At 34.0% G+C, this 72,089-nt stretch overlaps 3 protein-coding genes across 5 annotated transcripts; all 3 read left to right on the top strand.

The window, feature by feature from the left end:
* Window positions 1–32,245: 32,245 nt before the first annotated feature.
* Window positions 32,246–34,440, top strand: LOC115997205 (transcription factor MYB61-like). Its single transcript, XM_031236714.1, has 3 exons — window positions 32,246–32,464; window positions 32,576–32,705; window positions 33,431–34,440. The coding sequence occupies exons 1-3, from the start codon at window positions 32,332–32,334 to the stop codon at window positions 34,110–34,112; spliced, it is 945 nt and encodes a 314-aa protein (XP_031092574.1). The 5' UTR covers window positions 32,246–32,331; the 3' UTR covers window positions 34,113–34,440.
* A 7,936-nt stretch (window positions 34,441–42,376) lies between these two features.
* LOC115996169 (putative late blight resistance protein homolog R1A-10) lies at window positions 42,377–48,127 on the top strand. 3 transcript variants are annotated; one of them, XR_004093574.1, is made up of 4 exons: window positions 42,377–42,717; window positions 43,089–45,842; window positions 45,980–46,117; window positions 47,944–48,127. XR_004093574.1 is itself a non-coding variant. In XM_031235308.1 (3 exons), the coding sequence occupies exons 2-3, from the start codon at window positions 43,121–43,123 to the stop codon at window positions 46,006–46,008; spliced, it is 2,751 nt and encodes a 916-aa protein (XP_031091168.1). In that variant the 5' UTR covers window positions 42,377–42,717; window positions 43,111–43,120; the 3' UTR covers window positions 46,009–46,313. The 3 variants fall into 3 exon arrangements, 2 of the variants coding, with proteins under 2 accessions (XP_031091168.1, XP_031091167.1); XM_031235308.1 differs by lacking the exon at window positions 47,944–48,127 and having other exon boundaries at window positions 43,111–45,842; window positions 45,980–46,313; XM_031235307.1 differs by lacking the exon at window positions 47,944–48,127 and having other exon boundaries at window positions 45,980–46,313.
* Window positions 48,128–65,538: 17,411 nt separating this feature from the next.
* LOC115996431 (putative late blight resistance protein homolog R1A-4) lies at window positions 65,539–69,148 on the top strand. The gene is made up of 3 exons (XM_031235639.1): window positions 65,539–68,207; window positions 68,399–68,462; window positions 68,806–69,148. Exons 1-2 carry the CDS (start codon window positions 65,550–65,552, stop codon window positions 68,402–68,404), a joined length of 2,664 nt encoding a protein of 887 aa, XP_031091499.1. The 5' UTR covers window positions 65,539–65,549; the 3' UTR covers window positions 68,405–68,462; window positions 68,806–69,148.
* The last annotated feature ends 2,941 nt before the right edge of the window (window positions 69,149–72,089 follow it).

Below are 72,089 nucleotides of genomic sequence, written 5' to 3'. Positions count from 1 at the left end.
CTCCTAGAGTTGAAATCACCAAAGTGTTTTAAATTTTGAAATTGCTGAAAAGTTTATTCACCCCACCCCCCTCTAGACTTTTCCCACCCAATTGGGACCAATAATATATATGTAATTATAACCATATGAGAACCACTTCCCAGGTGAGAGCTTGTGAACAAATTCAAATCATCGATCTGTAAGATCTGATGGATGGGAAATCAAGTAAAAAATGAGGGGGTTTATTTTCATAAATAAAAGAAACTTTTAAAATGAGCAAGGTCATTTTCATAAATATTATAAAGTTTTGTTTTTCTCAACCGTTACATATATCCCTTCCATATGGGAGTGTACACCAGATGCCGCTTGACCACAAAGCCATTGGCAAATTCTCACTTGATTAGAACCCAATATTATATAAGTATATATATATATATATATATATATATATATATATATATATATAGTTCAAATCAAATGAGGACCCATCCTTAGGTGTCATTGATATTTTCAAATACTAATTTTTTTCTGTAAAATTTATTAGACATTGAAATTTTTGCATTTAAATTCTTAAAGTAAAGAAATATTTTGTCACAAACATAATAGACCAAATTGTAATAAAATGTAAATTCTAATTTAAACAATATAGTTTTGGAATATAAAATTAAAATTTGTACTATAGCAAATAATGTTTGTTCTTAAGATAATTCTAGTATGATATTTATATATTTTTTATGGTGACAATACAAAAAAAAAAAAAATCTTTCACCTTTTATAATGGTTGAAAGAAACAAAGTAAATGAAGTAAATATTATTATATTTTAATTATTATTACTACAAAGAAGAAAATAGTTGCAAAAAGAATACAAAAAATAAAAAGTAAAACAAAACGGCATGGGCTTTTTTTTGTGTGTGTGTGTATACTAATTTAATTATTTAATTATTATTATTATAATAATAATATAAAAATATCATTAATAATAATATTATTATTATTATTTAAATGTTAGAAAATAATTTGTAATAAATGAAGGTAAGAATAATACTATGTTAAATACATATTCCTTTACCAAAGACTCAAAGAGTTTGTATTTTAATTTAATTTCACTCTATAAAAGCTTTTAAATTATCACTTGAAATCAGCTCACTTTTGTGACCTAATTCACAAACCCACTCTTGAAGCCCAGATTGCAAAGCCGTTTTGCTATTCTTAATATGATTTCGTCTACTGAAATTGAAAGAAAAGCTAAAAGGGGCCTATGGCCCAATCATCGGCAAATTATGCTGTGGACCTGGATTCAAAACAACGTCGTTTTGTCGTTTTTTTTTTTTTTTAAATTAGTAAATATATTGCTGATCGAATATAGAGTTGTCTAAAAATGTGTGAATGTAGAGGTTTCAAAGTGTGAATATAGAGTATAGAAATCGTGAATGTAGATTTATGATTGTGTGAATGTAGAGTTGTCCAGAAATGTGTGAATGTGGAGGTTTCAAATTGTGAATATGGAGTATAGAAATCGTGAATGTAGAGTTATGCATGTGTGAATCTGTAATAGAGTTAAGAAGTTCTAACAACTTGTAGCCCTGTAATGTGTGAATGTGGAGTTCTCAAGTTGTGAATGTGGAGAATAGGACCTGTGAATATAGAGTTTTGAATGTGTGAATGTGGAGTTTACAAATTGTGAATGTAGATTATAGTGTATGTGAATGTAGAGTATAGTTACTAAACATATAATCCTGTAATGTGTGAATTTGGAGTTTACAAATTGTGAATGTAAAGTATAGTGTATGTGAATGTAGAGTATAGTGTATGTGAATGTAGACCCAGGTCCACCTTGCAAGGTGGACCTGGGTCCACGGCATAACAACCCCCAATCATCAACCCCGTAAATTATACTGTGGACCGCGCAAATGACGTTGTTTTGATTAATGAAAATAGACGGATGAAACCGTATTTGTTATGCGTAACTGCAGTATCAGTTCAACACAACTACAGTATCAGTTCAACACAATTGCAGTATCAGTTTAACACAACTACAGTTCCAGACGGATGAAACAACATTCGTTTCGTACAACTCCAGTTCTCTTTCAACATAACTGCAGTATCAGTTCAACACAACTGCAGTATCGTCATGACCATGGTCCACGGTATAACAACTGTCAAACCTCCCCCCACACCCACCCCCTTCCATTTTTTTTTTTGATACATTAGAATTCCTAATAGTGTTTTGCTGGAGCAAGGCTTTAGATAATTGGTTGAATACACTGGGTTAGCCCTGCAGGCTCAAATCCTTTTTATTATTTCCCATTGAGTGTAAAAGCATATCAGCTTCATTTAAATTAGAAATATATGATATTTCAAAAAGAAAAATTTAATAAAAACCTAAGAGTTTTAAGTGAAAAAGTAATATTTTTCATTCAAAGGTTAATACTTTGTATAAAATAATGTGTATTTAGTTTTTTTTTTTTCAAAAAAAGAATGTATTACTTTAAATTTGTTTTTTTTCCTATGAATCTTTAATATAAAATCAAAATTATTCTGATGAGATAATTTAATTTTGTACCAAAAAATTGTTATACTAATTTACTAATGTTTATTTTATTTTTATTTTTTTAAACCAGGGTTATCATAAAACTAGATAATTTGAAGTAAAATTGACATGAGCATGATAAATTTTGAGTAGGACACTAGGTCATGAATATAATGCCCTTTCAACCTGTAAATAAATAAGATTAATAAAAGTGGACTGGAATACACGCCCAAAGCGACTATTACAAGACCTAAATAGCTAAGGAAACTTGCTCAAGATGAGATGTCTTGTTGATCGATGATGTCTTAAATGAGTGCATGCATGCCCTACTATCCATAGGTGTAAGAAACCACATTTGGTGGAGAATGAATGGCCATCTTGCAACCGCAAATTATATCGTGACGTCGTTTTGATTAATGAAAACAGACGGATGAATTCGCGCCACTCACTTTCTTTTCATATATACTGCACTTTCTTTTCAACACAACTGCAGTTACCTTTCAACACAACTGCAGTTACTTTTTGATATAACTACAGTTTCTTTCGATAATATAAAAACACAAATGTGAAACTGTTATTCAGTATCTTTTCATATACACTGCACTTTCTTTTCAACACAACTACAGTTACTTTTTGATATAACTACAGTTTCATTCGATAATATCAAACACAAAAGTGAAACTGTTATTCAGTATCTTTTCATATACACTGCACATTTTGTTTTCAACACAACTACAATTACTTTTTGATATAACTACAGTTTCATTCGATAATATCAAAACAAATGTAAGGCAGTATCTTTTGCAATGAACTGTAGTTTCAATTCGTCTCCCACTTACTAAAACGACGTCATTTTGGGACCGCGGTCCACGATATAAGAACTGTCTTGCAACAAGCACTTGTAACAATACATTCAGGACACGTGGCGAGAGACAATCGAGACATAATAGAAGAAGAGGCAGGACACTTAGCAAGGTTGTTAGATCTTTGTGCCATTCGGCAAATTATACCGTGCACCATGGTGGACATAATAATATGCAGCACGTACGTAGACGACGTCGTTTTGAGCATTGTAAATTAACCGTTCCTTTTTTTTGGAAATCAATATTTCCCGTTTCGGTCGGTATGTGTATTTATGTTAATATTCTGTGTATTCTAGGTAATCGTTCTGTGTATTCCAGGCAATCATTCTGTGTATTCTAGCCAACCGTTCTGTGTATTCATGTTAGTAACATATGTTGTTATGTGTTTGCGCATTCGAATGTTTAGGATGATGAGTTCTGTGTATTTTGTGTCAATATTCTGTGTGTTCATGTTATTAACACAGGTTGTGATGTGTTTGTACATTCGAATGTTAGGAGGATGAATTCTGTGTATTTTGTGTCTATATTATGTGTATTATGGGCAAACATTCTGTGTATTCTAGGCAAACGTTCTGTGTATTCTAGATAATGATTATGTGTATTATAGATAATGAATTTCCTGGAGTCATTCGCGTCCGCGTCCAGTTACATCGAAACGACGTCGTTTACGTTCGTGGTGCACATTGCTATGTGCACCGTGGTTCAGGGTATAACGATGGGTGCCATTCGCCTCAAGACATTATTATGTTTTTCTGCACTTTGACCCTAGAGGTTTAATCATTCTTGCAATTTGAATTGACCCCAAATCCATATATATCAAATCCAATTACTGTTTTCTCTCCTTATGGTATATAAGTATATTGGACACCCTGTTGGAAAATTGCACTAAAAATGGCATTTTAAGTGGCCATTTTGTGGTATAAATATTTGCGGGTCCACTTCCGATTTTGGGTCGGGTAAAAGTGGATTCGGGTTCTTCGTTCTTAGACGAAGAGATCGATATATTATACGCTCAAAATGGATAATGGGTGAATGAGAAATTAATTCTCAAAGTAGACCCATTTGAGATGGAATTCAAGTGTGGAAAGCTTATGTAGCTTTGTCTCACATTGGTTTGGAATGAACTTTTGCACCACTATATATACAAGGGACTTTTTATGACTAAGTAACTTGTATAGCATAGATGCTCTCTCTCGCGCGCAGGGGGGGGGGTGCAAATCAAATTCCAAAATGAGTTCGAAAGGCTTGAACTTGTGTGCGCCTGCACCTGCGGACACGAATGTCGTCCGGAAAAGTGGCTGGCCTTGCGGGCTAAGTTATGCTACCTTTTCGCCGGAAAAGTGGCTGGCCTTGCGGGCTAAGTTATGCTACCTTTTCGAACGAGTTTTCCGTCTCAGACCACATGAGATCGTATTGATCTCTCGTTCGAGACATCAAACGAACTGACCTCTCGAGAGGTAGTTCGATGTCTCGAACCAAGTCGCGTACGAGAGCGATATCGCGCAGCCCCCGGTCGACGCGCGCGTTCGATATCTCGCGGACCAATTTGATGTCTCGATGCAGTGCGATGTCTCGAAGCCAGCACTTCTCGACGTCTCGCGGCACGAGCTATGTCTCGACGGTACGCAGATATGAACGACGTCTCGAACAGCGATTCTAGTAACCTCTCAATTGCGACCGTTCACTTACTAGATCCGTTCAGAAATAACTCTTAATTTTACGGAGTTAATGTGATTAACTCCAATCTTTATTTCAGAGTTTATTTCTGGTTTAAATGGGTTAATAGTGGGTGTAAATAGGTTGCTAGTGGTTACGAATGGGATTAAATGCCAGATTTAATGCAATGATCCCATCCTTCACTACATATTCGTTGTGAGCAGCAGGTTTGAAAAATACACAACAAGAACACACGAATACACTGCTTTCTCCTCAAAACCCTGCTCATATTTCCTTCAAGCCATCTGCGTTCTTCCCACGGTTTAGTTCGCCGGGTCCAAGTTTGAGTGCACAAACGGCGGATCGTAGCACGTTTTATCCTGGGAAGCCTAGGCCGCAACGTTCCAGCACCTCGGGAAGCGGCAAATAAGGTTTTAAGGATAGTGACAACACGACTCGTGCTTCCAACTACCCCGGAGTCCATATAGTTCACCCGTCTTCTTCCAAGGCCACTCAACCGAGCGTGGTATCTTCATCGTAAGTAACTGTTTTAATCCTACGTGGATTATATTTCGTTGTAATTTGTTTTAGTTTCGTTTTCCAGTTTCTTGTATTTCTGATTGTCAGAGTGGTTTTTCTCTAACACTCTTAAAACCTTATTACCTCTTCTACTCCTTCTGACTTTCGGATTTCTGAAAAGAAATGGAAAACGTGTTGCCAGTAGCCAACCTTGGGGATGAAAATCCTAATGTTGTCGAAAACAACAGCGGTGGGAATGGCAACAATGTTGCACAATCCCAGGCACCAGTGAAAGTAGGTTCACAAGGGGGTGTCAGTTCGGAGGGGTATATCCCCACGATGAGGGTACCTACGGTATCAAGTGGTTCGGCCGAAAAGCCGGATAAGTTTTCGGGAGCATTTTTCAAGAGGTGGCAGCAAAAGATGCTGTTTTACCTCGCTACTCTCAGCTTGTCAAGGTTCTTGACCGAGACGGTTCCAGTGGTTAAGGAACAAGACCCTAACTCGGTAATGGCTGTTGGACTTTGGAAGGATTCTGACTTCCTTTGCCGCAACTACATTCTGAATGGGTTGGTTGACTCCCTTTACGATGTTTATCGTAAAATTGGCTCGGCTAAGGCACTGTGGGAAGCTTTGGACCACAAGTACCGAAGCGAGGATGCCGGGGCCAAGAAATTTGTTGTTGGCATGTTGTTTGATTTCAAGATGGTGGATTCAAAAACCGTGCTGAGTCAAGTTGAAGAGTTGCAATTACTCTTTGACGAGATTCGTGATGAGGGCATGGCGATTAGTGAAGCCTTCCAAGTGGCGTCCATGATCCACTTGCTGCCTCCGGGATGGAAGGACTTCAAGAACTACCTAAAGCACAAGCGAAAGGAGATGAGCCTGGAGGACCTGATCCAGCGACTCCAAGTCGAAGAAGGAAACAGGACCAGTGATGGTAGAGGACCTCTCGTGGGAGGTGCTAAAGCCAACGTGGTGGAGCACGGGCAAAGCTCCAAGAAGGCCAAGAAGGGCAAGAATAAGCTGGGTCCGAAAGGTGGTGTTTCCAAGGGCAAGTTCCAAGGGAAATGCTACAATTGTGGCAAGATGGGCCACAAGTCCATGGAGTGCAAGGCTCCAAAAAAAAAGAACAAGGGTTCTGAAGCCAACATAGTTGGTGATGTGAGCCAAAAAGTGGCCGACATTAGCCTTTCGGCTATGGTCACGGAGGTGAACCTGGTGGGCTCCAACCCACGCGAATGGTTTATCGACACCGGTGCAACGAAGCATTAACGAAGCATTTATGCTGCAACCGGGAGATGTTCAGCACCTTTGAGGCCGTTGAGGGTGAGAAGGTCTGGATGGGAAACTCTGCTCAGTCCAATGTTGAGGGCGTGGGCAAGGTGATTCTGAAGATGACTTCCGGGAAGGAACTGACATTGAACAATGTGCTGTATGTTCCGGACCTTAGGAAGAATCTTGTTTCTGGCTCGTTGTTGAACAAGCATGGATTCAAGATGGTCTTCGAATCTGACAAAGTAGTTTTGTCAAAGTTAGGGATGTTTGTTGGTAAGGGCTATGTAACTGACGGGCTTTTTAAGCTCAATGTAATGCCGATTATCAATAAAAGCAAAGTTAATTCCGTTTACTTGCTTGAGTCTTCCAATTTGTGGCATGGTAGACTAGGTCATGTTAATTTAAATTCTATGCGTAGATTAATTAGCATGAACCATATCCCTAATTTTCAAGTTAATACAAATAAATGTGAAATTTGTGTTGAGGCAAAACTAACAAAAACTCCCTTCAAATCGGTTGAAAGGGAGAGTGAGCCACTAACTTTGGTACATAGCGATTTGTGCGATTTTAGATCGGTTCAATCGAGAGGTGGTAATAAATATTTTATCACATTTATCGATGATTGCACACGGTTCTGCTATGTGTATTTGCTAAAGAGCAAAGACGAAGCCAAGGAAAAATTCATTCTTTATAAGGATGAAGTGGAAAACCAACTTAATCGAAAGATTAAAAAGGTTAGAAGCGATAGAGGTGGTGAGTACGAAGTACCTATCGGTGACTTATGTGCGAGTGTTGGAATAATACACGAGCGTACTGCACCTTATGCACCTCAATCGAATGGTATTGCCGAACGTAAGAATCGCACATTGAAAGAGATGATGAATGCGATGCTTATAAGTTCGGGCCTACCTCAAAGCATGTGGGGTGAGGCGATCTTGACAAGTAATTACCTTTTGAACAAGGTACCTCACAAGAAGCTCGATAAGACTCCTTATGAGCTGTGGAAAGGTAGGAAACCTTCCTACAAATACCTCAAAGTGTGGGGGTGTCTTGCCAAGGTTTTGGTTCCAACACCAAAGAAAATAAAGATAGGTCCAAAGACGGTGGATTGTATCTTTATTGGATATGCACACAATAGTAGTGCCTATAGGTTCTTAGTACATGAGTCCCATAATCCGGATGTACATAAGAACACTATAATCGAATCAAGGAATGCAAGTTTCTTTGAAAATGTATTTCCTTGTAGGTCAAATGAAAGACCAAGCACATCACTTCGAGAAGTCGAGAGACCCAGTGCGTCACTTCGAGAGGTCGACAGATCAAGTACGTTACTTCGAGAAGTTAACATACCTAGCATGTCACTTCGAGAGGTCGACGGACCGATTATGTCACTTCGAGAGATGGACGAACCAGGTACATCACTTCGAGAGATTGATGTTGCTATGGACAATGGTGTCGGGCATTCTGAGGAAATACCCGAGCTTGAGCCGAGACGTAGTAAACGGGCGAGAGTTGAAAAATCATTTGGTCCCGATTTTCTAACTTACTTATTAGAGTATGATTCGAATACTCTAACTTGTTTGATAGAAAATGAACCAGATTTTCTCTCTTGCTTGATTGAAGACGAACCTCGGACTTATAAAGAAGCTGTGACTTCTACGGAGGGTCCAATGTGGAAGGAAGCGATCAAAAGTGAAGTGGATTCTATCCTACAGAATCACACTTGGGAACTTGTTGATCTTCCTCCAGGTTGTAAACCTTTAGGATCCAAGTGGGTCTTTAAAAGGAAAATGAAACCGGATGGTTCCATCGAGAAGTATAAGGCTAGACTTGTAATCAAGGGTTACAGGCAACGAGAAGGCCTTGATTACTTCGATACGTATTCTCCCGTGACGAGAATAAACTCCATTAGGATGATCCTTGCCATAGCCGCATTGCGGAATTTGGAAGTTCATCAAATGGATGTGAAAACGGCTTTCTTGAACGGTGAATTAGATGAGGAAATCTATATGGACCAACCCGAAGGGTTTGTGGTTGCAGGCCAAGAAAAGAAAGTATGTAAATTAGTTAAATCGCTCTATGGTTTGAAACAAGCGCCTAAGCAATGGCACGAGAAGTTCGATCACTCGATGTTAACTAATGGGTTTAAAATAAACGAAAGTGACAAATGTATCTACGTTAAGGAAACGGTAGATGGCTACGTCATTCTCTGTCTATATGTGGATGACATACTCATCGTTGGTAGCAATGATCGAATGATCAAATCTACCAAAAACATGTTAAATGCAAGATTTGACATGAAGGATATGGGTTTGGCTGATTTAATCCTCGGGATTAAAATCATTAAAAGACCTGACAGTCTTGTGTTGAGCCAATCTCATTATGTTGATAAAATCCTTGGAAAGTTTAACAAGGATGATAATCAATTGGCTAATACACCATTTGATACAAATGTTCAACTAACCAAGAACCACGGAGAGTGTATCTCTCAAGTAGAATATGCTCGGGTAATTGGTAGTTTGATGTATCTTATGAGTTGTACAAGGCCGGATATTGCCTTTGCTGTTAGTAAACTTAGCAGGTATACTAGCAATCCCGGTGTGATTCACTGGAAGGCAATAGTAAGAGTTATGAGATACTTGAGGTATACTCGTGATCTCGGATTGCACTATGGAAGATATCCTGCTGTACTTGAAGGGTATAGCGATGCTAGCTGGATATCTGACATTAAGGATTCTAAATCCACGAGTGGTTATGTGTTTACACTAGCCGGTGCAGCCGTTGCATGGAAATCCTCCAAGCAAACAGTAATAGCTAGATCCACAATGGAATCAGAAATGATTGCCTTGGACAAATGCTGTGAAGAGGCTGAATGGCTACGCCATTTTTTGGAAGATATTCCAAGTTGGGAAAGACCTGTACCTCCAATTTGTGTGCATTGTGATAGTCAAGCAACAATTGGGAGAGTTCAGAGTCATATGTATAATGGTAAGTCTAGACATATGCGTCGTAGACATAACACCATTAAACAACTCCTCGCAACTGGTGTTGTCTCGATTGACTTCGTGAGGTCAATAGACAATATAGCGGATCCGCTAACCAAAGGGTTGAGCAAAGAAGTTGTCGAGAAGTTGGCACGAGGAATGGGTCTAAAGCCCTTGGACTAAAAATTCCATAGTGGATACCCAACCTAGCTGGCACCTAGGTTCAATGGGACAACTAAATTATGGAATAGCGTGTCAGTGTGGGGGTCCCCGGACTCCCCACCACTCCTCGTTAAAACAGTGACTCCCGATTGAGGCTAGCACACTAGTGCTTTAATGATTCGAGTGTATTTGACATATGCTATGTATGCAATGTCAATTGACACATGTTGAGTTGCGGGAAACTCGAGAAAGAATCACCTATGTGAGAGAGAAGTGAGGGTCGCTTCAAAGGAGAATTGAAGGGGCTTAATTCTTTAGAAACTCTTGCAGAACCAGGAACGGTGACCCACGACCAAAATGGGCACAGTCATGAGAACAAACCGTGGTTGGAAGGTTCCTGTGTGAGATTTGTCAATGTCTACACAAACGGCAGTCGGTTCAAAGACATCACGTTCTACCGTACAGCTAGTAGAGTACATAGATCTCATGAGGCAAGGTTCAAAGGGTTACACCTACCTTTGCTATACAGGAATTGACTGTTGAACGCAGTTGTTTTCGTTTTCTAAAATACCCTTGAAAATCATTTTCATTCATGTGGGGGATTGTTGGAAAATTGCACTAAAAATGGCATTTTAAGTGGCCATTTTGTGGTATAAATATTTGCGGGTCCACTTCCGATTTTGGGTCGGGTAAAAGTGGATTCGGGTTCTTCGTTCTTAGACGAAGAGATCGATATATTATACGCTCAAAATGGATAATGGGTGAATGACAAATTAATTCTCAAAGTAGACCCATTTGAGATGGAATTCAAGTGTGGAAAGCTTATGTAGCTTTGTCTCACATTGGTTTGGAATGAACTTTTGCACCACTATATATACAAGGGACTTTTTATGACTAAGTAACTTGTATAGCATAGATGCTCTCTCTCGTGCGCAGGGGGGGGGGGTGCAAATCAAATTCCAAAATGAGTTCGAAAGGCTTGAACTTGTGTGTGCCTGCACCTGCGGGCACGAATGTCGTCCGGAAAAGTGGCTGGCCTTGCGGGCTAAGTTATGCTACCTTTTCGAACGAGTTTTCCGTCTCAGACCACATGAGATCGTATTGATCTCTCGTTCGAGACATCAAACGAACTGACCTCTCGAGAGGTAGTTCGATGTCTCGAACCAAGTCGCGTACGAGAGCGATATCGCGCAGCCCCCGGTCGGCGCGCGCGTTCGATATCTCGCGGACCAATTTGATGTCTCGATGCAGTGCGATGTCTTGAAGCCAGCACTTCTCGACGTCTCGCGGCACGAGTTATGTCTCGACGGTACGCAGATATGAACGACGTCTCGAACAGCGATTCTAGTAACCTCTCAATTGCGACCGTTCACTTACTAGATCCGTTCAGAAATAACTCTTAATTTTACGGAGTTAATGTGATTAACTCCAATCTTTATTTCAGAGTTTATTTCTGGTTTAAATGGGTTAATAGTGGGTGTAAATAGGTTGCTAGTGGTTACGAATGGGATTAAATGCCAGATTTAATGCAATGATCCCATCCTTCACTACATATTCGTTGTGAGCAGCAGGTTTGAAAAATACACAACAAGAACACACGAATACACTGCTTTCTCCTCAAAACCCTGCTCATATTTCCTTCAAGCCATCTGCGTTCTTCCCACGGTTTAGTTCGCCGGGTCCAAGTTTGAGTGCACAAACGGCGGATCGTAGCACGTTTTATCCTGGGAAGCCTAGGCCGCAACGTTCCAGCACCTCGGGAAGCGGCAAATAAGGTTTTAAGGATAGTGACAACACGACTCGTGCTTCCAACTACCCCGGAGTCCATATAGTTCACCCGTCTTCTTCCAAGGCCACTCAACCGAGCGTGGTATCTTCATCGCAAGTAACTGTTTTAATCCTACGTGGATTATATTTCGTTGTAATTTGTTTTAGTTTCGTTTTCCAGTTTCTTGTATTTCTGATTGTCAGAGTGGTTTTTCTCTAACACACCCTTCCTAAGACCTTTGGGCTAGGCTTTCAAATCCCAGGCTATCATTTACTTTATTATTTTTGTCTCTGTTGAAGACTTCAATTATGTTATATGATCCAATTAAATGAACTATATTCTGTTGCTGTGTTGTAGTAGATGCTAAGTCTTGAAACCATGGTTGAAAAAATCGCTAGGCGATCCATGGAAGTTCGGGAAACGCCTAGCGCCTAGGATGCCTAGGCGCTCGTGTATTTTTTATTTTATTTTTTAAAGACTAATAATTATAAATTATATAATACTTTAATAGTTAATACTAAAATATTAAATAGTAACCTAAAAATATCTAGACTTTGTACAATTTAGGGTTATTTCGCTCAAAATGATGTTGTTTTGAGTGAAATAACCCATTAAAAAAAAAGAACAATAATTAATCGACCGACTGGGCGGCCTAGTTGGTCTAGTTGACGCCTAGGAGGCCTAGGTGAATCTTAGGCGGCCTAGATAGGCAGTCGCCTAGACCATCATTTAAGGTGATACGCTAGGCGGTTGACAGGCACCTAGCGCCTAAGCAAGGATTAATCGGTGTCTAGGCGGGATTTTTGCAACACTGCTTGAAACATTGTTAATTAATCAAGTATAAAATATTAATTGGTAAAAAAAAATTGTTTAAGAAAGCTAGTGGTTTATCTTAAATTACAAATGAATCTATTCAATGAGCTGTACGTGAGACTATCATAGTTTCTATACGATAAATTTGTATTGAATAATTATTACTAATTTACGTGTTACGAATCACATTTCATGATGTAAGATTTAGTGCAAATACCATACCTATTTATGTGTCAACATTTTTCATTTCTATCAAACGTTATATATAGTTTATGACAGTTAAACTTACATACAACAATTCTAATCAGTTTCAATTTAAAAATTTTAAATTTAATTTTTATTTGGTTCTCTGGGTTTTCATCACTTTTTTTATAAAAAGAAAATATATTTTCCTCCCTCATAAATATTTATAGTACAAAACAAAAGTCAATGAACCACACATGAGATTTCATTTTGCTTAAAATGGTTTGATGTGATTAGGATGCATTACCAACTTTTGTGTTACATTTGAAGAAAGAGAGCATTGAAGAAGCATGATGACTAGCGGACTATATGATTAGAGAAAGATGGATGAACTATACTCATAAATAGTAAGCCAAAGACTTAGTTGATAGTTTATATATATATATATATATATATANATATATATATATATATATAGCTAAGTTCCAGTGCGGTCGCACCATTAAGTATGCAAAAGTGCACTGATTGTGTCAAGAAACACACAACAATGAGATGCACCTAACACACCAAAAAAAAAAAAAAAAAACGCACCACACCTCACCACACCTAATGGTGTGTTTCCGAACACTGTGTACCTAATGGTGCGTTTTGTGGTGATGTGTGCCTAATGATGCATTTCTTCGTTGTGCGTTTACTAACACCATTGGTATGTTTTTTGCATACCTAATGTTGCGGCCGCACGTTAAGACCTGGCCGCACTGGACTCTGTATATATCATCCTAATCCTAGAATAATACATAGGAACCTCAAGTTATTTCATAGATAAAAATAAATAATTATAATTATCTTTAATATATTTACATTTGTTATTGCATATATTTCTTTCCATAAATGTCAGCTTGAAAATTTAATATTTTCTTAACGAAAGGAAAAAGAAAAAGAAAAAGAAAAAGAAAAAGAAAAAAGAAATGTATATGAGACGGTTGGAGTGGTTTTTTCATTATTTAATATAAGTATTTGCTGATTGTTTTCAAAAAAAAATGTAAGATATATTCAGTTAGACATTGAAAGACATTAATTGATATTTTAACTTGGTATTCATTTTGCTTAAATGACACACTTATGGGTGATTTAAATAATATTTAATTTATTGTATCTACTTACTGATAAAGTATAATTACTTAGAGGGAAATAAATTTGTATTTATTTGCTATTATTAGGTTCAATTAATAATTGAAAATGATTTTTAATTTATTGCTATTATGTCCAATTTATTATATTTAATTATATTATGTACTATATTTGTGGTAGTTTTTATATTAATCTTAAATGATAAAACAATTAATCTAAAAAAGATAATACAATCAATATCTAATTTTTTTAATTAATTTAAATTATAAGATAATATTATATTTATTTACTTTTAAAATTTATATTTTATACAAATTATATTTTTTATAATCAAATATTAATTTTAATATTATTAGTTTTTTCAGTACTTATTTAATTTATCTTTTTAATATTATTAGTTTTTTCAGTACTTATTTAATTTATCTTTTTGAATTCTAATTATGATGAGAAATAACATATATTATTAATTCATTTCTGTTATACTAATTGAGATTGATATATATTATTAATTCATTTCTGTTATACTAATTGAGATTGATAGCTATGTATTAAAACTATGACATTAGCGTGTTGCATAATATATGTGAATTTAAAAAATATTTACATGAGTTATATTATTTAGATTATGCTACTTGCTTTTTCATAATCCAATTAATCACTTTTTTCTCCCATATTATATAATTATTCTTTTTCTCAATTGTTATGTCCTTTCTTAATTCTCTCTTTTCTTTAAAAAAAAAATTGTTTTCAATGGTGTAAAAGTAAAGAAAATCGTCCAACTTATAGAGTACGAGAATAGAAGTAAAAAATTTCCATATTAATATGTTTCTAATTATTATTAAGATTATTAATTTATTAGTATATACAATTACAAAAATTTTAAAAGGAAAATTTTAATGTAAAATTAAAAATATGAGGATTTCATATTGTCAATTTTACTTTCAAGGGAACATTGACTCATCTATAAAATGGGAGTTTCATGCTCCCATTTGCATAGTGTGATTTGTGTCAATGGTGCCATACATACATTACACATCTCTTTCTAAATTATAAAGATATTTACTCTCCCATTTTGTGTGAACTACCCATTTTATGTGATATTTCGATTAACATGCTTGTCTAAATTATTTATAATTCTTTTTTTTTAAATAATATTAAGTTTAATATTAGCATATAAAATTGTCTAAAATCCTTCTCCCAAGGTGCAATAGTTAAGTGTAACGGTGGGTGCTTTAATTTATGCTCTAACTCACATTAAGACACAATTATAACAAAGAAACATGCAATTTGAACTATTAATCACGCGCACCAACAATATAAACCACAATTGCAACACAAGATATGAAACCTAAATACATATGTTTCATTAAGAATTTAAAGAACTAGAAAAATAGGTTCATAACACTTTATACCCAAAACTTTCAAAGTAAACTCAGCCAATCATGGCTAACATCGTCTCAATTACACAAATGTCAATGAAAAATACACTAAACAAAGAAAGTAAAGAAAAATGGAAGAGATTCTCCCGAAATGATGTTATCCCAAGCTTTTTCTTTGCCTTTAATGTAACTTAAAGCTTCCAATCTCCCTTTTTTATCTTGGTGTGTGATAGGTGTTCAATTGTGCGAATTTATGATGCATATTTTGGTCAGCTTTGGATAAAAATTGCTATAATGTTGTTTAAATTGATCAATTATGTGATTAATTGTGTAGAAAGATGCAAATTGGAAACATATCAATGTTGGAATGCAACCAAAAAAAAACAATGACAATCTGGACTCAAATTGGTCAAAATAGGATGAAAGTTGGATGATGGTACGTTCACAAATGTTGTCACGCTCTTGATGCATGTCGTGAGAGAAACTTTATAACATGGTCTCTACTGTCATGAAGGTTATCGCACACGTGAAGAGATTCGTACGTGAGACCAACTTCAGAATGCAACTTCTGCTATCACTCTTGGTGTCACGATCGTGAGAGGAGACTTTAGAGAGTGAATCATAACCTTCACGAGGCCTCTCATCCATGTGAGAGGGTTTGTGACACGCTTGATTTGAGAGTATAAATAGGGAAAGTTGGTTTCATTTGGAGTAAGTAGTGTAGTTTACAGTAATTTTAGATCTAGTTTTGCATAAGTTTAATTTTCTCAACTCTTAAAACTCTACAACTTCAACTTTCATTTTGATTTCAATTCTCATTGCAATGTATTGTTATATTCAATTCCTATTTCTATTTTGGAAGCAAGTGTTGAAGTTATTGAGGATTAATTTCTTATTTTCTAGCTGCAATTTTACTTCCAATTAGCTAAGTCAATGTCAATTTCATTCTTTAAGTTTATTGCAATTTGCTACTTGTTTGCTTTACTACTTCGATTGATTGCTTATTGTTGTTCTTTGCCCAATTTTCTTAGAGCTGAGGAAGCCATTAGTTTTCTTTAAATGCTATTTTCCTTAAGGTTTCTTTAAAATATCGTAAATCTTTCTATCAGGTCCTTACAAATAGGTCAATGATGAAACTCGATTTTCTAATTATAGGATTAGCCAGTAAACTTGCTCCAATTATAAGAATTGGATAGCAAATAATGCATGTGTATCATATATGAGGGAATATACTAGAGCTATTGAGAGAAGATTGTGTATTGATTCATAATGATTTTTTAAAATTATGGGACCAAGAGCCCTATTTACAAGTATAGATGCATGTGAAACCTAACCATAGGCATATTAGACAAGCAACAAGATGACAAGAACACTATTCTTCTTAGCTAGGACACAAACACCATTCTTACTTTCTTCCCATTATCCATGTCTGATCTGATGCATATTAAGAATGCAAAGGGGCTTCTATGCATTCGAGGTTGACTATGATAAATTCTCAATCCAATCTCTTACTTAGCTTAGCTTCGTGGTCCAACTATCCTTATTTAATCTAATAAAATCAAAATCATTTACCTCATCATACGATAATCATAACAATAAGTTTATACGTTTTGCTTTACTTCGAATGATACCAATGACAAAAAAGAGAGGTATAGATTTGACTTTGTTGTGAATATCAGTATACAAGCATTTGAAAACATGTAAACTAGTTGACGCATATCATCCTATTTGTCTTCGCCACCTATCTCAAAAACTAAGCCGTGAGAGATCCTTATATTTGGAGTTCAAACATACTAATCATTCGAAGAGTGAGGGAGATTAGTTAATACTTTCTTCCTCGGGGTTGCCCCCCTCCCTTGTTGATCAAAAAAAAAAACATACTAATTAATCATACCAAACATCAAGGGTTCGATCATTGGTTTTGGGTATGAAGCAATCTAAAATTTTCAAGCCAACTGTCCCACTCAATAGAGATGCATGCCTACAATTCAGCGAAGAAATTAGTCACTGTGTCCGACAGTGGAAATCCTAGGTACATCCAAAAAAAATTCTTAAACAAGTAAAAAAAATGAATAAATAAAAATTAGCCCGCATGGACAGCGTAATTGGTCTCATGGGTGAAGCTTGAGAAGAAAAACCAGGAATCGAGTCTCACCAATGGGTGTGAGAGCAATCCCTTAGAGTGAGGGGGGTTCCTTGTGCATAATAAGCAAATGTCTAGTGGGGGCTCCTTGTGTGCAAACATTCTCCCAAATGCTCTGTTAGATCGGGACGTGGAGGGCTGAGATTGGGGAAAAAAATTAAATACACTAGACATTACAAGAATCAAACTTTTGATGGTAAGGGTTGACCTAAATATTTATTTAAGAAGAGTAGAGAATCCTTGTAAAGAAAGCAAGAAAGAATGGGGGTGGTGGTGAAATATAAAAAAAGCTGCCGGCAATGCTTACTTCAAGCTTGCATTAATTGAGATTTATGATTGTTTTTTGCGTGCGTGTCATATATTACATGTTTCTTAGAGCTTTCTCCCGACAACTCCTTTTCCCCTTCCTTTGCTTTCTACGCCGAGCCATAGAAAGGGACATGATGAGATTGGCGACTGGTCAAAGTGACAAAATTTGAAGTAATGATAGATGTTTTTTGTTTGTTGGAGGAGCAGCTCCCATTACCTACGATCTGATCAAGAAACGTTGAACAATCTTTATATTATTAAAAATGTGATTTAATTGACAACTAAAAACAGCTACAAAAAAAAAAGTCTATATAGTGACGGATTTAGCGACGGAATAGCGACAACTTAGTGACGAATTTTAATTTTGTTATTAAATTGACATTTAGCGACGAATTAACGAGGAATTTGCGATGAATATTGCGACGGATTAACAATAGCTAAATCTATTATATAGTTATTATTAAATTTTCTTAAATCAATCATATGTACTACATACTATTACATGCATAAGTCACTCACTATTAATGACTTCCTTACTGTGTCACTGTATTATTGCATACATAAATTCCTTATTAACTTATAGTGGGTTAACTGAATTCAAAAAATTGTTTATTAATCGGTTTAATCCCGGAGTGACTAATAGAGTTTTGGAATTATAGCAATAGGTAATTAAGCTAATGAAATGTTGAAGGTAGCATTCATGGGGAAAGAAAAGAAGAAGAAGAGCATGTGATTTATTCATGTGTGTAGTATCTAGCTAGAATGATCTCATTATAGCGTTACAGGTGGCGTAGGTAAGGCTATTGAAAATAGGGACTTAGCCTATATATTATGTTAGGTCTCAAAATATTTATTAAATTAGTTGAATGATTAGTTCAACAGAGTATTTTCAAACCAAGATCAATTACCAAGTACACAAAAAATTCTAAAACTACACTCGGAACTACTTAACCAAAGCACACAAATTATATTAAAGCAATCAATATGAAAAATCTGCAAGAAAAAGAAAACTAAGACACAGCAAATTTGGTAACCTAGTTCAGAGTAATCACTCCTACATCTAGGGGCATTTCAAAGAAAAGTCTGTCCAATGCCATTGAATTTTAACCGATTCCAAGAATCTCTATTTTATTGGATACATTATACATATATTTCTTATTAACTAAATGTGGATTCAATGAATTCTCCAGTAGTTCATGACAATAAAAAATTAAAAAAAAAACAAAAAAAAAACAAAAAAAAAAAACGTTTAATCCAAGGATGACTAATAGAGAGGAGCAATTGTATATGGTGAAAAGGATTATCCTTCTTAAATATAATGTTGTTGATATGTTTATCTGATTTAATTTGTTATGAAATTAAGAAAAAGAAGAAGACAATTAATTGGGTTAATTAAGAAATTAATGAATTAGGGTTTGACATTCTATACTGTGGACAAAGTCGCTATGAATACCTCTTACGTGGACTAATGAATTAACAGAGGTTAAAAGATGAATAGGAGAAAGTGAAAAAGGTAACATTATTTTGAAAGAGAATAATAAATAATAACAATACAAGACAAGAAGTACTACACAGCACAAGCACCTAATGCGACCAAAAACTTTTGATTTTAGTCGATATTTAGTCATGCAATTTGTCGTTTGGTAATTTAGATAAGATTGACTATTCAGTCTCTAGATTAAACTTGCTTAGTGATTTTAGTCAGGAAAAAATAAAAAAAAATCAATTTAAGTTATCCATAATTGATCGATTCAAATTGAGAAGACTAATAGATCTAGAAATTAAACTTTTAAAATTTATGATTAAAAGATTAACAATTTGATTAATTCAATTGGAATTGTCTTTAACAGTACTAATTTTTGAATTAGATATCTGTAGACGGTGTTACGATTTACGATGTGATTTATTGAATATGAAATATATGACATGAAAGAAAAGGAAAGGAAACAAGTAATGGGCCGTTAGTAAAAGATGTACCTGCCGGCAATGTTTACTTCAACCTTGGTTTTGCAAAATATGATTATTATGTTTTGCGTGCGTGTGATACATATGATTAGAAATAGATATATGAATTATTTTTTTATTATTATTATTATTATTATTATTATTAAAAATTATTTATTTTTCTCAACCCGACAAGTTCTTTCAACGTGGCATACAGAATCTTCATGGACCCATAACATCTTTTCTAGTCTTTTTAAATTCATTTTGGTTCCATGCTTTCAACTTATTATTATTATTTTATGGAAAAAAGTAGAAAGAATGTTCAACTTCTTTTTGATTATTACGAAACGTAACTATGTTCCATTTGGAATTCTGATTTTTAGGGAATATTATTATTTTTTTCTAACAAGAAAATATGGGTTCGAGGTTTTCAAAAATTGGTGAAATATTTTGTTATCTTTTAAACAGTGACATATTTCATAATTTAGCAAATAAAGGTATACAATTTATTATATAAAATGTATTTGCGTAAAAGTACACATTTTACAACATAAAATGTAAATATATTAACATAGCATGTATCTTTTGCATTTTTTGCACAAAAAAAAAAATCATTTTCACACCTGATATGACTCTAGGTCAATAGATTTCGTTTTAATAATAATAATAACATTAATTTTCTACTAAAAAATTAATTTTATTTTTTATTTAATCAAATTCACCATTATAATGTCTATGTGCTCTAATTATTTGATATTTTGATTTACGACAAAATCTGCAATCGTTATTTGAAGGTAAAACATATAGGTTGCTAATAATGAACCAGTTAGAGGATAATATTAAAATTTTACTAAATATGACACTTTAATTTTTTAACTTTAATTTTTAAAAAAAATTAAAGAAAATAAATTAAAAGAAGTGATTATTCACTTGTGCCGTCCCGAAGAGAACTTCTTACTCCCTTGAAATGTTGCAATATACGTACGTGGTACATATGTACATATTTGCACACTTCAATGACTACAAAAGTAGGATAGGACTTTTATGCTCACTCTTGAAAGTACAAAGTACATATGGAAACTAAATTACTTTACCTAAATTAAAGGATTTACATTTTATCAATTTACTTTTCAACATCTTAATTTCAACCCTAAAATTAAAAACCACTCACCATTTCTAACTTGGAAACTAGTGAAAGAGGTAAATTGCAGAATGCACATAAACTGGCCTACAACCCACAGACCTCAAATACTTGTACACTAGTGTTCACAACAATGTTAAATTCATATATCTTTTTTTTTTTTGTCGTTGGTAGGATTCGAAAGCATGCACCCTACGACTGCTAGTGCTAGCAAAACGAAGTTTATAAACTTATTTTGAGAACATCTTAACACTACTCTAATAGGCTCCTTTCCTAAATTTTACTTTCAAATATTTAACTCTTAGGGTGTGTTTGGAAACCCGGAAAATGATTTCCGGAAATCATTTTCCGGGTTTCCTTTGTTTGGGAGTGCTTGGAAAATATGGTCAACGGAAAACAATTCCGTTGACCAAGGAAAATGGTGCCAATTTTCCGGAAAACAACTTCCGGAAAAATTTTTCGGAAGTCGTTTTCCGAAAATGAGTTACACGCCGCAAAACTGTGGAACCATTGACAGATACTACATGTAATAAGATCAATAGTATTAAAAAAAATATTTTAAATGTTCTTAGGAACCAAAAGTGGAAGGAAAATTACAATTTAATTGGGACCAAACTCAGAGTACAAAGTATGTCACCCAAAATTAGAATACTTAAATAATTGCTCCACTATCAACAAAGAAAAATCAAATTTACTTATATAAAAATTCATAAGTAAATCAATAAAATCCACACATGTTTCATTTACCTAAATTTTTGTAAGCTAATAAAAATTGTTAAGTATTTTTTATTGTAATTATTTTTTTAGTACAACTGATTCGGTTATAATATAGTAGCTACTTACTAACGCACAAAGAATCAATATTGTCTCCACTGGAGCACGGACCCATGACCTCCCATATGGGAGAGCAACTTCGTGCCATTAAGACCACAAGGTCATTGGCTTGTAGTAATTATTTAATCCATAGTTATTTTAGTTTTTTTTTTTTTGGGTAGTATTTGGTTCATGTAATCACACATCAACTTTGGTAACATAATTATTTGAAATCTCACAATATCTAAAAATTCAAAAAAAATATAATAAGTCTCTGGCTATGTGACCCAAAATCTTAGGTGGCATAAATTTGAAATTTATCCTATAATTCAGACTAAATAAAGATATATAACATTTTAATGTTTATATTCCTTCCGGCCCTAATGCTTATCACTTTTATTTTTTGCACGAATTTTAATGCAATAAAACAAATGTTACTAACTTTTTAATATTACCCTTTAAAGTAGGTGTAATTTGTATAAAGTGCAATTGTACTTACCTCATTAATTGTCTAAAAATTTGAAAAGGTCAAAAGGGCAATTAAGAAATGTAGAATAATAGTTATGTTCAATTTTAAAAATATGACACTATTTTGTGACAAATTAAAAAGGGAAGTAAGATATGTAAAATGGAACACAGAGACTAACATTTAGTTTCCTTCTTTAAAGATGAACATGATCCAATAAAAAAAAAATGAAATACACACAACTTAAATGCAAATGTACTCGGAAGGTACATGCCCAAAAATGGTGATCCCACAAAAAAGTGTGCATGTGTATTGTGTTAACCTTGCAGCGTGTGGGTGTCCATCTAAGGCGTAGCAGTCCATCTGTGCTCCAATCATTGGCACGTCGCGACAACAGCTAGCATGGACCATCCTGACCAAGTTTTTTTTTAAAAAAAGAATTTATTTAAAAATGTAAATGATGACAAAATTTAATTACTATTTAAATGTATGCACTATAGGGCTGAATAAGTTGATAAAATGAATTTATATAAAAGATATATAAATAAATGGGATTTTAAATTAAGAAAATGATCCCAATCAGGAAGAAAAAACGAAAGAATGAAAAATTCAAGTCCTGTGTAATACATACTGACCTTAAAATCAATCTGCTATCTCTCAGGATTTTAGGAGCATTGTTTTGAAAAAAATGGCATAAAATAACATTTTAAGTGACTATTTTGTGGTACAAATATATGTGAGGTACACTTCTAATTTGGATCGGATCAAAGTGGATTCGGATTGTCCGTAGTGCGACTAAGAGATCGATATATTGTATACTCAAAATTGATAATGGGTGAATGAGAAATTGATTCTCAAAGTAGACACATTTGAGTTGAAAATAAAGGTGAAAAGACTTGTAAGTAGCCTTTGTCCACATTAAAAATATATGTGGATTTGCACCACTATATATAATACCCTTTTAAAGGAAAATTTGAATTGTATAGCTTAGAAGTTTGAGATCTCGCGCAGTAGAGGGGTGCAAATCAAATTCCAGAATGACCCCTTGCAAGCTAAGTTCAACCTTCTTATCTTCTTCCCAATTTCGATGTTCTAACCCTTGTTCTGCTCGAGTTCGCCTTACTTGTACAAAAAAAAAAGAGAGAAAAATAAAATATTTTGAAGTTCTCAAATTATTAGCATCTTAACAATTCTGTCCAACAAAAAGTTTTTTTATAGGAGAAGAAGAAATAAATATCAATAAACAATGACATTAACCATCTGATTAAATATCATATTTGTAACCTTCAAAATTGGCCATTAAACATGGAAATAACACATGTGATTACGTAGTTAATTCTCAAAGTGGTCAAGACCGCAAGGTCGCGAACCGAATGGTTCTAGATGAAAAGTCACTTTGCTCGGAAAGCACTTTTTGAAAAGTAAAATTCCGTAAGGTGATTGAGAGGTTACATACCGAAAAGTTGAATTCATTCTCGAATAATCCATATGAGAAGTTAACTTTTTGGACGAATGACATATTTCTATTTCGGTTCAGCTGAAAAAAAAATATTTTTGGGTATAACATAGCCCGCATGGGCGCTCACGAGTCAAAACTACTACAAAAATCACCTACAACGTCGGATATATGAGGTCAATTTTTTTATAAAATCGACGTTAAAATATTATATAAATTTATAAGTTTATTAAAAAGAGTTTTAAAGTCGATTTTTCGTAAAAACCGATGTTATTACTCATTTTTTAAATAAAAAATTTAACAAAATATACAACGTCCGTAGGTTGTAATAACCGATGTCGTATTGTATGTTTAATTTTTTATTTTTAAATTAATGTTACGACGTCGACGTCGTAACAATTTTTTAAAAGAAATTAATAGCTATACGACGTTGATTTTACTATAATTGACGCCATATAATATTCATCTTTTTTTTTTTTAAATTTAGGATACAACGTTGGTTCATTCACAAACCTACGTCGTAACCTATATATATATAAAAAAGAAATTAATAAATAGTCATATTTTTTGTAACTTTTTTATTTAGGCTATGACGTTGGTTCTTCATTGAACTGACGTCGTAACCTTTATTTTTTTTCAAAAAAATAAATTAATAATATAAGAAGTCGGTTTTTCATTTAACCAATATCGAATAGCTATAGAATAGAATAACTAGTAGTCTTGAACACAATTTTGTGATTCATATGCCTAGTGGTATTATGGGCAACATTGCTTATTAGTTACAACTTGAGAGTGTAGAGATCATGCTTTTTTAAATATGGAGACCATTGGTATTTCTGTTTTTAAGTTCTTTACAAGGTAATAAGTTTTTTAGTATTATTTGTTCTTATATAATAGCTCTAATTTTATTTATCATCATAATTTTTAGTAATATATAATTGATTGTGATTGTGAATCGGGGTTTTTACAAAGATTTTGGTTTGGAATCAAAAAACACGTATGGCTTTCGAGATCGACATTGTATTCAACCAATTAAGAATGATGAATAGAGATGACAAGATAGCGTATATAAATGCCACCATGCAATATGGGAAGAAAACTTGTTATTTAGCCTCATATGTTCTCAAGTAAGTATTAATTATGTTTTAAATACAATTACTTATATATAATATACTTCTATTATAGATATATTCACTTAAAACTAATAAATTATTTATTTGTAGTTGCTATTGGATACTGATGGCGGTTTGTCCGCAATTATATGAAATTTATTGGCTTGATTCAATTGTACTGTTCTTGAGCCACGTGATAACATTAAACAAATAATGGAAACATATGTAAATTTATAAATAATTAATAGTTTTTTTTTGACAAAAAATAATTAATAGTTATTATTGATATATTGATGTCAAATACTTATATATATTTTATGTCTTATATTAATATGTGTGTCAATGCAACAAGCATATTGAGTAGAAGGAAACAGAGTCGTCCACCAAAATGGACTACATGTAGGGTAAGTATATATCTTATTGTTTTTTATTAAAAAAATTCTTAATTGTATTGCAATTCAAATGTAGTGTGCCATACAAAGAGGAACTACCAAATGCGGCTATTATGTGATGAAATTCATGTTGAAAATTTTTTACAGCCAAGCATACAAATGAATGAATAAGACAAGTAATTTAATAAAATATCTTTCTCCTTCAAATTTTTGGAAATACTTGCTTATTGATGAATGTGTTAATAAAACACTTCTTTAGTTGATGTTTATAATTTAGGTTTCAAATTATTTTTATTTAATTATTATCAATTGTAGAATTTATTAGCTTGATTAATTATGATATTTATTAGTTTGATTAATTGAGAAATTTATTAGCTTAATCAATTGTGAGATTTTAAATGTCAAATTGCTTCAAAGGTTCTGAAAATTGATTTGAATTGTAAAATTATACAGGTTTTGGTTGGAAATCATAAACTAAATTTAATAATTAAAAAAATACTATAAACGATGTCGGTTTTTTAAGAAAATCGATGTCGTATAATAAACTTTTAAAAAATTTAAAAATAAAAGACATCGATTTTTTTATATATAAAAAAAACCGACGTCACTTATTTTCTAAAAAAAAAATAAATTCACATACGACGTTGATTTTTTTTGTAAAAATCGACATCATATAATTTTTAAAATTCAACCTACGATGTTGTATGTTGAATTTAATTTAAAAAAAAACGTTGATTTAAAAAAAACGATGCTAAATTTTAAAAATTAAAAAAAAATATACGACGTTAGTTTTTTTAGCCAACGTCGTATCGTTTATTTATTATGTCTGCTAGATCGACGTAAAAAAGACCAAATTAAAGTATCAAAAACTGACATTAAAAGTATTATTTGTACTAGTGCATGCCTTTTCAAACTCATTTTTCCATTTGATTTGCATCACCTGCGTCCGAAATAGAGCTTTTATACTATAAAATTCAAACTCCTTTTAAAAGATAATTGTGTATATACTAGTGCAAACTCACTTCTATTCCAATGCCGGACAAAAGCTACTTCCAAGCCTTCCCATGCATCTTAATTTTCCAACTCAAATTGATCTATTTTGAAAATCAATTTCTCATTGACCTATTATCTATTTAAAGCGTACAATATATCAATTTTTTTGTCTCACTACGATGATCCTGAATCCACTTTAATTAACTCGACCCAAATCGAGAATAGACTCCACATATATTTGTTCCACAAAATAGTCACTTAAAATGTCATTTTTGTTATTAAAAAAAAAGTTCCAACATACACGAGATAAATCATGCTCCTGTGAAATAAATCACACTAAGAAGACCAAATGCAACGCCCTCGACCGGGGAAGTGTTGACAAATATCAAATTTATGACCTTTTGATTCAGGAATTATGTTTCACCCGCTCGACCACCACTCGTTTTTCTTTTATTAAAGTACATTTAATTTGGAATGTAAGTATATGGTACGAAACCAACCAAAGTCAATTATGTATTAAAGAAAAAGTAATATTTTTCTCAAACCCATTACCCATTACTACTACTACTACTCAATAACGAATCTCATTACAACATTTACAGGTGAGCCTATAATGTAGAAACCTAATCTAGTGGAGTAGTATCCATTTATTTACTTGTATATAGTCATGCACATCCGTTCAAAATTGTTCAAGCCAAGTAATTAAGTACCATCTTGTCAAAGATGTTTACGAAAACTTGATATTTATGGAAAATGACAGCACATTTCTAATCTTAAAAAAAAATTACTGCTATGATAATATATATATAGCTTTGATTGAATCTCTGTGTGCACTTTGCGAGAAATACATATTGCGATCCTACCCGGCAAATGATTAGAAAGAGGTAAATTAAATTAACTTAAATTATTCATAACTAACTGACTCAAGCTATGAAAGACAATAGACGGACAATAAAAATTATACAGTACAGAAGTGACCATAAAATTCACACAATATATTAAGTGTATGTTATAATCAGGATCGAATTTTGACCCTGCATAATGCCAAACAGCACAGGGTGTCAATTTTAGAGGGTCCAATATCTATTTTTGATCTAGCTGCTTAAGAAAAAAAAATCTGCAACTAAACCCACATTCCTTCACGTCTCTTTCTATTTGGCCTAAAACTCATCAGTTTTTACCCAAATCAAGCACCATTAGAGAGGGCAAGATTCTTTCTTCTCCATTAATTTTACAACTTTCTCCCAAATTTTTTGATTACCAAAGTTACAATTCAATTTTCACTTCTCTCTCATAATTAATTGAGCATGATTATGGCAAAACCGTTCAAAATCTTTGACATAATTCAATTTTATTCTCAATCAAATTTTTAACTTTTATGTATCAAACGACTAAATTAGAATCTCATTTATTTACAAGAATGTGACAACAAAAATCCAAAAGACAGCTTTGGTTATAATTAATAAAACACTATACGCGTATGTTCTTGTTTAAGAACAGACGTATATAGTTTAATTCTAAAATAAATTACGCATATATGTCATACGCGTTTGTTCTACAATAAATGAGTATTGTCATTTACAAAAGACTCTTATAGTGAATTTTGTACTTTTTTTTTTAATTTTGAATACTATTGACCCTGTTACATGTAGTACCTGTCCATATACTTTCTCAACCTACTGAAGCCCAACAAAGTCAACATTGCCTCCACTGAAGCTCGAACCCATGACCTCCCACTTGGGAGAATCACTATAGTGAATTTTGTACTAGTGAATGAATTAGAAATTGACATATTATCCCTGTAATTTGTTCATTATCTACTGTGATCGAATTAATCAACTCCACTTTAAATTGTCATAATTGACATTTGATTCAGTAGGATTTACCCATTTATAGGAAATGAAATAGCAATTGTTTATTTATAATAGATTACATGAAAGTTACGTACGTATACATTGACAATATATCAAATATTTATTCTTATAGATCATATGTTTTGTAGAGTTTTTCTCGGGCTATCTTGACAATGAAGCTTGAAAATTATTTCTATGATATTGACTTTGGATGCAGTGTTAACATTTCCAATTAAAATTTCTATGTATGATGATAATCCAAGAGAAAAATCACATCATCCAAAAACCCATCCCTTTGCATTCTCTTTCCTTTTTTGAGTTTTTATAGTTTCCTTAAGGATCAAATTTTATCCATGCATGGACCCTACACTTGTTTGAAATTTTTGGTGTCGGTAGAGCTAGCTAGCTATACACATTTCCTATCCAATTCTACCCCTAATTTTTTTTTCCCTAAATACATTATTATTTCTAAATTTTCACTTTTTATGGACTTCTTATACTATTTATAATAAGATGTATATACAAAGTTCTGCTGTATTTTCATCCTAAAATTATCTCATAATTTTTACATTCTAATGTGTTATTAGTGTTGCAAAAATCTCGTCTAGGTGTCAACCGACCGTTTAGTGTATCATTATAATTGTCGGTCTAGGCGGCCAACGACTAGGCCGCCTGTGCACTGACCACCTAGGCTTCCTAGGAGCCGACTAAGCCTCATAGGCACCGAGTAGGCCGTCTAGCCTGCTGATTATATATTGTTCTCTCTTTATTTAAATGAGTTATTTCAATAATTTCATTCAAAACGACATCATTTTGAGCGAAATGATCCTAAATTGTTCAAACTCTAAACTTTTTTTAAGGTTAATATTTACTGTAATATTTTAGTACGAGTATTAATTATTAAAGTATTAAATAGTTTATAATTATCAAGCCTTAAAAAATTTTAAAAATTTTAAACAAATTTTTAAAAAATAAAATAAAAATACATGAGCACCTAGACGCTGATTAATCACCGCTAGGCGCCCTAGGCGCTAGGCAACCCTCGAGCGCTCGAGGAGCGCTTGACGATTTTTTCAACCATGTGTGTTATATTGTTATTATTCTATTGCATTAGTTTTGTATTTAATAATGTATCAACTCTTTTTATGATATCATTTTTTTTTTACTCCCCTTATCCCATTTTATCTTATCTGTCCTACTTACTATTCGTTGGTCACACCAACTCTTTCTTCTTTGTTTATTTTCTTTAGTATTTTTTTACTTATTTTTAAAATTTTTTTTTTGTGTTTAATAGTACTTTTAGTGTAGTTTCTAAATATATAAATTTTGTATACTAATACTAAACTTAATATTATGAAAAATTGAATTCAAAATACCTTCAGTCAAGTTTCGTTAACCGAACCAGATACATAAAATTGGACGGATGGAGTATTAACTAATCCATGATATGGTTAGTCAATTGATGAGTAGCGATGAATATAAACCCGTGCGAACAGATAATAATGATTCCAATTTTTACTCTTCACACCTAAAAATACTTGAATTTCTGATCACCTAAAAATGGTCCAAAATCAAAATTTTTGGTCAGAAACCGTCTCTTCTACAATTTTTCTTTTAAATTTTTTCAAAATAAATCATTCACGTTTGTTCTACATTGAAAGGTAATGATGATTCTTAAAAGAAAAATGGACTGACAAACAGATAGAAACGCAGATAAAATGGTCCAAAAATCTCAGAATTCATAAAACCAACGGTGAAGAAATATAGGTTTGAAGGTGGGACATTTTTGGGAGGCATAGTTAATGACACTACGTTGTTTCCAAAAAAAAATGTTAATGACACTGCGTGGGGGGGCCTATGGAAAATCGACACGTGGACGTACGGAAAGGAAAATGACGTAAGTGAGGAAGACTATATACGAGCCCAATGTAGCATTGCCATTATTGAGGAAGACTATATACGAGCCCAATGTAGCATTGCCATTATTGTACACATAAATACACTTAGCTGTATTTTGATTTTTGAGCCAAAACTTTTTGTTGGGCGTTATTCATGTCCTCTCATCTCTATATAATTGGTGTTTATTTTAGGATTACTTCTAGTCTTCTTCTAGTTTCGTGCAACGTGGTACTATACCCTTCTAGTCTTCTTCTAGTTTCGTGCAACGTGGTACTATACCCAAAAATATAAATACATAATTCAAATGATTTGTAAGAAAATTGAGTAAAAAGAAAAAGCTAAAGAAGTTCTCCAACTATTTAGAAAAAAAAGGTTAATTATATCTTTATATTATAAAACGTACACTTCATATTAGTCATCGAAGTCTTTTAAAAAAATAGTGTAATTAGAATTTTGTTACTGTGAATTACATGCTATTGCGGGTTATGTTACTGTAGTTTTCACTTTTCATATGTATTTTTTTTTGTTTACACAGATGCCACACAAATTATTTTAATTTTTAAAAATCAATTTTCTTTATTTAAATAAAATTAAAGAAAATTACGAGTTAGGCTTATGTACTATCGATGTATATGAAGAAATTTATACATAAATGTCACATCAACATAACATGTAATAGAAGGTAACTTACTCGTAAAAATGTCCTAATTATTATTTTTTTTTTTTTGAGATTTTGATGGTTGATATGAAACTTCTTATAGTTCAAAATTATAATTGATTTTTCTTAAATAATTTGAGGACTTATTTGATTCTTCTATAATAACAAAATAAAATAAAATAAAATAAAAAGAAAAAACACACACTATAATGGCACTCGGTGTCCCGGTTTACACTTCCACATGGATAATGGGAGTGGGTTCGAGCCTCAGTGGAGGCAACTGCTCATTCTTTGTGCTTCAGTCAATACTACATTGTAACAGAGTCATTTTAGAAGGGGTAAAAAGCATTTTCCTAAAGATAATTATAACTTCTGAATTGGTTGACTATGTACTACATTGTAACAAAGTCATTTTAGAAGGGGTAAAAAGCATTTTCCTAAAGATAATTATAACTTCTGAATTGGTTGACTATGTCATTAAGTTTTTCTATTTTAATGGTTACAATCTAACCTTATCTATAGTAATTGTTCCACACTAACCCATGGCCCTGGCTCTCATTCTTCACCCAAAAAAAATCGTTTCACATAATATGTCAACCCTTAAATTGAAATGAAACTCGAACCTGTGACTTTACCATTAATTAGTAAATACTTTAAGTAATTAATTAAATATATAAATTGATCTAATAAAATAATGACACATCAAAAAATATATTGGGGAGTTTTTAGAAGAGCATGTATGATGTATGATGTATGAAAGACTCAATAATATAATAGGAAAACAACGTAGATGACACGTCTGAATTATATGGTGACGTTGACATGTGCTACTACTTTCTATGTATGAGGGGTCTATACTAAAGACTAAAGTTAAGTGTGTTGTTGCATGCTACTCAAATGTACACGTTTATATACTTGATGATCTCACTTATTTTATTATTATTATTATTTATCTTATTTGCATCTCGCAAAATTAAAATAGTTGGTATGAATTTCACACCACTTATATTTTATTACTCCCTATGTCTTATTTATGTGTCTAATTTAATTAACGAAACTTGATTAAAGTCATTTTAATTTAATTTTTCGTAATATTAAGTTCAGACAAAAAATAAATAGAGAATAAATTGTTGGTTTAACCAATAAATAGTAAATATAACAAGTAAAATAAAACAAAATGAGTATAATTTCCTGTATTTTTTTTGAGTACTACTGACTCTGCTACAATGTAGTGTCTGTTCATAGCTACTTGTGGGATATAAACCGGGACACCGGGTGCAACTAGACCACGAAGTCTTTGGCAATTTCCTGTATTTATATCTCATGAAATTAAAATAGTCTATTTAAATTTCGAGAGGATCCCATTAAAAAAAACACTAGCAATCACATATTTAAATGACTCAACTACTCCCTCGGAAGCCTAAAGCTATATATAACAATCACATTTGATCGAACTTCTGATCTGCGCTTACCACTATACCAAAAGTTATAACTAATAACGAATATGCAATTTTATTTCTTTCCAGTTGTACTGTAATTAACGTCACGTTCAATAGTAGAATACTAGATTTGACTCTTCAAACCCCGCCATATAGTGTCTTACTTGTCTTATTTTATTGTTTTTTCTTTTCATTAAATTTTTGTTGCTACTTGGGACCTATCTTAACACCCAATCCATCACTAGATTTGCGTAGAAACCACTTGATTGCCCCTTTTCTCACTCTCACTCTTATCTTTGGATCCTAAGAATGATTTCTCTCTAGAATTCTTGAAATGATAAGAAATTTTTGTTTTTTTTGTTTTTTCTTTTTCCCTTTTCCATCATATCATAAGAGTCAAACCATTATATTAATATAAGCCTCCCTCTCTCCATCCCTCCCAGAATTAGCTTAGAGTGACAGACAACATGGGCCGACATTCTTGTATGGTGAAGCAGAAGCTGAGGAAAGGGCTATGGTCGCCTGAGGAAGATGAGAAGCTCTACAATTACATCACTAATTTCGGTGTTGGCTGCTGGAGTTCCGTTCCCAAACACGCCGGTATGTATGTATGTTCATCAGTTTTGTTTACATGGATCATCAGATGCGTTGCGTATATTCATTGGTTGTTGTGAGGGAGGATGGGGGGATATGATGGAATAATTCATGCAGGTTTGCAGAGGTGTGGGAAGAGCTGCAGATTGAGGTGGATAAATTACCTGAGGCCTGATCTTAAGAGAGGGATGTTTTCGCAGGAAGAAGAAGATCTCATTCTCAGTCTTCATGAAGTTCTTGGAAACAGGCAATTTAATTCTCCATCTTTTTCTTAAATGATACATGTACAGTTCAACTATCAGTTTAGACTTTTAATTGAGACAGAATATATGTTTTAATTTGGTATAGAACCAACTTCGTTTAAAAGGTGGGTTCGAATCTGGACCTTCATGCCTCTATGCACGTGAAGGGCATTTTGAGTATAACAAATGTGTAGTGCAACCAACTATTAGCTTAGTCTTTTAGTTGACCGAGCACGTGCTTCAATTTGATATCAAAATCGATCTCACGCAAGAGGTGGGTTCGAATCTAAACCTTCACGCACCTGCACCCGTGAGGGGCATTTTGAGCATAATAAATGTGTAGCCGCCAACTATCAGTTGAGTCTTTTAATTGTGACGGAGCACATGTTTCTATTTGGTATCAGAACCGACCTCATACAAAAGGTGAGTTCGAATCTGAACCTTCGTTCATCCGCACACGTGAAGCACATTTTGAGCATAATAAATGTACAGCTCAAACTTTTAGTTAAGTTGAGACGATGAAAGACATGATTCAATTTAGTATCAAAACCAGCCTCATGCAAGAGGTGAATTCGAATCTAAACCTCACACTTCTGCACATATAAATATGTCGTCCAAGTATCAGTTTAGTTTTTTAGTTGAGACGGAACAGATGTTTCAATTTTCTTGTTTTTCATATATGGTAATAATCATATAATGGAGAAAGCAATTATATTGTTGTTTGGAGCAGGTGGGCACAGATTGCAGCAAAATTGCCAGGGAGAACAGACAATGAGATCAAGAACTTCTGGAATTCATGTCTGAAGAAGAAGCTGATAAAGCAAGGAATCGATCCAAACACACACAAACCCATGGCAGAAACCCAAGACGACCCAAAGAATCCCACTCTCCCAACACCCCTAAACGAACTCCCAACAAATTTCCCAACCACCCCACAAATGGAGCCCTCAAAGCTCCCATTCATAACCACCAAACAAATCTTCGACCCTCTGTTCTTATACGAACCCCAAGAAAACCTCAATTTCCCCTCAACCTACCTTAACCCAACCTACGCCTTTACCTCCTTGCCAGGCCTAATGAACTTCGACACAAACGGACAGATTACAGAGACAGATTATTTCTCGGATGGATCGAATTCTAGAATGGGTTCCAGCAACAGCTCCAACAACATTGGGGCAGCCCAGATGAACAACAACATGGAAAATGGGTCGAGATTCTCATGGGAAGTTGGGAACAGAATGGAATCTCTGTTTGATCAATATGGGTTCAGCAATAATGGTGAGATGATCATTAAGCCTGAAGAAGAAGAAGAAGAAAGGCAGCTTATTGAAGCACACTGCCATGACTATACATTGACTTCTCTCCCTCAAGACTTGGGTGGGGCGAATCTTGATGTTTTCCACCAACTTTGAACCGTGTAAAATTCGAAATTTTTTTGGGGGTTTAATGTAATTTTTGGGTTTTCTTGGGCCCCTCCCTCCCCTATGATATACAGACAAAATATACACAGGTGTTCATAGACTTGAGGTGTGAATTCTTTATCCTTCCTCCTCTGATCTTCTTCTCTAATTCCTCGTTTTTTTTTTTGGTTAAGTATACAAGGTTTTGTCAAAATGGATCTGTAATTTTACTGGTGTCCTGTTGTTTCAAGAGTTGAGGTTAATGCTGTTTTGCATTTTTTGATGATTGGTAAGGTTTTACATATATATGTTGTATTAATTATAAGTTTGACTTGTATAAGTATACATGGTTCCAAAAATGTTTGTTTTATTCAAATTTGTTGTACAAGTCCCAACTCTCATAATTTTCACCTTTTTTTAATCTTATACTGAATTTCTCATATTCGTAACTTGTGAGTTTTTTCAGTGGGAAGGGATATCCAATAACAAAGGGCTTAGGAACTATCCCGGACCCTTTGTAAGTTGGTTGCACCTAGTTTATCCTTAGCAATTACAAGAATTACAGTTAGACAGGGTTCCGTGCGAGAGCACCATGCACTCTGTTGTCTCGTAGCTATCATAGCAAAACGGTTAACTACTTTGTTTTGCTCAAAGTAGATGCTCTTGTAGCTAGGAAATGTTCCAAACTCTAGCGATCCAACGCTTAATGCCCTCAATATAATTTTGCATTGGTCCCCTTAAATGTGCTTGATCCTTGATCTAATCAACATAACATCCTTAGAGCATCCTTATCTGTGGAGAATGTGAAATTTATGTCAATAAATTAACTTCAGCTTGCTTCAATGAATTGGTGTGGAGGTCAAAATGAGAGGAGTTAATTTTCCTACAACATGTGGTTTAATGTCAGGAAAAAAAAAAAACATCGTCCAAAACGCGCGTTGAGCGCAACATTGCGCCCCAGCGGGCGCGTGTTGTCCACACGTCAGTTGGGACGCCTAAGAGTGGCCGCCAGTTGGCGGCCACTCTGACTTCAACCAACCTTATTATTTTTATTTTTTAATTTTTTTGTTTGTTGTCAGATTTTTTTTCTTTTTATTTTTTTTCCACTTTTTCTTTCCTAATCACATTTACAAAAACTCTTTAAAAATTGCAAAAAAATTCCACTAATAAGAATGTTTCTTAGAATTCGATTGGATTTTGACATTCCGAATGCCATTATTCCACGCCGTAATTTAGCTGAGTTTTAACTAAACTTATTTGAAAGTAACTGTTTGCCTCTAAGGCAATGTGACATAAATGTCATGTTTTAATAATGTATAAGTGTATATTATTATGCGTTCATCCATTTGATATTATGAGAAATGAGTTAATACTTAATTTGGTCTCTCGACTATTAGGATTTTACTAATTTAGTCATCGACTATAAAAATTGCTCAATTTAGTCCCTAACTATACAAAATTTACCTAAAATGGTCCGTCGACTATTAGGACTTCACCACTTTAGTCATCGACTACCAAAGTTGTCCAATTTAGTCCATAACTATGTAATTTTTACTTAAAGTGGTCACTTAACTATTAGGATTTCAGCACTTTGGTCCTCGACTATTAAAGTTGTTCAATTTAATTAGTCTACATCTATGCAAATGTTAATCTAAAATGTAAGTTTAGTGTGGATTTGGGGACCTTTTTGGAGAGTCGATGACAAAAGTGGTGAAATCCTAATAGTCGAGTGAGCATTTTAGGTAAAAATTGCATAGTATTGAATTAAATTGAACAACTTTGGTAATCGAGGACCAAAGTGGTGAAATCTTAATAGGTGAGAGACAATTTTAAGCAAAAATTACATAGTTATGAACTAAATTCAACAATTTTAGTAGTCGACGAGAAAAGTGATAAAATTATAATAGTCAAAGGATGAAATTGAGTATTAACTCTATGAGAATTCCAATACTGATATTTTTGCAATATAATTTTGATATTGATACGGTTAAAGAATAGATTAATTAGGTTGTAGTTATTAAAAGAAAAGAAAAGAAAAGAAAAGAAAGGGAGATCTTTGATTTGGATTAGATAGTGAAAGTTGGGCCAAGGAATAAGAGATTGGCAAATTATTGTGTGGACCATGATAAAATGTACATTATTTTTGTACTGAATGTATATTATTTTTATACTATAAAAATAATGTACATTCAGTACACAAATAATGTATATTCTCTTAATGCAATGTACATTATTTTTATATTGAATGTACATTATTTGATAGTATGGTCCACACAGTTATGTGGACCATGGTCCACACAATAATGACTGGGTCAACAATAATGTACAGCTGTGTGGACCACACTATCAAATAATGTACATTCAATATAAAAATAATGTACATTGCATTAAGAGAATATACATTATTTGTGTACTGAATGTATATTATTTTTATACTATAAAAATAATGTACATTCAGTACACAAATAATGTATATTCTCTTAATGCAATGTACATTATTTTTATATTGAATGTACATTGTATTCAGGGAATATACATTATTTGTGTACTGAATGTATATTATTTTTATACTATAAAAATAATGTACATTCAGTACACAAATAATGTATATTCCCTGAATACAATGTACATTATTTGTGTACTGAATGTATATTATTTTTATACTATAAAAATAATGTACATTCAGTACACAAATAATGTATATTCCCTGAATACAATGTACATTATTTTTATATTGAATGTACATTATTTGATAGTGTGGTCCACACAGCTGTACATTATTGTTGACCCAATCATTATTGTGTGGACCATGGTCCACATAGCTGTGTGGACCATACTATCAAATAATGTACATTCAATATAAAAATAATGTACATTGTATTAAGAGAATATACATTATTTGTGTACTGAATGTATATTATTTTTATAGTATAAAAATAATGTACATTCAGTACAAAAATAATGTACATTTAGTACATTAAAAATGTATATTTTATTATAATAATGTACATTTAGTACATTAAAAATGTATATTTTATTATGGTCCACACAGCTGTGTGGACCATGGTTGTATATTTTATTATGGTCCACACAGCTGTGTGGACCATGGTCCATACAATAATTTGCGTCCACACAGCTGTGTGGACCATGGTCCATACAATAATTTGCCAGCATGATTGAAGTCAATCATTATTGTGTGGACCATATTATTAAATAATGCACATTCAATATAAAAATAATGTGCATTCAGTATAAAAATAATGTACATTATATTCAGGGGATGTACATTATTTGTGTACTGTACATTATTTTTATACTATAAAAATAATGTACATTCAGTACAAAAATAATGTACATTTAGTACATTAAAAATGTACATTTGATTATGGTCCACATAGCTGTGTGGACCATGGTCCGCACAATAATTTGCCGATTGAAGTCTGTAATGCATGGGAGCCCATGATTATTCCTAATACGCATAGGAGAAATGTAAATTATGATATGGATTCGACTCTATTTTCACAATTTTAAAACTTTATATTTATAATTTTAGATCTCAATATATGAAATATTATTCAATACTCACAATTTTTGAACACTATATTCAAAATTTTGTTATATAGATTCAAAAATTGTGTTATGCTGTTGAATATAGAGTTATGAAATTGTGAATATAGAGTTCTAAAATTGTGAACATAGAGTTCTAAAATTGTGAACATGGATATGAGTCCCGGGTCCATGGTATAACAATCATAAGAGAAAGGATAATACAAAATAGTTAATCATTATATTATATCATGAACAGGGCCAGTTTTTTTATTTGCGTGGCCCTGTGCTGGTAAATAAGTGAGACTCTATCAAAGTATAAATAAACAGCGAATTGAAGAAAAGTGATTCGCGTGAATATTACGGAGTAGAATTTTTTTTTTTGAATAATATGTAGTAGAATTTAGATCAGTCATGAAAACTTAATTTTGAGCCAATATAATCACAAATACATATACTAACTATTGGGTTAGCGCTGGACTAGGGGCCGCCAAAATTTTGGGGCCTTGTGCTGTTGCACATCTTGCACACCCTAAAATCCGGCCCTGATCATGAACCATGATCCACGTAACAATGTGAACCACTGACGTATATATTCATTTTTAGTATACTATCTAAAAATATAATAGAGTCAGCAGTACTAATTTATTTTTTTTTGAGTTAATTTCATTTTTGGTCATAAATTTATATGTGATAATCCACTTTTAGTCCCTTTTTATTAGAATATCCTCATTTGGTCTTAATATTATTGTGGCATGACCAATTTTAGTCCTCCAGCAATAAAATCGTTGAAATATCGTTAAATACAAAGACATTTCAATCTTTTCAATACCAAGTATGTTGAACCGCTATATTTTTTACGTTTATTTTTTTGAAAACATTCATAATTGAAGACCATATTGTATTTAACGATATTTAAAATGATTTGTTGATAAAGGACCAAAAATGGTCATTTCACAATAATACTAGGACTAAAAGTGGATGTTTTAATAAAAAAAAAAGACTATAAGTGGATTATCACCTATAAATCTAAGACCAAAAATGGAATTAACTCTTTTTTTTTTTTTTTTATTATTAGTGATCCATCTTAAAATGTTGATCATGGTCTATAGTATAATTTGTCCAAAATTGCATTATTGTTCTACTTTGAACCTGTTTGGTAATATAGTTAGCTTATCAGCCAATTTTGGCTTATTTGACGACTATTAGTTGTTTGGCTTGATTAAACAATCAATATAAGTGTTTGATTAATTAGCTTTTCGTAATAGCTTATTTTTCCATCTTATTGGTAATTTGATTTTTAAGTGTTTGGTAATTTGATTTTTAAGTTTAGATTAAAAACGAGTATCATTCCATCTTATTGGTAATTTGATTTTTAAGTTTAGATTAATGCTTTTAAATTTTTGTTTTGATTTTTTTTGTTTATATTGGTGCTTTGAATGTCATTATATTAGGATCAATTGTCTTAATTTTTGTATTTTAAAAGCTTTATGGGAGGGTCATACATAACCAAACATCAATATTGATAATCATTTCGATATTTCAATTCTTTACGGACTGCCTCTACTGATGCTCAATCTCATGACCTCTCATATGAAATAGTCAATAAATGTCATTTGAGCACAAGGTGCTTGACATGTTTTTTTTTTTTTTTTTGTTTTTTAATTTTATTTGGCTAATGAAACAAAATTAAGTATTAAGTTAATGAATTTCAGCTATGCACATGATGGGCATAATAATATAATAATGAGCTATTTTAGCCTCACTTCTTCCTAATCATTCATAAAAAATTTGATCCCTCACTAACTCATTGTACAACCCATTGAAACACGAATAGTCAAGCACAAAGAGTCAATATCGTATTCATTAAGACTCGATCGCATGATCTTATATTTGGAAGAATTACTGCATGCCACTTGACCACAAAGTCATTAGCAAATTATAGTTATTCTATTTAAAAAATAATAACACAATCAATTATTTAAAAATTTTGGAGTATTTATTATTGATAGGGTTATAGTGTAGTCTTACTTGCCATACATGGTCTACTTCCGACTCAAAATGGTCCGCATGTGTACTTATCGATCCCCAAAGGGTTTACATGTGCACTTTATTTGGAAAATACTACATGTATTCTTTTTTTTTTTTTTACTCCCACATACAAAAGTTCTATGTAGACACTTGTATTGGGACCTACATGAAAAAAATAGTTTATCAATGCTCGTCACATTTGAGAGTAAAATTTGAGAGTCCATGCAATAGAGCCCCTTTATTAGAGATACACATCCATAATCAAAATCAAAATCAAGAATCAAATCAAAATCAAGATTCAAATCATAATATCACATGATTCTATGGAATATAATTATCTTATATCTTGTAACTTGCACCACACTAACCGGAGCTTCCCGACCTTGTATGGTCAGACCCCTAGTGGACTTCCCAACCTCATCACTTTCCCTTAGTTAGCTTCCCCACCTCATTAGTCCTTCTTATATTTAATTCGTATTTCAGTGGTACTAAGTAAAGTTGGTCGGAACATCTATTATTCAACAATAATAGTATATTTTGGATATAACCCAACCCAAAAAAGCTTATGATTTTTCTCCTTTTGAGTTTCCATGTAAAACGTTTAACCTCGTTACTATTTTCCTACTATTCATTATGGTTATGTAAGTTGACCCGAGGCAATTTAGACTATCAGTTATATTGTGGAGTATTAATAACACAACTAGTCACATGGGTGAAGTTTGGGAACAAAGACTAGAAATCGAGTCTTACCAGCGGCAGTGTGGAGGCAACCTCTCAAAGTGAGGGCGCTCCTTGTGCGCAGTAAGCAAAGATCTAGCCTCTGTGTCCAGTTGAATCACCATGATTTATATCTTCCCAGATGTTTTGTCGGGTTAGGGCATGGAGGACCTTTATGGTCAGGAATTCAACCTTTTGGGAACAAAGTATTAATATCACAAGCATAATAACGCGATTACATGCACATTAACGATATAAAATTTGAATTTGTATTTTATTTTATTTTAAATATTTACATGGCGTTTGGTCGGAAGAAATTACAATTTCATTCCCACTTAATTCCCACATAATTTCAAATAATGCAACAAAATTCCTTCGTTTGGTCCTCAATTCCTCATTTTCATGGAATTAGAATCCCATGGCCCCCCTTGGGATTTTAATTCAATGGAATTTAGGAAGAAAAAAAAGACAGTCCTGAGACAAAATTAACTCTCCATTTTTAAACCTAAAATTGATACATGACCTTCGATTCTAAATTATAGCGTGTACTATTCTTCGACTCCCTTTTGTGTATGTTCATTTAATTTAAATCTTTATATGCAACAACCATTCAAAATTTCTATTCTTTATATGCGTTATTTATATACAGCAACTTTCGCGTATGTTCTTTTGAATTCTTTACCTGCAGAACTCTTCAAAATTTGCATTCTTTACATGCAACAACTCTAACAATTTGTGAATTAATTTGTCAATTATAAATAATAATAATAATAATAATAATAATAATAATAATAAGGGAAAAAGGTCAAATACACCCCCTAAACATTATACCAAAGTGCAATTAGGCCCTCAAACTTTTAAAAAGTTCAATTAAACACATCAACTTCATAATCAATCAAATAAGCCCACTTAGCAGGTAACCAATAATTTACCGATAACTATACCATTGTTGACCGTCATTTCCGGCGGATGACCGTCATCGCCGGCCATTAACTGCCATATGAACAGTAAAAATTAAAAAAAAAAAAGAATAAAGAAGAGGTCGCCCGGCAGTCGCCTTCTTCCTGGAGAAGGAGGCGACCGACGACACTTTCTTCTGCAGGAAGAAGGCGACGTCGCCGCCTTCTTCCTTAGTTGAAGAAGGCCACCGGTCACCTTCTTCAACTGAGAAGAAGGCGACGCAAGCTGCCTTCTTCGACTGATGAAGAAGGCGACCGGTGGCCGTTGGAAAACGGTCGTTGGGCGGCCGACTTAACCCTATGAAATTGAATTACCGGGTATTACCAGTTGGTGACCTGCTATTGGACCTGAATGCATCAAAATGATAAGTTGATGTGTTTAGTTGAACTTTTTTAATGTTTGAGAGCTTAATTGCACTTTGGTATAATGTTTATGGGTGTATTTGACCATTTTTCCTAATAACAACAACAACAACATCAATAATGGACATTTTAGACTTTATACTATTTATTTCTTCCCCATGTATACCAAACATTATAATTGAAATTTTCAGTAATTTTATTCCTGCAAACTAAACACTGGAATTTAAACTCTCACTTTATTCTTGCATTACTCTTTTTCCATGAAATTGTAATTCTTTTTTCACATAATTTCTTCCCTCTAACCAAACACCCCGTTATAGGTATATACTAAATGTTGTTTATTAGTAGAAATTTTTACAATTGAAATAAATAAATAAACGCTAAATTTTTTTTGAGTACTATTGACTCTTCTACTAAATGTTATAGGTATATAATAGATGTTGTTCATAATTACTTTCACCCCTCCTATGTGGAGGTGTAATCAAGTGCTACTAGACCACAAGGTCTTTGACACTTATTATATAACAAAATAAAGTCAAGTAACTCACTCAACTATTTAGAAAACAACAATTAAGCTATTCAATTCAAATAAGTTCCAAATAATTTTATTTTTTTTTAGTAGCAACAGCGAGTGAGCGCCATGTTCGAAATAACTTCATGAAATCAGAAAAAATAGCGTGGAGACGGAGATAAGCTTCAAGAATGAGCAGCATAATGGCTATTTTAGTAGCAACAGCGAGTGAGCGCCATGTTCGAACAGATTTGTTTGCCGTCAGAATAACAAAACCCACAGCCATACAATACAAAATCCTTAGCAGCAACAAGCAAGGAGGAATTGAAGATGAAGAAGAAGAAGAAGTAGTGCCTCCAGGCCGCCATCTGTTTTGTTCAAGGACTCAATTGCCGCCATGTGGAGATAAGCTTAGCTATCTGATCTGCTTGTGGTGATAGGCTGAAGACACACTACTGGGATTTCTTAATATAATGCTGCTTTAATTTAGGTATTCTTCTTCTTCTTCTTCTTCCTCTTCTTATTTATATGAAGAGCTACAAACTTCAATTTGGGGATTTCATTAGTATGAACAGCTTCAATCTGGGGATTCCTCGGTGGAAAAATTAAAACATTTATTTTTATTTTTTTAAATATCTACCTGACAATCCTAAGTAAGCACAAATCGACAAATTACCTGCTTAAATAGTAAATTATAATTTCATAAATTTATTCAGAACTTATTCAAATTGAGTTATTTAATTGCAGTTTTCCAAATAGTTTACTTATTTCATGGTACTATCCTCCAATTCCCACGAATTCCAGCTATCAAGATTTTATCGTTGACTAACGAATTTCTATCACATCTTTCCTGCTTCTTAGTACTGCTCTGACTACCTTACAGAGAGACACAAATGGCTTACGCTGCTGTAACTTCGCTTATGGGAACTCTGCATTTGCATTTCTTGCAATCACAACCACGCTTCCCTCTTCAACACAAACAAGAGATAGTTAATTCTCTCCATGAAAATCTTGGTTTCCTCCAAGAGATTCTTGAGAAATCTGAGATCGCCTATGATGATGCGGGGGCGATGAAAGATTTAGAGGCAGAGATCAGAGATGTAACGTTCAAAGCCGAAGAAATGATTGAGATGGAGTTGAGTAGCATATATCTTCAATCAAGCAGTTTAGAGGCTTGCCTCCTCAGGCTTCATGGAATCTTCAATCAAGCACTTAAACAGACTGATTACCTCAAGACGAAGATTATACGTGAAAAACAGCTTGCAAAAGGTTCATCACAAGCTGAAAGAATTGCTGACGTTTCACTCCTTGGTTGGATTCGACAAAGAAGACTACACCTTGGTTCAACATCATCACAGCCTGATCTAGAACTGGAGAACATTAAGATGAGTAAATTTTCCAAAAACACTTCAACGTTTGACAGTAGAATGGTTGGATGCGAAGAGGAGTTCAAGACGATAATGGATCAGCTCACTCGACAATCAGTGAAGCAGCTACAAGTTGTATCAATTGTTGGCATGGGAGGAATAGGCAAGACCACTTTAGCTAGGAAAGTCTATGAAGATCCATCAATTACTTCTCATTTTTACATGCGAGCATGGGTTACTGTGTCTCAAGTGTATAACGTGGAGCAAATGCTTCGATGTCTTCTTGATTGTGTTATTGCAGCGTCAAGAGATGAACACCCTCAACAGAGCAAAGTACCCAAAGAACAAAGAAATCCCAAAGAAAAATTACCACCGCCAGAACGTCTGCGTAAACTCTTGAAGGAGCAGAGATATTTGATTGTGATAGATGATATATGGAGCACTTCTGCTTGGGACAGTTTGCAAAGATGTTTTCCAGATGATAATACTGGAAGTCGTATACTATTGACTTCTCGGCTCAAAAAAGTGGCTGAATATGCTAGTTCAGGTAACTCTCCCCTTAACATGTGTCTCTTAGATATGGTTCAAAGTTTGAATCTCTACTGCAAAGTGTTTGGTAAAACGGAATTCCCTTTTGGGCTTGAGCAAATTGGTAGATACATAGTGAACAAATGTGAAGGATTACCTCTAGCTATTATTGTAGTAGCTAGTCTTCTCTCCAAGATGGGGGAGAAGGAGGAGAAGTGGATGATTGTTGCCAAAAATGTGAGTAGATCAGTGATTGGTGGTTCTAATGATGTATGTTTAAGAATACTATCTTTAAGTTACAACCAATTGCCACACCACTTGAAAGCTTGTTTTTTATATTTTGGTATTTTTCCGGAAGACTATGAGATCCGTGTGAAAAATTTGGTTAGGTTGTGGGCAGCAGAGGGATTTTTGGGGGCTGTGAAACATCAGAATACGGAGGAAGTGGCCATGGAATGGTTGCAAGATCTTGTTGATAGAAGTCTTGTTATAGTTAGCAAACAAAGCTACTATGGGGAAATGAAGACAATAAGGATACATGATCTGTTGCGAGACTTTTGCTTGACAGAAACTCGACGTGAAAATCTCTTGAATGTCATTGAAAAGCTTCCATTTTACAAGACGATATCACAGCACCTGTTTTCAGAACCTTGTCGTTGGATAAGTTATAGACCAGGATCGTCTTTTTTGTGGTTGGATAATCAAATCAGGTCTAACTGGTTAAACAAATCCCATTCCATACACTCTAGTGCTCTTCACTTTAGAGATATGAAACATCTATTTTCACACTTCAAACTACTAAGAGTACTAGACATTGAAATTGTATTTGGGGAGGGTCATGGTAACGCACTAAACGTGCTTGCAAATCTTGTTCATTTGAGATACTTAGCTTTGTCCACAAGTGAAGATGCCTTCTCTTTTGATGTAAAGCTCTTTGAGCATTGGAATATGCAGAGTTTTATTGTTCGTTCTTGTGCTGGTATATTGGATTGCTCTCAGGCATCTCAAATTTGGAAAATGTCACTGTTAAGGAATTTTTATGTTCAGGCATGTTTTTCATTAGAAACTTCAGAGGTTATTCATAGAAATTTACAGACTATATTTTGGTTGGATCGCAAGTGTTGTACAAATGATCTCTTTAAAAGGATTCCGAATTTAAAAAAATTGGGGATTCGGGGTGGAGTGTCTTCTGGAAATCCGGATTATTTTTATAATTTATTCCAGTTGGGGCAGCTTGAGAAACTAAGTATCAGAGGGTGGCATCCCAAAGGTATTCTATGCAACGGCATTCCATGGGAAACTAATTTTCTACCGACTCTTAAGAAGCTCATCTTCAAAGAGACTGGTCTGCCATGGTGTGATATGAGGTTTATTGGTATGTTGCCAAATCTAGAGGTTCTAAAACTGATAAATGCTTGTGAAGGCCCAAAGTGGGAGCCATCTGAGGGTGGATTCCGTCGATTGAAGATGTTGGTAATTGAAGAAGTATTTCTCAATTGTTGGAATGCCGTGAGTGACCATTTCCCTGTGCTAGAATGCTTAGAGTTGCGTAAATGCTATTGGTTGCAAGAGATTCCTAGTGGTTTTGTTGATATCACCACACTAGCATTGATTCAGTTAAAAAGCTGTGAGGATTGCCTTTTGGCTTCCGCAAAAAGGATTCAAGATGAGCAACACAGCTATGGAAATCATGCCCTCCTTGTTAGTTTCGAAAATATTGGTCTCTTTCCATCCCTCTAATAAATCTCTGACCATTTCTGTATCTTATGGTTGCAATTTATATGTTTTCTCTCACTTGATCTCATTTTTGTGTATCTGATTTATTATTCCTTACCTATTCTTTTTTACTTAATTTAGAGACCCGAGCCTACAATGTTATACAATGAAGGATGGTATGAAGCATGGATTATGATGGCCGATTTTAGAAATGCAGAGAAACCACTTAATCTAGTTGAGGCTCATGGCTGGTGGACATTCTTGAATCTGCACAGGAAGGTAGTTTCTGCTTCTGAGAAGAAGTTGCTATTGCAATTTATCTTACTATATAGGAAGAAGCTCAATCGCTAGTAACATAGTAACGAGGTGAATAATCTCTTTGGATTCTTGTCTTGTACAAATATTTAAAAGATGAAGTATATGCATCTGTTTTTGGTTTATAAATTATAAAAGTATTTCAGTTCAAGTGTTTTAAGTCTTTTAGGATTGAGAGTTTTCCTGCTTATTATTGTATTGTGTGGCATGATGATAGAATTGTATAAATTTCCTCTGTTATATATATAGCTCTCCCTATTTGAGTTTCACATTAAAGTTTTGTATGTAAGTGTTTTCCCTAATACAATATAATATAATATATTGTATTATTAAGTGGTTTCAGTGCAAGTAAATGATTAAGTCAATAAGTGATTTAGTCAGTTAGGTAATTTAGGATATTTAGTTTAGCTTTAACTGAATATCTGGCAAGTAGGCTTTTAAGCAAAATAGTCCTCCCACAGCTCTGTGTTGAGAATACACACCATCAAGCTAAACTGAATATCTGGCAAGTAGGCTTTTAAGCAAAATAGTCCCCCCACATCTTGTGTTCAAAATACACACACCATCTAGTATTCAGGAGAGAACTGGTAGACAAAAAACACTAACATTATTCTGCAAGTCTATTATCCTAAAGACAATTCCTTCAACTATAGCGAGAGATATTCAGGTGATCCTAAAGCTTCCGCTGTCACAAGGTTAGGCTACTTGTGATTTAAGTTTCATTCAGTTTATGCTAGTATATATTTTATATCTAACATTGTAATCTCATTCTTAAACACAGACAAAGGGTGGAGTGTGTGTATGAAACCTTAGTTTTCTCAATGAATCTGAGATTTCCAGAGATGGAGAGGCAATCAAAAGTTTAGAGGCTGAAATTTATGTAACAACAGGTTGGATGAAGGCATTTTGAGTTAGGTGTGACTGTAATAATATATGTTTTTAGGCCAAGTTTTTTGGGGCGTTTTTGAATGCATTTTGACTTAAAATTTTTAGTTATTTGACCAAGTTAAAAGCTACTTGGGATCATCGAATGTTTTGTAGTGATGTGATAAATAGGCAATGGCATAAATGCATAATGTGCAAGCTAAGACAAAATGAACTGGCAAATTATACCGTGCATCACGGTGCACCTAGTAATGTGCATCACGTACGTAAACGACATTGTTTTGAGCATTGTAAATTAACCGTCCGTTTTTTAGAAATCACGTTTCCCGTTTCGGCCGATCTCTGTATTTCTGTTAATATTCTGTGTATTCCAGGCAATCATTCTGTGTATTCTAGGCAAACGTTCTGTGTATTCTAGGTAACAGTTCTGTGTATTCATGTTAGTAACACATGTTGTGATGTGTTTGTGCATTCGAATGTTTAGGAGGATGAGTTTTGTGTATTTTGTTTCAATATTCTGTGTATTCATGTTATTAACACATGTTATGATGTGTTTGTGCATTCGAATGTTAGGAGGATGAGTTCTGTGTATTTTGTGTCAATATTCTGTGTATTCTGGGCAAACATTCTGTGTATTCTAGGCAAACGTTCTGTGTATTCTAGATAATGATTATGTGCATTATAGATAATGAATTCACTGGAGTCATTCGCGTCCGCGTCCACTAACATCTGTGTATTTTGTGTCAATATTCTGTGTACTCTGGGCAAACATTCTGTGTATTATAGGCAAACATTCTATGTATTCTAGATAATGATTATGTGTATTATAGATAATGAATTCCCTGGAGTCATTCGTGTCTGCGTCTACTAATATCGAAACGATGTCGTTTACATACGTGGTGCAGGGTATAACGATTGAAATGAACTTAGTTGGGGTCAGTAAGGCGTTGAGCATGGCCCAATTGCTTCGACTCAACAATCAACATGAATTGTGAAGTGTAAATTTTAGTGGTAAGGTTTGTGTGAAAGTTTATTTTCACACCGGATATTGTTTTTAAAAAGTGGATCAAAAGGAATGTCAATTAGAAAGCAAGTGAAGCATAGATAAGTTAATCAATTAGAAGTAGTTCTCACAGATTAGCATAGGGATATAATGGAAACAATCCAAGTAGCAACTAATGAAACAATAAAAAAGAATTGGACTAGTCCAACTCTTTTTTTTTTTTTTTTGGGTTTGCCCAAAGGTATCCCTTCAGCCGACAGCTAAATAACTAATCCAACCTTATGCTTAAGGGACAAGGTGCTGAACCACCACGCGTCCACGCCAACCATTTTGGTTAGGCCAACTCTTCTATAAATGCTATGTGATGTCTAATTGGTGATCATTGAAAGATTTAGCAAGGATCAAGGAAGAGGTAACAAAGGTGTCAATGATATTCTCAGTCATTGGACTATCAATTAGCAAAGAATCATACTCTTATGGCGATTCATTTCTAATTGGAACAATTTAATCAAAAACAATCTACAAAGTCGATCTTCTTCCAATTCCCTTTATTCACAGCGAGATTGAAATTGCTAGTAGTGTATCTAAATGCAAGTGTGCCCTATTCTTATAGCTACACACAATTCCAAAGTTTCTCAAGCATAATTGAACCCTAAATGATACAAGAGATCAAATTATAGCATAATCACAACAAGAACCCTAGCTAATTCAACACATACTCTTTTTATGCTATTGAAATCATATTCATATAAGCATCTATAATAAGAGCAAGCTTATTATAATTTCTATCTATTTTCAATAATCCACAATTGAAGGCGAAGTGGTGGCGGAGTGGCGACAGGGGAAGAAGAAGAATCAACAATCCATACGGGCCTGCATATAGGGAAGACGGCCAAAAAACCTACAATTAGGGAAGGTTGCTCATCGCACAGCATGAAGGGAAGGCGATTGAGAATCGTCTTTTCTAACGTTGAATCAAACACTAACAAATGAAAATATTTTTTAAAAAATTAATTAGTTTTTTAAAAATTATTTTTCCTATTTCAAAGCTCACCCTTATTCACTTGTATTCATGAACCCGATGCACAATCCCTACTTAATTTTTCTTAAAGCGAATTTTTCAAACATTAACCTGATTAGCTGTTCCTATTTTGGATATTTAATTCCATATTCCACATCAATTTTAATATAAAGTGCTAATAGTCAATATAATGCTGCCATTTTGCAATTAAAAATATAATGCTTCGGTCTTGCAATAATTATATTTCTCCAACAAATAATTATATGAGTCAATTCCTTTTTTGGTCCTAGACTTATAGTGGCAAAGACAATTTTAGTCCTCCATAAAAAAATCAGACAATTTGTGGACACACTTATTGTGACGGGGACAATTTTGGTCCTCCGTCTATATTCCCCGTTAGGCCGTTTGAGAGGGGGCAAATTTGTCATTTCACTATATCTCTTCCTTTTTATTTCATCCTGGGTGCTATGTTCTTCATTGCAGATTTCACAAAGCATATCTAGGTGCATCTGTTTGAGTTTGCGGTGCCGGCAGGGAAGATTCAGCTTCTTCTCCGATTTAGGCCGTGCAAGGTTATACTAGTGTATATCCAATTCCCTTTTAGAAATAATTTGAATTGTATAGCATATAGATTTTCTCGCACACGCTAGGGGTGCAAATAAAAATTTAAACTGATTAAATTACCAATTTTTGGAGTTACAAATTGAACTAGGTAGAATATTTTGGTCGTTGATTTAAGAATGCCATAACACTATATTTTCCCGTGCTCACCTCCTTTATTTGAATGCTGAAATATAGTGTGCAGACGTGCTCTACCTGTTCCTTGCATTATATTTTCCTGCTCATTGCACTATATTTTCCTGTGCTCACTTCATTTAAATTTGTTGAAAGCATTATATTTGAATGCTAAAGTATAGTGTGCAGACTGGCTCTACCCACTCCTAGCACTCTCTGAAGACAGCGAATCTGCTTTATGTAGAGTGTGCGGTACGTATGACTTGGATTTCTATTTTGTGGGATTAGTTTCTCAAAAATTCAAATCTTATTGCTTTTTCTATTTTATTTGATGCAACCCACTTATTGATGAAATCCAAATCCTCTACTAAGACTGAGTCACCGTGCATCCTTCCAAATATTCAGTCGAGTCGGGATGTGCCAACCCTGGAGGTTGAGGATTGGATTATTCAACCTTTTGAGAAAAGATTGTCTAAAATAGAATTAAACACTTACTCACCAAAGTGAGTTTTAGTACAGTGTAAGTTATATATATTGAGGTTGTACTTATTAAAAAAATAACTATGTTTTGACACAACAAACCTTATTTTTATTAATTAAAACATAAACGTAGTAAAATGAATACATATTGTAAAAATAATAATTAAAACATAAACGTAGTAAAATGAATACATATTGTAAAAATATCAACTCAAGATCATTATTTGATAAGAAAAAATGATGCTCTAAATGACGTTGGTTATGAATTTTTGTTATTTAAAGGAGATTATATTGGAAATGAAAGTTATTAAATGTGGCCAACTAATCATATATGTATATATGTCTAGGCCTTCACTTCCGATCCCTTCCCCTACAATACCTCGATCTCAATTCAAAATCCAGATGTCAGCGACCAACCTTAGCTTAAAGTGCACCGTTTAGACGAGAAGACGGTTAAGAAACAATATGGGCAAATGACACATATGCATGAAATTTCACGTCCTTATCTGAATTACACATAACTTGATGTTCCAATCCAATTCACGCTTCTACTCCCCCATCTTTACTATCCACGAAAAGACCTAGGTCTAATCGTGTTTGAGGCATGCCAATCCATATTGGCTTGCCCCACCCAAAATTAACTTTTACTAAGAGGAATTTTACACAAACTACTTAGGCGGTCCTCATCCTAGCAAGTCTTCCACTTGCTAGGTGAGGTGGCCATTGATGTGGAATTTTATTTTATTTTTGTTTATTTTTTTTGTCCAGGTGTCTTGCAAGCTATCTAATTAAGAAAGCTTGCTAAGACTGACAAAGGCTGCCGCATGGCAGCTGCGGCAGCCTTTGTGTACTTATTTTTTATTTTTTTTATTTTTTATTAGTTATTATATTATTATTTGGTTATTATACTTATATTTAATATAATATGAAGGTGGGACTATTTTTGAAAGTGAGAGAGTATTGCAGGGATGTAGAACAAATATTGAATAATTTGTAAATTTGTTGATGTGGAAGTGTGACCCATTTTAGAAAGTGAGAGAAATTTTTGGGATAAGGATAGCCTTATACTTAAAACTTTAGTCTTATTGTAATCCATTATCTTTGATTGTTGGGCTGGGCTCCTAAGGATATGAGAAATCCTAGTTCTTATATCGTGGACCGTGGTCCCAAAACGACGTCGTTTCAGTAAGTGGGAGACGGAGCCCGTAATTGACACTACAATTCATCTCAAAAGATACTGCCTTACATTTGTTTTGATATTATCAAATGAAACTGTAGTTATATCGAAATGTAACTGTAGTTGTATTGAAATATAACTGCAGTTGTGTTGAAATGTAATTGCAGTGTATGTAAACTGAAAGTGAGTGGCGCGAATTAATCCGTCTGTTTTCATTAATCAAAACGACGTCGTTTTGATGCGCGGTCCACAATGCTTCATGGACCACGGTCCACGATATAATTTGCGGAGAAACCCACCCTCCTGCCCGTGCATTTCCAATGGCTTCCACCACTCTCCCTACTAGCGACCGGGCAGTAACTTGTTCGCCGTCCACTTCCCACACGGAGTCGGTCCCATGGAGGATGTTGCCTAGGCACTGCAGAGGTAAGGGCGGGTTCAACTTCTTTCGCAAGTTGATGTAATCTGTGAGCAAGTGCGTCTTGATGGTTATGGGGGCCATTATGTTATTGGGGGTATATATGGGGGCCATTATGTTAATTTCATTGCCAGTTATGGTGGATGCTCTATTTAATTAAAAACCGGTGAGCTGGCATGGATAACTTCTGATGCAGTCATTAAATAATATTTAGAAAAGTCAAGAATTTTGTGATCTAGTGGTATCAAGTTGCCCTTCCATATGGGAGGTTTTGAGTTCGAGCCTCAATGGAAGCGGCGGTACTGATTCTTTATGAAAGTAGGTATGAACAAATACTCCATTCTAAATGAAAGTAGGTATGAGCAAATACTTCATTCTAACAGAGTCAGTAGTATTAAAAACAATGAATATTAAAATTACACATGTTGGCTATTGGATTTAGTTTTCAATAATTAGCTAGATTATATTTTAATCATATCTTAGAGTCATTTCCATTTTTGGTCCTACTGTTATTACGGCATTGCCAATTTTAGTCTACTTCATTAATTTTTGCCACATTGCGGCCAGTATTATTTAGTTCTTGCCACTTTTAGTCCACCGTTAAAATTTTTGTCAAATAACCGTCTAAAACAGGGGTATTTTGGTCTTTTCATGCTTTGATAATCTCCTTAACCCTTTGCAGTACTTTTCCTTACACATTTTCATCCAATGAAGAGGTCCGGTGAAAGCCATAGCTTTGTAATGTGGCTCACATGGCTTTCGCTGGACCTCTTTATTGGATGAAAATGTGTAAGGAAAACCACTGCAAAGGGTTAAAGAGATGACCAAAGCATGAAAAGATAAAAAAAATACCCCTGTTTAGGATGGCCATTTGACGAAAATTTTAACGGTGGACTAAAAGTGGTAAGGACTAAATAAGACTGGCCGCAATGTGGCAAAAATTAATGAAGTGGACTAAAATTGGCAATGCCCCAATAACAATAGGACCAAAAATGGAAATGACTCTCATATCTTATTATAAAAAAGTATGTATAATAGACCAGTGTTGCAAAAATTCTGCTTAGACGCCGATTAATCCCCGCCTAGACGCTAGGCGCCGGTCGACCGCCTAGCGTATCACCTTAAATGGTGATCTAGGCGGCTGGCCGGCTAGGCGACTGGTCGTAGCCTTTTTTAGGTACAAGCAAATACCCGGAGTATTCCGGGGTTATCGATCCACAGGGAAGCGGGGTATCAAGCACTAGTTACTAATTAATTCACGAGAAGCTATTCCTACGTTAACAATGGGTATTTATCTATAATTATGAAAACAAAATAAATGAAGCAAGGCAAACGGACTTTTATATACAAGAGATTAAGCGCGAGATTTTTGGGTGTCAAAGTGTTTAATCACCTAGTGCCAATCTAAAGTGAAATAATCATTCGGGTTCAACAAGTGTGGATGATTGCAATCTAAAAGGGAAAGATTACTCTCGTAATTCAATCCCAAAATAAGGTAATTGGAATACACACTCTCGTGAGCTATTCACAACATATAATCAAGAACTAGCAATAAATGGAATACCCACTCTCGTGGGCTATTCACAATTGGAATACTCACTCTCGTGAGCTATTCACAATAAATCCCTTAATCAACATGTCCTCTCTCGAGGTACAAGAATCAAGTGCAATTGTGGGTGCTCTAATTCATAGACAAATTTAGCAATGAAACAAGTAATTAGGATCCTTAACTACAAGCATCAAGAAATTAAGCCACAATTACAACACAAGTAATAAACCCAAATAGATATTTCATTCAAGCAATTAAAGAACTAGGCACATAGGTTCATAAACACTTATCAATCCAAAAATCCCAAAGGAAAGCTTAGCCTATCATGGCTAAAATAGATTCAACAAATATACAATAAAGTTTTAAAATAGAAAAGAGAGGAAGAAATTCTCCCGAATGAAGCCTCCAAGCTCTTCTCTTTGATCTCTCTTCTCCAATTGATTTTTCCTTTTTGAGCTCTTTGAGAAGATGAGAGCTTCCCTTTCTTGATCTCCTTTTGTCCAAATCCGCAGCCAAGCTTAGGGTTTGGAGAGAAAATGATGCTTTTATAGTGGGTGGAGAATGAGGGGCAAAATAGACATTTCATAACAGCAGAAATTTCAGATCTGCGATTTCTCGACGCGTCGAGGACTTTTCTCGACGCGTCGAGATATTCCCGAACCAAAATCTTGGCATTCTGCCAACTCTCGACGCGTCGAGAAAATTCTCGACGCGTCGAGAATCTGTCTGCAACACAGTTTCGACTTGCAGCCTAATTTTGACCCTTTTCCCTTTTGAACCACACTTTGATGTCTTCATAAGAGTTGTAGCCCTTGAAGTCTTCTTTCCAATGGTTCAAGAATCACCTCATTTGGATATTCTTAGGCTGAGATATGGTCCGATTACCGAGGTGTCGCCATGGTAGCGGGAATTACAACTCTTTGGCTCCTTTGGATTGGCTTTTGCTCCCAAATGGTTCTAATGCACTTCTAAACACATCAAAAACATCTAAACCAAGCATTATACCATTTTAAATATGAAAACAAGGAAATAACCATTGGACACAATATTTTATCACACAATTTACTATAAACCCTACATAAAAACACAAGTAAAATCGGTACAAATGGGAGTGTATCAGCGACCGCCTAGGCGCTGACCACATAGGCCTCTTAGGCCGCCTAGCCGGCCAATTAATTAACTATTGTTCTTTTTTTTTTAATGGATTATTTCACTTAAAACAACATCGTTTTGAGTGAAATAACCGTAAATTGTACAAACTCTATATTTTTTTTAGGTTAGTATTTAATATTTTAGTATTAACTATTAAAGTATTATATAATTTATAATTATTAGTCTTTAAAATATTAAAAATACTTAAACAAATTTTGAATAAAATAAAAAATATATATATATATAAAATACACGGGCGCCTAGGCCTTGATTAATCCTCGTCTAGGCGTTCTAGGCACTAGGCGCTCCCCGAATGTCCGAGGAGCACTTAAAAATTTTTTCAACCATGATAATAGTCAATTAGTGTTAGCATTAAACAAAAACAAAAACTTGTGTGAGACCGTCTTATAGGTATTAATCTGTGAGACGGGTCAAGTAAATATAATTTAGATCATAACTACTGTTATGAGTTGGTCTTTGATTAGTTTTTATGTCCCAAATTATGTTGATCTGACTCATCTTACGAATTAAAACCAATGAGACGGTCTCACACAAGTGTGAACTTTAAATAAGAAGTATGCATTTTGTTGGTTACCTTAGTTACAAAGTTTTTGTTGGGAGAAAATGTATTTGAACAATGCGAAGGAGAAACGGGAAACAAAGATAGTATTTTTACGGTTTTTATTAATAATATTTTTTTGAGTTAATTCTATTTTTTACCTAGATTTATAGATGGCAGTCCACTTTTAGCAGTCGTTATACTGTGGACCATGGTCCACAATNTGTGGACCATGGTCCACAATATAATTTGCGCACTTTTAGAGTATGTTTGACAGAGCTTATTTAGGAGCTTATAACTTATTTTAAGCTACTAAAAAGTTATAAGCTCTATTTGGTAATGTTCCTAAAATAAACTCTTAGCTTAAAATAAGAGCTTATTTTGGAACGCTACCTAATATAGCGTTTAAAAATAAGCTAGTAGCTTCCTAACTTTTTTCCCATATTTAATCTTATTATTTTAAATAAATGACATCCTTTACCCTTCCCAATTAAAACCCTTTATCTCCTCTCCTCTGTAAGTTTCACGGCAGACCCCTTCATCTTCATTCGCAAGAAGCATCGCCATAGGTATGTATATTTTATTTGGTTGTATTACTTGTAACAGGGCCGGTTTTTTTTATTTACGTGGTCCTGTGCTGGTAAATAAGTGAGGCCCTATCAAAGTATAAATAAACTGCGAATTGTAGAAAATTGATTCGCGTGAATATTACGGAGTAGAATTTTTTTTGAATAATACATAGTAGAATTTATATCAGTCATGAAAACCTAATTTTGAGCTAATATAATCACAAATACGTATACTAACTATTGGGACAGGTTGGACTAGGGGCCCCCAAAATTTTGGGTCCCTGTGCTGTTGCACATCTTGCACGCCTAAAATCCGGCCTGCTTGTATATATTGTGTTGTATTTCATATTGCATATCCATAAGCATGTATTATCCAATCTCAAATTCAAACTTGAAAAGAAAGAAACAAACTTGTTTTTTTGCATGTATTGAATAGATTATTATTTTTTCCCTTGCTGGCTATCCAATATCAAATTCAAACTTCTTTTTTTTTTTTTTTGCTTGTCGTATGGTACTGATTTATTACGGCGGATTTGTTTTTTATTTTTTATTATTTTTTATTTCTATTCAAGTATTCAACTACTAATGCTTGTTTAAATTGGATTATTTGGATTGTTTGATGTGTTTGGTCTCATTAAACTAAATTATTATTATTGTTATTTCTAAATTAGCAATATGACTTCAACAAATGATAATATGGATGGAGAGAATTTTAGGTGGACCAACGAGTACGTGGTGCTCTTTTGTGAGATTTGTATCAAATATATTCGAAAGCATGGGCGTGGGTTAATGAAATGGAAAGAAATTAAAGAAGAGTTTGAAGCTACCACCAAACGAAAAATTGCACATAGAAGTTTAAAGAATAAGTGGGATGCTATGAAAAAGGAATTGAATGGAGAACTTGGAAGCAATTGAATCGTGAAGAAACTAGCTTAGGGTAGGATCCTAGTACACATAAGATTAGTGGCTCCGATGAATGGTGGGAGAAAAAAATCAAGGTTTGTATTATAGATTTTTAAGATTAAAACATAATTATATTTTGGTGTTGATTGTAAACTTATTCTTTTAATTTCTTTTGTAGGAGAACCCAGACTATAAAAAATTTCGTAATAAATCCATAGATTCTACAATGGACGATTTGTGGTCTAAGTTATTTAAAGATAGCTATGCAAATGGTGAAGGTTGTGTTGCACCCACTATGGATCCTCAATTAGTGCAACCTATGGATATTGAGGAAGAAAATAGGGAAAGTGAAGAAGATAATATAACTAGGCAAGGATTTGAAGATATGTTATATTCTCAGGATAACCAACATTCTTCTCAATATCATGACTTGGAGGTAGATGAGTCCTCATTTTGGAATAATTTCATGAGTGAGGTGAATAATTGTAGTGGTAACCAAGATGCTAGTGGCACTCAAGTACCTAGGCAATCTCAAGGTAATAATGTTAGAAAATTTGCAGAAACTCAAAATATTGGTCTTAAACCCACTCAAATGAAGCGTAAGGGGAGACAATCAGGAGGAGCAACTAAACTTTCTAATCAATTGGATAGTTTGATTTCAAATTCAAATCGGGCATTGGACATTTTAATATCTGATAGTACTGTGAATACTCAAAGTAGTACAAGTGTTAGTCTTGCTGCAGCAATAAGTGTTGTTAACCGCATGGTTACTGATGGTATTATGAAAAATGTTGAGATAATGTGCGTGGCTGATACATATAATTTTATACCTTTATTTGCCCCACGATTCAGGAGTTTTGTTGCTTATTTCTTTTACTTTGATACATTTAAGGCCCGTTTGTGTGTTACATTTGATCAATCTTAGTTTATTCACAAATGAGGAGCAAAGGAAGGATTTTCGATCATCTCAGACTAGTTTTCGAGACATAAGGAATCTACCCCGGGACGGAAATGAGCAACGGAGCACGAAAGGAGTCAGAAGAGGACCAGGGGGACCGCATCACGGCCAACCTCACGGCCGTGATGTCGGCCGTGATCCCCACCGCGGACAGCAGCTGGCCACGCCACATCACGGCCCCGATCCTGGCCGTGATGGTGGCCGTGACCCGGCTGCTGTCCAGTATTTATTGCGCGCTTTTTCCTGTATTTTGGGTATTCCGAGCTCTAGTTTAGTTTAGTGCAATTTTTCCCTTCTTTAGAGTTTTCCATAGCATAGAATACAGCAGATTTATATCATTGAATTGGTTTTCAAGCTTGGAATCATCGTTCGGATTGGAATTACTTTCAAGAATTGTTTGTAAAGTTTTCCCTTTTTATTCTTTAATATTGCAGCTATGTTTTCCATCTTTAATTCTTGCTTTGCTGTGTTTACTTCGATCATGCGTGAGTAATTCGCTTATGGGTTTGGATTAGGGGTCCATTGTTAATCTTGATGTTTGATTTATGATCATTGCATAAAGGGATTGAATCTTTTACCTAGGGTTTATGTTGATTTGGGGATTTCTTTCTACTTGTTATTGATTGATGGCCACAATTGATTGCTAGTCTAGGAGAGGGAATCATTACAACGAAAGTTGGATGGAGACCTCGAGCCTTACCAATTTCAACCTAATTTTCCTACTATGAGAATATGGGTAATTTTGGGGGCTTACAATGCTTAGGTGCTTAAGGTTATGATTGATGCATCACGACAGTGGGGCAATTGTAGCCTAATTCTGTTTATTGATTACGAAAGTAGCTGAATTGAATTATTTTGTGCATTGGCCATAAATCCCTGGATTAATTACAATCGTTATACCCTGCACCACGGTGCACATAGCAATGTGCACCACGTACGTAAAACGACGTCGTTTTGGTGTTAGTGGACGCGGACGCGAATGACTCCAAGGAATTCATTATCTATAATACACATAATCATTATCTAGAATACACAGAACGTTTGCCTAGAATACACAGAATGTTTGCCCAGAATACACAGAATATTGACACACAATACACAGAACTCATCCTCCTAACATTCGAATGCACAAACACATCACAACCTGTGTTAATAACATGAATACACAGAATATTGACACAAAATACACAGAATATTGACACAAAATACACAAAACTCATCCTCCTAAACATTCGAATGCACAAACACATCACAACATGTGTTACTAACATGAATACACATAACGGTTGCCTAGAATACACAGAACAGTTGCCTAGAATACACAGAATGATTGCCTGGAATACACAGAATATTAACATAAATACAGAGACCGGCCGAAACGGGAAACGTGATTTCTAAAAAAACGGATGATTAGTTTACAATGCTCAAAATGACATCGTTTAGGTACGTGGTGCATATTGCTATGTGCACCGTGGTGCACGATATAATTTGCCAATTAATTATTCTTTCCCTAATTTTGAGATTGTTAGAACATCAAGGTTACAATCCCCCTAATCTAGCCCATTACCTTATCATACAGTTTACTCCTTAGTCAATTGCTTTCTTTTAATTTACATCTTTCAGTTTTAGTTGCTTGGATTCTAGTTAATTCACATACTCTAGTGCCTAGTATTCTTAATTCAAACAATTACGTGCCATAGCCCCAATCCTCAGCGGAACGACATAACACACCCATATTTTCACTCATCATTATACCTCATCAGTGGCTCAAATTGCACGGACCGTTTCTTCGACATTGGCGTCGCGTGTACTCGTTCCTACACCATGATTCATTCTTACACCATGTTTCCGACTTTAGCTCTCCTCCATATGCTTGCTGACTAATTCTCAATGTGATGTATATAAATAGCTTCTAGCTCTTCTTTTGTAATTTTTTTCAATTATCAATTTCTATGCATTCATATTTATCCATCTCTTTTCTAGCTTTCACGTAGAAACATATAATATATTCGTTCTTTCCATTCTGTTTGAATGACTATAATATATTATACATTATCAATTTCTATGCATTCATATTCATTCTTTCCATTCATATTATATTCTATTTATCCCTTTTCTTTAGTCATTTCCTATTTTTCCAAGTTATATTATTTAACTTCTATAATTCTCAATTTTCGATTATTCACTTTCGCATTATTCCGCTATATTCCTAACAAGTGGTATCAGAGCGGTTTAATTGAGAATTATTTTCAAAGATGTCGACTGTTACCAAGTCCGATATCGAGAAGTTTGACGGGAAAATTAGCTTTTCTATCTGGAAGGTTCAGATGGAAGCCGTCAGGACCAGTTTTTTGATTTGCGGGGCCCTGTGCTAGTAACTAAGTGAGACCCTACCAAAGTATAAATAAACTACGAATTGAAGAAAAATTGTAAAGAAAAAAAATGCAAAAAACTTAATTTTGGGCCAACAAATACATATACTAACTATTAGGCCAGGGCTGGACTGAGCCCCCAAAATTTTGGGGCCCTGTGCAGTCGCACATCTTGCACGCCTTAAAATCCAACCCTGGAAGCCGTTCTAACCTAGAACGGTTTGAAAAAAGCGCTAGCTAGGAAGAATAAGAAACTGGCTACAATGACAGACGAAGATTGAGAAGATTTGGATAACAAGGCACCCTCAACCATTCAATTGTGCCTGTCTAAATCGGTTCTACGTGAGGTGGTAGGTGAGACGACTACGTCAGGTTTATGGTCCAAGCTGGATTCGCGCTACATGGACAAATCTCTGGCGAACAAGCTACGCCTGAAGGAGCGGCTGTACACAATCCGTATGACGGAAGGTACTTCAATTCAGTCTCATTTGGATGAATTCAATTCTATTTTACTGGACTTGGAAAATATTGATGTCATAATTGAAGATGAGGATCGTGCTATTTTATTGCTTGTTTCTCTCCCTAAATCATACAAGCATTTCAAAGAAATTATGTTGTATACACCGTGACCAGCAGAGTGACCACTGAAATCAGCAAAGTGGTCACGGTAGTCACTATGGAGGTCAGGGCGTGACTTCCACCGTGATTCAATTCCCGTGACCACTTTCTGATCAACGGTCGTCAAGCTACTGGTCACATCACCCTCCCGGTGGTACGGTTTGACTTAAATCCTTGTTCCGTTGCTCCGTTGAACTTTGTTATGATTTTGGCCATTCATTCTTGCACCATTTTGTCTTGAATTCATCCCGATTCGCCTTCATTTTACGCTTCATCATGCCTAGGTCCTGGTTTTCAATCATTGCGCCATAAACACCTGAAATATACTTCGTTCTTGCACGAACACATAAAATTAACTTAAAAGTTAGTACAATTAAAGCATATTTATATGTTAATTCACGGCTTATCAGGTTATAAGAGGCTCTCTTGTTCTCATGAAAGCTTCTCGTTCTGGAAGCTTGTACGTGTTGCATGGCAGTACTGTGACAGGTTCAGTTGCGGTATCCTCATCGGTGTTTGATGCTGATCTCACTCAACTATGGCATATGCGCTGGGGCATATGAGTGAGAAAGGCATGCATATCCTGAGCAAGAAAGGCCTCCTCGGTTCAGGTACGGGTAAATTACAAATTTGTGAGCATTGTATTTTTGGGAAACAAAAGAGGGTTAGTTTCTCTACTGCTACACACCGTACCAAAGATGTATTAGAGTATATACATTCTGATTTATTGGGACCGACTAAATTCCAGTCTATGGGAGGCTGTAGATATTTTATGTCTATTATTGATGATTTTTCTCGTAAGGTTTGGGTCTATTTCTTGAAACACAAAAATCAAGCATTTTCTATTTTCAAAAAGTGGAAAATTCTTGTTGAGACCCAGACAGGGAAAAAGGTCAAGAAGCTCAGGACAGACAATGACTTGGAGTTCTGTGAGTCAGACTTCACTGAGTTCTGTGCAGCACAAGGAATTGCCAGGCACAAGACCTTGCTTGGAAAACCCCAGCAGAATGGTGTTGCCGAATGTATGAACAGAACTCTGTTAGAGAGAGCTCGTTGTATGCTCTCTAATGCTGGGTTATGGAAACAACGTGATTTTTGGGCCGAGGCCGTTTCTACTACATCCTATTTGGTAAATAGGTCTCCACATTCGTCCCTCGATTTTAAAATTCTAGAGGAGGTTTGGTCAGGTAATCCTATTGACTACTCTAACTTACGAGTTTTTGGATGTCCTGCTTATGCTCATTCTAGTACGAGTAAATTAAACCCAAGAGCTGTCAAATGCATTTTCCTTGGTTATGCTTCTGAGTCAAAAGGATATCGTCTATGGTCACCTGGTTCTCACAAGATCATTCTGAGTCAAGATATCACTTTGATGAAAATGCAATATTTTCTTCTGGAAAAGATTGTGTTATTCCCAGTACATATTCGTACAATTACTATTAATACACTAGCAATGAACTTTTCTAAGCCTCCACAAGGTATCATATTCGTATTACTTTAACTCTAATAAAAATCATATAATTTTATTCCTTATAAAAATTTAGTGTTGTATTTTTGTAGGAAGATATTATTTGGTGGATAAAGGATATCCAGATAAACAAAGATATTTGGTGCCGTATCCAAGAATAAGGTATCATCAATCTCAATTTGAACAAGAGCCGCCAACTAATGCTCAAGAAGCATTCAATCGTGCACATTCTTCTCTTCGAAGTTGTATTGAGAGGTCGTTTGGAGTATTGAAGAAGAGATGGAAGATACTTGCTAAAATGCCACAGTTTAGTGTGGAGACCCGAATTGATGTTATTATGGCCACATTTGCACTACATAATTATATTCGAAAGATTTCACAAGATGACATGATGTTTAATGTGCTTGAGCAGCATCCAGATTACATACCGCCCGATGAACTTCAAGATTCAAGTAGTAATATCGCCATAAAATAAAATTTAAGTCAGACCTCTATTGAGATGAAGGAGATTCGCAACAATATTATTGCTACTTCATTATGGGATGCTAGATCATGATTTGCTAATAGTTTTATTTCAAAATGCTAAATTTTAATATGTAAACAAACCAATTTAAATTTTATGAAGATGTCATTTTTAGACTTTTTACATTTATCAGCTTGTCAAAAAAGCTAATTTTACCAAACATTTTTAAACATAACAGCTAGTTTAACAATTCTTCAGTTTCAGCTCCTAGCTTATAGCTTTTCAGCTTTCAGCTACTTTTGAGCTTTCAGCTAGGTTTGCCAAACATAGCCTTAGTCTTTTTTTTTTTTCTACCAGAACATCGTCATTTGGTCCTAGTATTATTGTGACACGACCATTTTTTATCCTTAATCAACTAAACAATTTAAATATTGTTAAATACAAAAGCATTTCGGTCTTTAATTATAAATTTTTTCAAAAAAATAAACATTAAAATAGTGGAGTCAACCTATTTTATATAAAAACAGATCGAAATATTCTTGTATTTAACAACATTTTAACGATTTTGTTGACGGAGGACCAAAAATGGTCATGACAAAATAATATCAGGACCAAATAAATATGTTTTGATGAGAAGGAATTAAAAGTGGACTGCAACCAATAAATCTAGTACCAAAATTGGGATTAACTCTATTGTTCCCTCAATTATATTTTAAAATAAATTTTAATTAGATTAGTTGTCAACAGTAACAAAAAAAATAAAACTATAATAGGCAGAGCTAGTATGAGTTTATCAATGCCCATCAAAGTGTGTGAATATATGGTGTATTTTTTATTTTTTATTTTTTGAAAGGAGTGTGAATGGTCTATTATTGTTTAGACCAAAAGTTCTCCACTACTAGTGCACCTTTAGTCCTTTACTAAAAACAAATGATTGTGTTCTTTTCATCTTTTGATCAGAATTTGTTGGATCTCCACTAACGCACCTTTACTAAAACAGTGTTTCCTAGTGTCTTCTTTTCCTTCTTCTCCAAAGAAGAAGCTAAGAAAGATAATCTCTCTTCTAATCATTCAATTCCCTTTTAGAAGTAGTGTACTGGTGTATATCCAATTTCCTTTTAGAAGTAGTTTGAATTGTATAACATATATGCTCTCTCGCTGTCTCACACATGCCAGGGGTACAAATCCAAATGTATTTGAACAATGCCAAGGAGAAATGAAAAACAAAGATATATAGTATTTTTACGTTTTTTATTAACAATATTTTTTTAAAATAAATTTAAAAAAATAAAATGTCCTCAATTATATTTTAAAATAAAGAGTTAAATCCATTTTTGGTCTTACATTTATTGAATGTTGGAAACATTTAGTCCCTTTTTGTTAATTTTGTTACATTTTAGTATTTTACCCAGGCTTTTAATGGAAAATAAAGATAGTATTTTTACGTTTTTTATTAACAAGATTTTTTTTATAAATCTAAAAAAAATAAAAATGTCTTACATTTATTCACCGGCCGCGGACGGGGATAAGAAAGAACAGAACCAGTCCCCACCACCTCCAATCAAGGATTATACGTTCGGGTGAATGACTGAGATGGCAATGTATGATAAGGAATTGATAATATTATAAACGCTAAGAAAATTGGAATAAAAATGTGAAAAAATCATTTGGACATGCGCTTGATGTCAAAAACGCACGTTTCGCCTTTTGTTTTTTATTTTTATTTTTGGAATACAGAATCAAAATGCAAGTGGGACTTGTATTTGATACGTCAAATGCATGTACCATTTTTGTTTGATTAAAAAAAAACAAAAAAAAAAAATTTGGTCGCCTTCTCCTTCGTATGAGAAGGCAACTAGCCATCTCTGGCGAAGGAGAAGACAACCATAGTTGCCGCCGATGGCCATTTTTTTTTTAATCAAACGCAAGTTGCGTTTGGATTCTGTATTCCGGGAAAAAATTTTTAAAAAATAAAAAAAACGCAAATGGGACATGCGTTTCTGACATAAATGAGTTTTTCGCCTTTTTTTCCAATTTTCTTAGCATTCCTAAGATTGTCAATTATTGACTCCACTGAGGCTCGAACCCACTCCCCATCATCCATGTGAAAGTGTAAACCAGAACACCGGGTGCCACTAGACCACAAAGTCATTGGGCAATATATTTCCACTTTATTTACTATACTAAAATAAATTTACTCTTTATTTTTAGTTTTTTAAATTTTCCCTCATATTAAATATTATCCAGATCATTTTTAATAAAGGGTTAAAATTATTGACTGATTGTATAAATAATGGAAAATTATTAGTAAATTTACTCCCTAGAAAATGATATATGGGAAGGATTAGAGATGGGACTTATAACATTATAAATACAAAAATGGTGAAAATTTTATTGTTTTTTTTTAAAATTATATATATATAATTTTGGAAAAGGTAAATAATTAACTTTGATTTTTGGGTTGAACTTTGCAATTTGCAGATGGATTTTGCTTTGTGTGGTGTTTCGGTCTGTAAATGGTCAAGAACATTGCTGGTAAACTTAAAAATATAAGGATGATGAAGAATTGAACATGAATGGACAGGAATGGCCTTCTAGTTCACCACCGACTAACGCTAAATGTGATGTTGGACTAAAATTGTCCAACTGTTTAAAAGCCCGGATAAAATTTGATAAAATTAATAAAAAACGGACTAATTTTGTCCAACGCTCTATAAATGTAAGACAAAAATGGACTTAACTCTAAAATAAATTTTGATTAGATAAGTTGTCAACAGTAACCAAAAAAAAAAAAAAAACTATAATAAGCAGAGCTAGTATGAGTTTCAATATAATGCTCATCAAAGTGTGTGAATGGTCTATTATTGTTTAGACCACAAGTTCTCCACTAGTGCACCTTTACTAAAACATATTTGTGTTCTTTTCATCTTTTGATCAGAACCACTAACGCACCTTTACTAAAACAGTGTTTCCAATTTTCTTTTTGACAACAATTACTACGTATGAATTATCTCTCTCTGTCTTCTTTTTTTCAAAAAAAAAACTTACTAAAGAACAGAGACGCAAATGGCGTACGCTGCTGTAACTTCGCTTATGGAAACTCTAAATCTACATTTCTTGCAATCACAACCACGATTCCCTCTTCAACACAAACAACAAATAGTTTCTCTCCATCAAAATCTTGGTTTCCTCCAAGAAATTCTTGAGAAATCTGAGATGGCCTATAATAAATCGGGGATGAAAGATTTAGAGGCAGATATGAGAGATATAGCGTTCAAAGCTGAAGAAAGGATTGAGATGGAGTTGAGTAACATATACCTTCAGTCAAGCAGTATAGAGGAGGTTTGCCTCTTCAGGCTTCATGGAATCTTGAATGAAGCTGTAAAACAGACTGATTACCTGAAGAAGAAGTTGAATAAGATTAAAAGTAAACAGCAGTTTGCAAAGGGTCCATCAATCCTTGGTCGGATGCGACAAAGAGGACTACTCCTTGGTTCAACATCATCACAACCTGCTGATCCAGAACGCGAGAATAATATTACTGTGAATAAATATTCCAAAAACACTTCAATCAAGCTTGACAGTAAAATGGTCGGATGCAACGAGGAGTTCAAGACGATAATGGATCAGCTCACCCAACAATCAACACAACAGTTACAAGTTGTGTCAATTGTAGGCATGGGAGGAATTGGCAAGACCACATTAGCTCGGAAAGTTTATGAAGATTCATCTATTACTTTATATTTTGACAAACGAGCATGGATTACTATGTCTCAAGAGTATAACAAGGAACAAATGCTCCAATGCCTTATTGGTTGTGTTAATGCAGCATCAAGAGATGAACTTCAGAGCAATGAACTCCATGAACAGAGACAAAGAAATTCCAAAGAAAATCTGCGTAAACTATTGATGGGTCAGAGATATTTTATTGTAATGGATGATATATGGAGCACTACTGCTTGGGATAGTTTGCAAGGATGCTTTCCAGACGATAATAATGGAAGTCGTATAGTATTGACTTCTCGGCTCAAGGAGGTGGCTGAATATGCAAATTCAGGTAACTCTACCATTAACATGCCTTTCTTAGATGCCAATGAAAGTTGGAATCTCTACTGCAATGTGTTTGGTCAAACAAAATTTGTTTTGGTGTTTGAGCAAATTGGTAGAGACATAGTGAAGAACTGTAAAGGATTACCTCTAGCTATTACTTTAGTAGCTAGTCTTCTCTCCAAGACAGAGGAGAATGTGGAAAAGTGGAACAATGTTGCAAAAAGTGTAATCGGTGATTCTAATGAAGCATGTTCAAGAGTACTATATTTGAGTTACAACCAATTACCTCACCACTTAAAAGCTTGTTTTCTATACTTTGGAGTTTTTCCAGAAGACTATGAGATCTCTGTGAAGAAGTTGGTAAGGTTGTGGGCTGCAGAGGGATTTTTGAGGGCAGTGGAGCATATGAATTTGGAGGAGGTGGCCACGGAATGCTTGCAAGATCTTGTTGATAGAAGTCTTGTTATAGTTGGTAAACATAATTATAATGGCAAAATCAAGACAATTAGAATGCATGATCTTTTGCGAGACTTGTGCGTAAGAGAAGCTCGAAGTGAAAATCTCTTGAATGTCATTGAAAAAGATTATTATGGTTTTGTTGAAAGACCAGTAAACGTTTGTCCTTGGATAAGTATTAAACCTGGATGCCACAAAGTATCTATGCTCTCTTACAATTTCCATTCCTTACACTCTGTTGATCATACTGATTTAAGAATTGCAGTAGTGCTTTGTCATTTCAAACTATTAAGAGTAGTAGACATGGAACTTAGACACGGCCGGAACTCTGAATATGAGATGCTATACATGAAACATCTTATTCACTTGAGATACTTAGCTTTGTCCATAAGTAAAAGTGCAAGCTCTCTTACACTAAAGTTCTTTGAGCATTGGAATATGCAAAGTTTTATTGTCCGTGGATATAGTGTTATATTGGATTCCTCTGATGCATTAGAAATTTGGAAAATGCCATTGTTAAGGAACTTTTATATGGACATAATTCCTTTTACATTAAAGGCTTCGAAGGTTGTACATAAAAACATAGAGACTATATCATGGTTGAGTCCTGAGTGTTGTAGAGAGGACCTTTTCACAAGAACTCCAAATTTAAAAAAATTGGGAATTCAAGGCAAAAGGTATTTTGAAAATGAAAATTCAAATGGTTTCTATAATTTTATGCACTTGGGACAGCTTGAGAAACTAAGCATCAAAAGATGGCATTTCAAACTTTGGGATAGGGACATTCAATGGGGAACTAGTTTTCTACCAAATCTTAAAAAGCTCAAATTCTTTGAGACTAGTTTTCCATGGAGTGATATGGGGCTTATTGGTATGTTGCCGAATCTAAAAGTTCTAAAGCTGATAAATGCTTGTGAAGGCAAAAAGTGGGAGCCATGTGTGGGAGGGTTCCGCCAATTGAAAAGGTTGGTAATTGAATGCAGGAATTTGGAAGATTGGAATGTTGAGGGTGATCATTTCCCTGTGCTTCAACATTTAGAGTTAAGTTGTTGCAGTTCGTTGCGAGAGATCCCTATTGCGTTTGCCGATATTATCACACTAGAATTGATTCAATTAAGTGGCTGCTGGTATTCCGTTTTGACTTCTGCAAAGTGTATTCAAGTTGAGCAGCAAAGATATGGAAATGATACCCTCTTTGTTCGTTCTAAATATATTCAGGTCTCTTTCTATCCCTGCCTCCATTATATCTCTCACCGTTTTACATTTCATGCTATTTATATTCTTTGCAATTCCTCTGCAATCAAATCATATCAATAATTATGTGCATGCTTTCTCTCAATTTTCTGTATCTCATATTTCCTTACCTATATAAATGCTTTTTTTTTAATAACTTAATTTATTGTTTCCAGCATTGATAAAAGTAAACATCACAAAGGAAGGTAGAGAATGATATCGATGAATGAATAAGGGCAGGTATATTGCATTTGCAAACAGCTGTTTATTTTGTTTTGTCCATTTTTTTTTCCTTAAAGAAAAATCATGCTTATTACTTATTAGCTTGCTTTCGTTTTTTATTTGGCAGTTTCAGTATTTTTTAAAAAGTTCCATCCTTTTTTTTAAAAAAATAATTATCTAATTATTACTGAAATTTAACTTTCATTCATAATTATTGGTCCTACTCTAGTTTTATAATCACCAAACAAACTATTGAATACCTCTCAATCACATTTTGTCTGTCATGTTTACTATTAATTGATAAATCTCTACTTATTTTCTTTAGTCTTTTTAATTATTTTTAAATTTTCCATGCCTTTAGGTGATGGGGAGTAAGACAAATATATTCACTGTTTTGGAACTCGTTACGTGTGGAGAGCTGCTCAATAAAGTTTTATGCAATTCTTCCCTTTTTAATTTGTGTGGTTCTTGCGGTTCAAAAAGTGGAAACGAAGCACAGTTTGCTCATTTCTCATTGTTTGTTATTATTAATTTCATCATCTCATATAAAAATCTTGGTGTTTGGACAAAATTATTTAGCAGCTGATTTGTGTGAACTTTAAAATTCATTGATTTTTCTCTCTCTTTGAAATCATTGTCTTGAAATTTCTGCCAACACTCTTGAAAACATTCGAAATGCATGCTCTCATTATATTGTGTCCTAATTAATTCTCTGAAAGTAATATTGTTTGACTGTTCAACTATACTACTATAGTCTATTTTGTCTAGGGAGACTAATACTACTGTGTGCCAATGCCACTCTTGTGGAAATTAGACTCTCAAGTCTCAATTAGATTGCAATCTCATTCTCATGGCAACTTAACCCAATTGAAGCAATTAATCATACACGTGGAGTTCATGTCTCTTTCCAACCAATCGTTATACCCTGCACCACGGTGCACAAAGCAATGTGCACCATGTATGTAAAACGACGTCGTTTCGGTGTTAGTAGACGCGGACGCGAATGACTCAGGGAATTCATTATTTATAATACACATAATCATTATCTATAATACACAGAACGTTTGCCTAGAATATACAGAATGTTTGCCCAGAATACACAGATGTTAGTGGACGCTAATGACTCCAGGGAATTCATTATCTATAATACACATAATCATTATATAGAATACACAGAACGTTTGCCTAGAATACACAGAATGTTTGTCCATAATACACAGAATATTTATGCCCATAATACACAGAACTCATCCTCCTAACATTCGAATGCACAAACACATCACAACTTGTGTTAATAACATGAATACACATAATATTTACACAAAAATACACAGAACTCATCCTCCTAAACATTCGAATGCACAAACACATCACAACATGTGTTACTAACATGAATACACATAACGGTTGCCTATAATACATAGAACGGTTGCCTAGAATACACAGAATGATTGCCTGAAATACACAGAATATTAACATAAATACAGAGATCGGCCGAAACCGGAAACGTGATTTCCAAAAAAAACGGACGATTAATTTACAATGCTCAAAACGATCGACGTCGTTTAGGTACGTGGTGCACAATGCTATGTGCACCGTGGTGCATAGTATAATTTGCCCTTTTCAACTCCCTTTTCTCAAAACAAAGTTGGACTAGTGAGAGGTGTGACTATTGTATTGCTTTATTCTCATAATGACAACACATTATCCATGTACCTCTTGCACAATTGTAGTCACAATCATATAAGAGTCAATACAAACCACCAAACTTACAACTAGAGCAATCATCAAGTCATTACACTTACGCATGGCACAATTCAATGACATAGCATCCATCACTTAGCATTTTCGCTGGGTATTTTTGTACAACTACGAAGTACAAGCCCAAAGAACCGTACTCTGAATAGAACGAAATCATATATGATGCAACAATTGTTAGATTTCAAGAAGCCAGTTTTCTAAACAGTACTCTTGTTAAGGCTATCTTTATTCATGCAATATTCTCTCACTTTTAAAAATAGACTCTACTTTCACATCACTAAATTTACAATTCTTTTACTATTTTCTCTACACTCGTAAAAATATTCTCTCACTTTCAAATAACATTATTATAATATAATAATAATAATAAAAATATAAAAATAATAATAATAATAAATAAATAAGTAATAAAGGACAAAAGGTTACCAATTTGATAACCTTTTGTCAACTAAGGGCGATCACGGTTCGCTTCCGGTTCTGAAGCAGCGGTTTCTGATTCTAGAAAATTGTGAACGGAAACTGTATAGGAAGGTTTCGGTAAGGGTTTGAACTGCTGGTTCAGATCAGGAAGTTTTTTTTTTTTTTTAATTCTATTTCTTTTGTTTTAATTTTTAAATTAGTCTAAATTCAAAAATTATAATTAATATTTTTTGGATTTTTTTCATTCTAAATTATATCTTTTTCCTTTTTATTTTTTTTAATTAATTAAAATAATTATTTTTAAATTATTTAAAATAACTTAACAAAAGTATTTTAATAATATAAAAATAATTATTTTAAATAAATTTAAAAAAAAACAAAACAATACAAAACAAAAGCCGGCAGTCTTTGTTTCCTTTTGTTTTGTTAATTTGTTTATTTAAAAATTATTAAAATTATTTTTAAAATACAAATTAATTTGACAATATGGCCAAATGTGATACAAATTACAAAGTTTTGCACCTAATTTCAACTTAAGGAGTAGTAACTTGCTAAACAAGTCATTTATGACTCAATTACACATTTTTTGCCGGTTTAGGGGATTTTAATGGAGTTTTTTTTTTAAGGGGCTCAATTGCACTATCCACTATATTTAGAGGGCTAATTTGACACTTTTTCCTTTAAAAAATGAAACAAATAGAAAAAATATAATATTTTTACTTTTAACTAAATAAAAAAATAATTGCTAATTACCATGTAGTGTAATGGAATTCCGGTTATCATTTCAAATGGGTGGTCATGGCTTAGATTCTTTGGACTAAAAATATTTGAGAAAGTATAAAACGGATTGATTTCTGACTTTCACCAAACACTAACAAATGAAAATATTTTTTAAAAAATTAATTATTTTCTAAAAATTATTTTTCCTATTTCCAAGCTTGAGCCTAATTCACTTGTATTCATGAACCTGAACTACAATCCTTAATTTTTTTTTAAAGCGAATTTTTGAAAAATTAACCTGATTAGCTGTTTCTATTTTGTATCAAACTGGAGCTGGCTTTGATACACACAAAACCGAAAGAAAAAAAGAAGAAGAAGAAGAAGACAGATTTGAGCTGTAAGATTCCCAATTAACATTAAACAATTTCGTCTCATGTTGTTATTATCTTCCAATTTCTCGCAATTAGTGTTACAAGTTGCAGAAAGCCATACAAATTTTAATATGAATACTAAGAGCCAATATAATGCTGTCATTTTGCAAGCCATACAAAATCCTTAGCAGCAACGAGCAAGGAGGAATTGAAGAAGAAGAAGTAGAAGTAGGGTGAAGACAGACTGGGATTCTTTATGCTGGTTTAGGTAATCTTCTTCTTCTTCTTATTTATATGAAGAGCTACAAACTTCAATTAGCAAAGAATCATACTCTTATGGCGATTCAATTATAATTGGAACAATTTATAAAAC

This window comes from Ipomoea triloba, chromosome 11, assembly GCF_003576645.1.
Source record: "Ipomoea triloba cultivar NCNSP0323 chromosome 11, ASM357664v1".
Classification (NCBI taxonomy): Eukaryota; Viridiplantae; Streptophyta; class Magnoliopsida; order Solanales; family Convolvulaceae; genus Ipomoea; species Ipomoea triloba.
Note: the sequence above shows the minus strand (reverse complement) of the source record. Positions and strands in the feature narration are given on the sequence as shown.

Coding starts and splice junctions, on each gene's coding strand:
- LOC115997205 (XM_031236714.1), top strand. CDS start 32,332: ATGGGCCGACATTCTTGTATGGTGAAGCAGAAGCTGAGGAAAGGGCTA. Junction 32,465..32,575: donor TTCCGTTCCCAAACACGCCG/GTATGTATGTAT, acceptor TAATTCATGCAG/GTTTGCAGAGGTGTGGGAAG. Junction 32,706..33,430: donor CATGAAGTTCTTGGAAACAG/GCAATTTAATTC, acceptor TGTTTGGAGCAG/GTGGGCACAGATTGCAGCAA.
- LOC115996169 (XM_031235308.1), top strand. CDS start 43,121: ATGGCTTACGCTGCTGTAACTTCGCTTATGGGAACTCTGCATTTGCAT. Junction 45,843..45,979: donor TGTTAGTTTCGAAAATATTG/GTCTCTTTCCAT, acceptor TACTTAATTTAG/AGACCCGAGCCTACAATGTT.
- LOC115996431 (XM_031235639.1), top strand. CDS start 65,550: ATGGCGTACGCTGCTGTAACTTCGCTTATGGAAACTCTAAATCTACAT.